The sequence below is a fragment of the Aythya marila genome, assembly GCF_965140915.1.
Source record: "Aythya marila genome assembly, chromosome: 9".
Lineage (NCBI taxonomy): Eukaryota > Metazoa > Chordata > Aves > Anseriformes > Anatidae > Aythya > Aythya marila.
Window position 1 is genome coordinate 8,029,611 of NC_139050.1, and position 56,129 is coordinate 8,085,739.

At 42.9% G+C, this 56,129-nt stretch overlaps 1 protein-coding gene and 1 long non-coding RNA gene across 2 annotated transcripts; one reads left to right on the forward strand and one right to left on the reverse strand.

The window, feature by feature from the left end:
• The first annotated feature begins 3,103 nt into the window (after nucleotides 1–3,103).
• Nucleotides 3,104–50,018, forward strand: LOC309881246 (vesicle-associated membrane protein 2-like). The gene is made up of 5 exons (XM_082766989.1): nucleotides 3,104–3,180; nucleotides 34,223–34,337; nucleotides 37,544–37,702; nucleotides 38,896–38,947; nucleotides 41,361–50,018. Coding segments are annotated over exons 1-5 (345 nt in total). The 5' UTR covers nucleotides 3,104–3,178; the 3' UTR covers nucleotides 41,378–50,018.
• Nucleotides 37,958–55,317, reverse strand: LOC309881247. Its single transcript, XR_014318105.1, has 3 exons — nucleotides 55,256–55,317; nucleotides 55,037–55,145; nucleotides 37,958–38,082 (listed from the first exon to the last, which is right to left on the reverse strand). It is a non-coding gene; the product is annotated as an uncharacterized lncRNA (long non-coding RNA).
• Between the last annotated feature and the right edge of the window lie 812 nt (nucleotides 55,318–56,129).

Genomic DNA, 56,129 nt, shown 5'->3' on the forward strand with positions numbered 1-56,129 from the left:
CCAGTTCTGTGTCAAGTTAAATTTGCTTGAATTATGATCATGTTCTTTTTGCCACCACAGGGTGTCTCTGCATCTCTTCATACACTAAAGGTGTCAGTAGCCTTCAACAGCAAGCTACATTATCTTTCAAGAGAAACGTAGGGCTAAAGGAAAAGTCCCCCAGCTCAGCTGTGGGCTTTCTTCATGATCATGAGGATGCTTGAACTGGAATGGTGATGCCTTCACTAGTCAGTGGGAATTTCTTCTCTGGCAAGTAAAGCCACAGTCCAATGATATAGTTATTTTTTTTTTTTTTTTTTTTTTTTTTTGAGGGCTCTCCCCTACCAGATCAAAGCAAGCTGCGGCTGTATGATGGTACACTAATCTAGCCTAAGCTCATTCTCCTGCAGTGTTCATGAAATTTGAGGCATTCTCCCTGTACTCACACGCTTCCTGCTAAAGCAGGCAATCTCTCAGTACTGTTTTATGTTTACTGTTTATGTTACTGTTTTATGTAGGTATTTTCTATCCTCCTTCCATTGGGATAAAGCTGGTGTGAAGTCAGCATAAACACTGACATTATCCATGTGCGCTGGATAACTTGACAGAAGTACAATTGTGCCTTCATACCAGATGTGGATCAACTTACTTCTAGTATTGAGGCCAGATCAGTAGAAAAATTGAAAAGCACTTGGAATACATGAGCTTGACTACCAACGGTTCACAAAACGGCATGATTAAATTTTGCTTACCTAATGGTGTTTTTTTTTCTATGGCCTAATTCTCTTTTCCTGGCAAGAAACATCTAAAATCTGAGAATGAAGTAGTCGTTTGCATGGTTATTGAGGTGATGATTGTGTATTAGTGTTCCTCACAAATGCATGAACGTCTTTGCTGTCCTAGCAGATGGAAGCGTTGCTCTTTGGGCTTTAGCTTACCCTTCTGACTGCCTATGGTATATTACTCAAACTGTCTTGGAAGTGATCTTGCACAGCAACCCCTGACCTGAGCGCTACTCTGCTGCTGCAACCCTTTTCACATAAAACTACTTGGGGAAGAAGGAATAAGTAGTCCAGGTGAGAATTTTCTTTGCATTAAAAATGTAAGAGAAGGAATTCCAGAGTTGGAGTGAAACAATTCACCCAGACTTCCAGCCAGCCTGCAAGCCTGAGACCGCTGAAGTTTTAGGAATAAGATATTTGTGTATTTGCAAGGTGTTTTTTTTTTTTTTGTTTTGTTTTTGGTTTTGTTTCCAAGCTTTGGTCTAACATCAATAGTTGCTTGTGCCACTCTCCATGGATTAGAGACATGAAGTGGTGTAGAAGGGGTGAGAAGGTCGAGACAGCCAGTTCTTCTCTCCTAGGAGTTCCTGGCCATGTTTGCTGTGCATGACTTTTCATTTCATCAATTTTCAAATATGTTTTGGTTTTGAGAACTAAGAAGATAATGTACCTGGTAGCCTATGGCCACAATATTGGGCTCAAGCCTACATGTGGGTGTTGGTGTTACCTGTGTGCTGTAAGGGTATCATATAATCATACCTTTGTCTAGGATATCTAAGAAGCAAATTGTCCTCAGGAGAAAAGAGCTATGGAAGAATTCAAGGTGAGAAGCTTAGTGGGGACTGTTAGTGTTAGGTCAGAGGTTGGACTTGATGATCTTGAGGTCTCTTCCAACCTAGAAATTCTGTGATTCTGTGAAGCGCTGAGCTGACTGATCTGTGGATGGATAAAGCTTAAAGCTGGTCAGGAATCTTCTGCCAAAATAGCTTTTAATCAGGTCATGTCAATTTGTTGAAACTCCAGCTTTCACAGAGAAAGTCTGGCTAGAACAGTTTTTTTTTTTCCCCAATCAGGAAAAGTTTCCCAAGGCCAGGCTGTTGTAAGGGTGAATGCAACAGTGAGCAGAGCGAACCCCCAGTCATGAGGCCAGATGTAGAAAACAAAGGCTCGCAGTGCTGCCCTCAGTGATCCTTACTCATGCCAATAACCTCCGGTACGAGAGGCAGAATCACCCCCAGTGGCGGTAGGAGTGAGGAGTCCTTAATGCCAGGGGAGGGGGGGAGGGGGGGAGGGGGGGAGGGGGGGAGGGAGGGAGGGGGGGAGGGAGGGAGGGAGGGAGGGAGGGAGGGAGAGGTTCCTGTGCCTGGCTCGCTGAGGTGTGTTCTGCCAAAGGGCCCTGAACCGGGGCCTGCATGGGAGCCGGGCTGTGTTAGCATCTCAGCGTGGACTTGGGAAACAGCCGTGTGTCCTAGCATCTGGGCTGTTCCCACTGCTGTGGGTGCTCTCCTATTCCCTGGTTACTTTCTTTCTCTCCTTGAAAACCTTCAGCTGGTTGAGAGCAAGTTCAGGAACTGGGTCTGATGCTTTGCTCTCCGCCCCAGTGGAGAGCTCTACCTTTGTCTGTTGCCTTGACAAGCAGTCTTTGATTTCCTACCTACAGAAAACACGGATTTAATTTCACGATGCTGATGTACTTCATCCCCTACAGACACCCCAAGATCTGGGGTCTAGAGTCTTACACAAGCCCCTCAGAGCACTAGGAAAGCCCTGCCTGGTCACTGAGCTGTTTTTAAAGGCCCGTGCTGGGTGCCCCAGGCAGCAGAGGGCAGTGACCGGAGGAGTCCCCTCCTGCAGGGGATGGAGCGAGCCGTCAGTGGGGGCAGCAGGGCGAGGCTCCCCCTTTTTAGCAACCCCGGTAAACTTTCATCTTTGGGCTCTCTGTCGAGCACGGCGGTGGTTCACGCGTCCTGGAGCCAGGCTGGGAGCTGGACAGGGGCTGCGTGGGTCGCGATGGCCTGGCAGCCGCTCTGCCTATTCCTGGCGGCGGTCAGTGAGGAAGCAGCCACCGAGCTGACACCCCTACACCAGCAGCCTCAGCTTGCGCCGTGTGTCAGGGGCATCGGCCACAGCCCTGCCCGGCCCTGCTGTTTGTTCTCAGGCACTGCCCCGTGACGGTGCAGGCGCCACCTCTTTGCTGGCCCTTTCCCCTTTTTCCCCCTTCCCCAGCGAGTTGCGGGGGCCCGGGGCTGCCAGGAGGCGGCGGGGCGGCTCCGTCAGGCGAGGCGCGGCGCGGCGCGGGCATGCCCAGTAGCGGCGCCTCCCCCGCCCCGCAGCAGCCGCCCCGCGCTGCGAGGAGCCGCCGGCAGCGGGAGCGGAGCCGCGAGGAGCCGGGAGGCAGCGGGGAGGCAGCGGCGGCCATGTGAGTGCGGGGCGGGACGGGACGGGGCGGGACGGGACCGGGACGGGACGGGACGAGCGCTCGGTGCCCGCCCGGCGGGTGCCCGCAGCGCCGGGCCGAGCCCCGCAACAGGTGCAGCGCCCGCGGGGCCGGAGCCGCCGAAGTCGGTCGTGAAGGCGGCGAGAAGCGAGCTCGGCTGGGGGAGGGCACGGAGGCGTCGGGCAGCGACCAGCCCGATGTTACCGTGGGCTCGGCTCAAGCCCAGGTGCTGGCTTTGTCCGCCGTGGTGCTGCCCGCGGCAGGTCTCGGGCAAGGAGCGTTTCTCCGCCCTGTCTGCAGCGTGCTGGCGGCGGGGAGCTCCTCGGGAGCCCGACGGCAGCGCTCTCTTTGTGCAAGCAGAACTTGGTGCGGCCGGAGCTGGCTGGCGGCGAGCGGCTGCTGCCGGCTGATGACACCAAACGCTGTTGTTGGTGTGTGTGAGCTGCTCCCCGGTGATTAATGCCGGAGCTCGCTGCTGCAGCGTTACACAAGTGAAGCTGCTCTAACGCCCAGCTGCAGCCCAGGTAACGTTTAGCCGAACCCGCGTGTGGCTCTGCCCTGGCGTGCTGAGGTGCTCGTGAGAGAATTTGTAAAGTGTTTGTAAGCGGGAGAGGAGATGCGGTGCCCGTAGGACTTGGCTGTCCTGCTGCGGGGGCCTCGCATCAGGCTGCTGACAGGGGTTAGATGCGAAAGAGAAAGCAGTTTTTGTTTGTTTTGGCAGTATAGGCTTTCAGTTTGATAATTGAGACGAAGCCAAGACAAATAAGCTGCTTGTCATTGGCAGTGTCAGTTGGCTTCTGTTGCATTGCCAGGCATTGTAATGAAAACTTTTTTTGGACATCTGCACAAATATTACGTCCCAATAGCTTCAGAGTTGCTGATGGACAGGAGATAAATGTGTGTTAGCTATGGACTTGGAGCAGCAGCTACAGCTGTAGTTCACTGGACTACAGATGCTAATCGCTCATGGCCACCAAATGCTCTGTAGGGTTATGTCTGCTGCTACACCTAGAGTATTGCACACATGGACACGTTTCTTGCATGTCTGCACAGGCTCACCCGTGGACAGAATGCCGTGCCTTTGGCTGCTGTGAAGTGGCATCGATACAGAACTCCTCGCTGGGTCCGTCCAGCCTGGCGTGCTGCGCCCTGAAGCAGCTTGCAGGGAGGAGCACGGGGAACAGGGGCTGTGCAGTGGATCCCAGAGTGCGTTCCCAGTTTGTACTGATGTGAGGCTCAGAGCGTCTGAACCAGAGGAAGGTTCTTTGTGTTTCGTGGCTCCCAGTAGATTTTATTGGTGTTCTTTCATGCAGGTGCTCGGTTGCTCCTTCTGCGGTGTCCTGTAGCAAGGAGCTCCACAAGGAGCTGTGCGGGGTGTGAAAACTGCTGCCTGGTGGGTTTGAGCTAGCAGACACCAGACTCGCTCTGGCCTCTTACATTGGAAATCAGTGATCAGTGTTCCTTACTCACCACCCTCTCAGTGACTCCCAGCAGTCACTATCACTCCAGCAGGCCTGTGCTGATTTACGTCAGGTGGGAATCTGCCCCTGTGGCCTCTACAGCGAGTACCGGCAGGGCAGGGACACTCAGCTGATGGACATCTCACCTTGATGCAGGCAGAGGGGAAGTTGGGGTATACGAAGGTTTAACAAAAGATGAGAGAAATTAAAGGGATCTAAAGCAAGAACAGAGAAGGGCTGGACTTTACCAGTGCAGCTGGCTGTTCCTGATGTAAGGGAGAGGACAAAAACTTACTTGGAGGAGATACGAGGAGCAGCGAAGGGAGATGAGGAAAAGAAAATGGAGCCCAGAGCGAAGGTGTGTATAGGCACTGTGTATCTCTGGGAAATAGACTAACAGCAGCAGGTGAAGTACGTGGTTTTATTTCTTTTACAATGGTCACATCTCAATAGGTAATTATATATAATAGAAGCTCATGGCATCGTGTCGTCTGCTGTTTACAGATAGGTCAGTGACCAGACAGCAGGGTGCCTTTGATTACATTAATCCAATACAAATGTGCTCTATTGCAGGGTACAACTTTTGTGAGACACGCAGCAAAGCCAAGCACCTGGCTCTCCCTTGGGGCAGAATTGCGTCACTGTATCTCCTTCCTAGGGCAGCAGTCAGGGCTTTCTAAAATAAAATAAAAAATCCTTCTGGCTGCTTTAGAGCAGCAAGGAGAATATCCTGGAGGGGACAGATGGGATTAAAATGGTTCCACCAATTGTAATGAATATGTTCAGGTTGGATTTCTATTCAGCTTCTCTGAAGGAGTGGCATGGCGAAGGTCTCCTGCTGTTAGGAGAGCAGGACTTAGCCCTCCTTTTGTGGATGTAATTTTACAGAACTCAGCAAAATCACCCTAGGCTGCCCCTCCTTGGTGCTGATCCACAAAGCCAAACTGATTTAGTACAGTTCTCGTCGCAGTCCTCATCCATTCCTTAGGGAGTTTAGTGGCTTGCAAAAGTGGGTACATCCAGAGTGTGTCCTAAGGAAGTACAAATAGCATGAAACGGAGGGATGAATTTTGTAAGTGGCGCGGCTGTTCTGTGCTGGTAAGTGTCGGTGTTCCCTTAGAAATATTTTCCAAAAGAGCTCTGGAAATCCGTGGTGGCAGGAAGGTTTGAGTCCCCTGTGGTCTCAGAGTGTTACGTCTCGTGGTCGGCTGCCTCAGCCTCAGAGAGGCTAGGTTCAGTCTTGGTATGTTGTGGTACTGATTTTTCTGCAGTAAGCCAAAGGGGCTGATGGTTTGAGGGTCTTTTAGTATTGGTTCCTGCAAGTGTAACTACGAAGGAGTGGGTTGTTTTTCTCACTGATAAGGGATGTAATGGAGCCTGTAATGAAGATAGCCGGGCCATGCTCAGTACGGTGGGGATACTGAGAAGGTCAGAGGATCCCACCTTCAGCATGATTTTATTCTGCCCCGTGTTTGCTGGCTCTAAGGCTCACATCTCTGAATGGGAGCCCAGAAATAGGAGCTGTGACTTTGAGACATCAACAGAAGTGTGTACCTGCTTTGCCCATTGCTTGCTTCCCTTGACTTCAGCGGCACCATGCAGTCAGGGATCTTCTTCACGTGATGCATTAGAAATAAATGCTTCCAGCTCCTGTTAAGCATTATTCATGGTACACACACTTGTGCTTTGAAACACGGGTGGCCCGAGTAGGTCACAAATCTTCTGGATATTTGGGTGATGAGTGTTTGAAAGGGTGGAGATCAAATCGAATGCTGTCTTGACGGCCTCAGCAAAGAAAATAATCTTAGGATGGGAACAATTGGAAACTATCTGTGGTAAGTACAGACCAAGTGAGTGTGTTTCTTGGTAAACATTCTTGAAAAGAGGCTAATGCGAAGCAGGCAAAACCCAAATATATTTAATTCAGTGGTCCCTTTCCTTGAGATTTAACTCTGTCATTCTGTTCTGCGTTGGCCATTACTTGTCCACGTTGACCTCCAGGAGGTCTGTGTGGATGGTTCCAGCTGTACAGAGACTTGTAGGATACTTGCAGTGGCTGTATAGGAAGCTGATTTGGTCTGCCAAAGGAGCATTTCTCCTTTTTAGATGCAATTTGTGCAATTAAGACCTCACTGAAAAATGCCCATCTAGGCTGTAGAGCACCAGGCAACTCCCCGTTCGTGTGCACACGTACGTACAGGATGCTCCCAGGAGGAACCGGCACAGGTCAGGAAAAGGCAGTGAGGTATTAACTGTGGGTTTTTTTCCTTCCTTTCTACTGCCCTTCTGGAAGAACGCAGGATGCATTGAGGATTCGCACTGACAGCTTTAGCCAAATGTTTCTGGTGCCCTGGAAGGGGCAGAACAGACTGTCCCAAATCAGTATAAATTGACTGACCTGCTCATCTTAGGCAATTACAACTTTCGGAGAGAATATCCTCTACGTCATTCAATGCTGTCTGCTGTCATTATTCATAGCCATTACCAGCAATTAACTAGGCTGGCATTTTTTAATGATGCAATTGCTTTTTCCCTGTCTGTACTTGAACCCTCTAAACTCTCTTCCATAATTCATTGAGCAACCACCAAGTGATTGCAAGGTGGTGGTGTTTTTTTTTTTTCTAACTGTTCAGTTATGAAAACCTCGTTTTTTTCTGTGTAAAGTAGTAACTCATCAAAATAGATGTCTGTACACTGGCAAGTGTTTTGTCAGCTGCAATTATATTGTTGCTTCTGTACTAGGTGAAATAATTAAAATGGAAGTTCCTGACCAAATGATCTGAGATAGCTAATCAAGTTTCTTGATGTCTTCAGATGCAAAATTTAATGAGAAATGTGCAGAAAAAGTGCAGGTCTTTTATTTCAGACTAAACAAGAAAGAAATTTAATTTATCAAGTGGCAACTCGCATCTGCTGGGCTCAGTATCACAGGGTCAGAAGCGAACTCTTCTAGAAAAGAGCCCGCTCAGTGCCCGAGCCCCTCTGGGTGCAGACCCTTTCCCTGACCCCCATCCTGGCCGTCCCCTGTCCCAGCCCCAGGCCGTGCAGGAGCTCTGCAGGCAGCACTCCTCGCGACCGTGCAGGCAGCAGGCACCTCTTCTGGGGCTGTCAGCAGCAGGACAGGTCCTCAGCCCAGCATCTCCCCTGTGTCCTCCTTCAGTCCAGATTCCCTGTACCTCTGTTGATAAGGAGTGGGTTTTCCCCAAGAGCCTTGTGAGCGGCAGTTCTCGCTGGAGTTTATCCCTGAACCATCAAGGAGAGCAGTGCACTGAAAGCACGGAGCTCTGCTGAAACCCCCTGGGCAGGGGGTTGTCACGGGCCAGTTTCCCTCTTAGACACCGAGGTCCTGAGTCAGGCAATGTGCCACTGTGCTGGACATAATTCCTGGTCCTAGGAAAACTTTCCTAGAAACTATGAAAATCGTTCATTGCCCCTAAGCCCGCTTGTTATCTACTCCGGGAGGCTAATGGTTAGAAATTACATTTGTTCATTCGAATTTGCATGTAAAAATAGCTCCTTCTTATCGTGCTGGGGAGTCTGCCCTGCTCAGGGCCTTCCTTGCAGCGTGCAGCAGTAAGACAAAGGGCACTGCTGCTTGAAAGCACAGACCGTGTCTGCTGTCAGGCACAGACTGTCGCCTGCAAGGGTTCCTATCCCATTGGGTAGTGTTTTGCCCATATTTTGGGGAGTTCAGAGGGGAATTCTAAGACTCAACATTTCTTACTGCTATCTATGATCCTGGAAAACACTGAAAAAATGACAAAACTTCTTTCCCTCTCTCCTCACCCCCTTTACACTGATCTGTGGGAAGGCTTCCTGAGTTTGCCAGTAGCTGCAGGATGGTTCCCCTTCTGTCTGCTCCGTGTGTCTCCAGCAGGATCCACTTCCAGTGTGTACAGAGGGGAGCTGCACCCAGCCACTGTCACCCGTGGTGACAACTCAGATTTGGAAAGGGAAAGGGAGGCAAAGAAACAACAAGCTTTGATCAACAGCAGCAGAAGCGAAGTTGTCAGCTACCCCTGGAAGGTGTGGGGCACGCTGTGCTGTCTCTGAGCAGATGAAACGTTTGGCACTTTGGGCAGCTGAACATCCTCAATGGGATCAAACCTTCCAAAACAGTGATTACAAGATATTTAACTTGCCTGTTTGTAAACATGCAGAGATGCCTAAAGTGCCCTTTTACAGGGGGGAGTGGTGGATGCTGCTGGCCTCGTTTGCCAGGCCTGGTCCTGGCCGAGTCCTCGTGCCGCAGGGGACAGAGCCAGGTACGAGCATGGCTTTGTTTGCCTTCCGCCACGAGTGCACGGCGTGACAGCAATCCTTCCAGAAGGCTTTGGGTTTCTGGTTGTCTCCCGTGCTTGTAAAGCAGGCAGAGCTTCGGCGATTGCTCCCAGCCCGTCAGAGCACCTGCAGATCTGAAGGCAGAACCCCCTGAGCTGGGGGCAGCGCTGCGGATGTCAGCCTTCTGCTGGCTGGGCTCCAGGAGAGCTCAGCTCAGAGCGGGCCCTGGCAGGGTGAGTCAGCAGATATCTTCCTGCAAGCACTGACAGGCTGGATATCCCAAGTGTTTAGCAGAGATCCCACTGGCTTAGGGAAGTCTGCTTCTGAAAGGTTTGATTTCTCTCCAGCAAGGAGCGGTACAGTCGTTCCCTGACAGCTTTGATTTTCTCTCCCACACATACATGAGGATCACACGGTGACATTTTTTCAGCAGCTCTGTTTACTAGCTGATATACATACAGAAATATTCCAAGTCACTTAACATTTTGATGCTTTTTTCTTTGTGTTGAACAAATTCTCCTAGGGAGACTTGGAGAAGGGAATGGAGAGGCAGAGTATGTCCCACGTCGTGGCATCTTGACACGGAGCTGCACGATTTTCATGTCATTTCCCAATTGCTTAGTGCACATTAAGCAATATGCCCTGCTGGATTGCATCTCCAGAACAGACACGTGGCTATAGCAGCAAAGCTAAAGCGAAGACCCTTGCAGTAGCGTGTTGATTGCCCTTGTTCTGCCAACCAGTTTTGGCCAGTTACCTCCACTGGAGAGCGAGTGGATTTCCTTTCAAGTTCTGTGCAGACCGAAACATGTTAGCAGTACGATATGCCCCCAGCAGGAACCGGGGCTGAGAGGTGCTTTTCTTGCCCAACCCCACCTGGCAGAGCCGGCTATGAACTTTGCAAGCTGATGTTGTTCTTGCTGCTGGCTCCCAGAAAGCTGCTCGCTGAGGACCTCCTTCACCGTGGGTTTAGAAGTAAAGCTTCTCCTCAGTCCTGAGCCTCCTCTCCCCACCGTTCTTGTCTCAGGAGCAGGCTGGGAGGTGGCACTGGTCGTGCAGAAAGGAGGGGCTTTGGCTCAGGGCGGAACAGAGCAATTACAGCATCAAACAGCATGGGGAGGTGAGGAGGGGCAGGGGAGGAGGAATATTTGTTTAACAGGACAGATGGTGAGTGCGGATGAATCAAGAGGTGGCCTGCATGTTGGGGAAGGGAATGCTGTTCCCAGGGAGAAGAGCAGAGCTCCTCTCTCAGAAACACCCTCAATCCTGTCCGTGTACACCAGGTACCAAGATTTTAGAGTAACTTGCTGTAGTCTTGGAGGAATCTCAGTTCTTGTAGCAAGTAAAAGAACTTCAGAAACCCTCAGTGTGATGGCACTGAACGATCGCTCCTACTGATGGCCCTTAGATGACCAAGTGCTGACCAGCAAAGGGAAAAGGAGTCCAAGAAGTCAGATCTGTGTAGGAAGTTAAATCCCAAATCCAAGACCACTGGCTCTAGATCAGGCTCAGCTAAAGCATTCTGTACAGGCTACCTTCGCTCAGAGCTGCTGTAGCAGCACAGCTCAAGGTGAGGGAAAGCATTACAGAAATGCAGAAACAAATGTAGCCCAGAAGGTAACTCCCCTTGAATTGTGTGTTACATACTCTGCTGAGTGAACCTGAACCTCAAATACTGTAAAAAACTTTAACAAGTTAACTGGTAACTAGCCAAATGTTCATTTAATTTTAAACTGTGCTTCTTCTATTTTGTGCTTTTTTTTAAAAACTTTGCTCCACCATGCTGTGATTCTGTGATTCTGAGGTGTTTGATAAATATTTTCTTGATAGCTTAAAAGAAAAAAAAAAAAGTCACCTGTGGCTTAGGGTGAAAAATAGTGCAATAAATGAAGAACCCCTCTCACGTGCCAGGCAGTAGAGCAGTATTATCTAACCAGGTGGTGACAGCAGCTCTGTGTGTGAGGAAGAGGAGACAAACCCAGGTGTTTGCAGCTCGCTGTGCCAAGCCCACGCTCTGTGTCTTGCCAGCAGCAGCCCCTGGCAGTCCGTGGCAGCCAGGTGTCTCAGGCAGTGACTCACGCTGAACCCAGTTCTCTTGCTGGCAGCGTGCTCCCTTGTTAACCTGCGGATGGGCCATCTCGAAACCTGCCTCCCTGCAGCTTCCCGGGGGTGAATGTGACTTGTCTGCCCGCGTCTGAGACTTCTCCCTTCCTGAGGCTGCTTGATTACAGCATCAAGATTCACCCAGCATCAGCTCCAGCTCCAAGAGGGCTCCTAGCCCAACCCCCCCTGGGAATGTCTCTCTTTTGAGTCTGTTTGGGGGTGGCAGTGTGTGTTTCTGGGCTCCAGCAGCAGAAAACGTATCAAACAGGCTGTCAGTGATGGCAGCAAACAGGGCTGTAATTCCCTGGTGTTGTCAAATAAGCAAAGGGAATCCCTCTGCTCTGAGCTACAATTTCCTCTAATTTGGTCAGAGCAGAATAGTCTGGGGTTATTGATCTTGGCTGTCTTCTTGAGAGACTGAACTAGGCACAGTTAGCTCCGCTCTTTTGTATGGGACGAGGCTGATTGCAGGCTGAGGTCAGCAGACAATTCGCTTTGAGCATTTGAGGAATTAAGATGAGGGCCTTGACTCTTTCTTATGCCAAACAGAACTTGTGAATTTCAGGAAAGCCTTTATGTTTTCTGCTCTGCCAAGCTCCGACTTTGCAAATCCTTCTCTCAGGAGCAGTAAGGAAAAATGAGAGCTGTCAGGATGGAGGAGGCTTCTTTTGCTTTACTCTCACACCTCAAACAGCAGCATCACAGGCGCTTTGGTATGTGCAAAAATACAAGGCACGTGACCTCTGAACAGGCCGAACAGCCCAACACCGTCTCTTAAGCAAGACTTGAAGTTTTAAGCAAAGTGTTCTCTTTCTCAAAGTTTTCATCAGCTAGGAGAACTCCAGGATTACTGTTACACACGTGCAAAGGTAGAGTCGGTCATATTGAGCCATCCTTCCTTCAGTCCCAGGTAAAGGACGTTTGGACAGAAGGCTTTGTATTGAATGTGTACTCTGGGATTATGGTGAAGAGAAATAGGATCTCTGCCCTGCTCAAAGTGAAGGAACATGATAAATCTCCCTGTGTGGTATTGATGCGGGAAGCCCTACTGAGGCAATGCTATTTCTTCTACTGCTAACCCATGTCTGTCAATGAGCCCTGTAGTAGGGCAGAATCAAGGATCACGTCTTTGGGATGGAGTAGGTGGTTTCAGCTTTCTTTTAACTATGGATACAGAGAGATGGAGTGAAGAAGATACAGGGATAGACTGGGACCTAGGACAGCACCACCCACTGCTACATTAGGCATCGCACGGTCTTCCTGTATGATACAGAGAAGGAAATCAGTGCTGTCTCAGTCCTCCTGTCTTCAAAGTGGAACAAGGGGAAGATGTCATAGTTGGCTCTCCTTTCCCTTAGAAAAGACAAAGGAAAAAGACTCAGGGACTGTGTTCAGCTATCTTTAAGCACGAGACCTCTGCCCAGTTAATGTGGGGGCATTTGGAACTGATAGTTCCTTACAACTATTGCCAAAAACAAAGCAAGGTTCTTCTGAGGAAAGCTTTACTTTTCCAGAACACAACATGTTTTGTATTTCCAACTATGACAGATATTGTGTAGAATTGCTGTTGGGTATATTCAGATGAAGTTGGAGATCAGAGGCAAATAAGTTGACCTTGCAAGGATTAAGAGAGAGGATGTTAATACTCTAATGGCAATGTGAGATTTCTAGGTGCAAAGATATTCAGAACAGGAACAAACACCTCTGCCTAGCAGCATGAAGTGTGTTTGCTTTTTCAAACTGCTGACTTTTTTAGTGACAGCTGCTTTGTGCAAAGGGGTATGGAGCGGACCTGATGTAGATGATTCCATGATGCTGTGCAAGAGCTATTCTACATACGGACGTTGTGATGCAAAGCATGTTTTACTTGACAACTCAGTGTTTTGTTCTGTCTTTAGAAATAAAATCCTGAGAGGCTGATGCTTTTTGATGTGTGTGCATTAGACAGGTGGTTTTGTTATAAGCTATTTGTTTTGTTTATTTGTTTGCCAGACTATCTAAAACAGAAGTTGCTTGACAAATTAGAAGCTTGAATTCAGCCTCCTGTTTTGGGGGCCTTGCCTCTAGTCCATGAGATGGCTCATGTCTCAGTTCAGGCCATCTGGATATGGAGAGTACCCTCATCTTTCCAGATGTGGTGTTGGTGCTTATCTTTTTAGGTGTCCTTTGTAGCAAATTTATAGGTATCCTTTATACCAACCTTATAAATATCCTTCATAGCTCGCTTGATAACAAAAAAAAAAAGTAATTAAAAAAAAAAAAAAGCAGTCATGCTATAACATGTGAAGGGAACATAAAAGCTATGGACTGGGGAAAATATCTTCTCTTTCTCTCTTTGAAGAGGAAAAGTAAATTCCCTATGGAAAGATCAAAGCACCTAATGTTAATGGATTGTGACAAGGTTAAAAAATATGAAGAAAATAATAGGTTGAAACATAAAAGAGTGAAATAGATAAGAGTGTTTTTTGTTGGAGATACGGTTAGATGGCTAGCTAAGTACTTGAGATTATGTGTCGTAGCTAAAGAGCTGTTAGTGGAAACAGCTATTTCTTTCCTCATGCCTGGCACAATCTCCACCTGTGTGGTGCCAAGGTATCCTTTGAACTGTGAGTTCCTCTTCCCCTGCACTGCTCTCTGCTAGTGGACGACAGCCTAATGTATCCTGTAACTCAACCAGACCCTCTCAGGTTGACGCAAGACTGATGTAATAACTTGTAAAGTCACTTTAATAGCCCAATAAGGTCCCGCTGGAGTAAAGAAAAATACATAGAGCTTATCAAAGGGGGGAAAAAAAGATAGAAACCTGCCTGGTGAGTTAGGAAACGTTCACGGGTGAAGAACACTAGTACAGCGTTGGTTCAGGTTCTTGTACTGTATCTAGAAATTAGAAGGTAAGTGGCCTTGACCTGATTATTTGATGTCTCGAGTTCCTGACAATAGGATAAAAAATAAATTTAGAAGCAGTAATTGAAAGACAGCTGCCATTGTGTGAGTTATGCAGTATGTCAAGAACTGTCAGGGTGCTGAGGCCTGGCCAGCTCCAGATATAAGGCCCATGCCTCTCCCACAACTTCTGGAAGCCCAGCGCTGCTTCAGTCCTTTCTGTGGCATGAGAACACTGCGTGCTTCATGTTATGCTTGGCATCTGGTTGTATGTTTTTCTTTGAGCGTCTAAAATAGATATTTGGAGTTGTGGAGCTGTTTGCCACTTACGTTCTGTGCTTACAGAGATGTGTGAATATTAAGGCCTGGCACCTCATAGTTAGAACATTCCTTAATTCCTTCAAAATCAATAACACAGGATATTGAATGAAGGCTTTTTTTTTTTTTTTTAACCACCCATTTAAGTGCAGCACCCAAGCCTAGATACTGAAACTTCAGCTGTCAGCCTTTGTTTCACCGTGTTGTACCTCCACGAGGCAGTAACCGCAGTGGGCCCTGCTCACCGCGCCATTGCTGCCAGGTCCAGCTGGCTGACCTGCTCTGTGGGGTAAGGGAGTGCTACTCCCAAAGACCATTCACAAGTACAAAAATGCGGTGTCCCCTTCTCTTCCATCTCCTTCTGCTTCACAAACTTGTGTATTGCTGTTTTTTTTTTTGTTTTTTTTTTTAATAGGTTGTCAGTTATACCACCAATCATTTCCATTTCTGCGTTGATGCATGAGAGATAACATACAAAACATTGCTACAGTAGGGTGCTGCTAGGAGATGATACTGGCAACACATGCTATTAGCCATATTAATTTATTTCCTTCTAATAGCCGAGAAGAAAACACATGGAATCGGTGAGCAACACAACTTCAGTTTTCATTTGAAAAAGGAAATAAGAGTGATTCATTCTCAAGCCATACGCTCCAAAGGAGGAAGGTTTGAATTATTAACAACATATCTAAACATGATGAGTGCTGACACCTTAATCTCTTTTATTTTTACTGCCACGGATTTTCTTCACATGCGGTGAGAGAATTTACACTATGGGAAGTGTTAATGGTTTCACGCTTCCTACCCATTTTTAGCTGCCTAATTTATGGAAAATCATAACTAGGTGAGTCACTGCTTTCACAGGATTAGTGTGGCTGACACAGAGTTTTGGGTGTTCCTTTAATTTCCATACTTGCTTGAAAGGAACAACAAGCCCACATTAAAACTGTTAGTGTTGGGTATTACAGTGGAGTTCAGAGTCCCTGCTCTGCTCAGTCATGTGCAAATATTGCAAGAGATGCTCCCTGTCCATTTAAGCTAACAACTGGAGGAAAACAAACAAACAACAACAAAAAATAAAACAAGAAAAGAAAGAATTTATCTGCATTATAGATGGTGTGAGTTGGGGTGTGTCTGTTTGTTCAGGATTTGTTTCTAATTGGATGGGAGTTAGGTATTGGCAAAGATGCTTACAAATAGAAGCAATACTAGGAACCCCACTATAAACAACCCTTCATCCTGCAATAGCCGTTGCAGAAGCACATTTACGTTCCTCTTGATCTCAGGAGGTTTTGGCTAGGCATTCACAAGTTACAAGAAAATAAGAGCCAAACCTGAAGATCAGGGTTTGTCCCTGAGAGTGAATAGTAGAGTAAATGAACCATAGGTTGAAATGCGTTTGGGCTGTCTGTACCATCAGTGTAACAGGAGAAATTCAGCATGTGAAATACTCCAGTACTGAATAAGGTGTAGCTTTCATGGTCAGTGGTCTTTGTAATAACTAGCTCACAAAGGTCTGTTCAGTTTAGAGCGCAGTCTCCAGCAGGTAGTAACAGATTAAACTTTACAAAAATCTTGAATTGATTTTTTTTTAAACTGATATAGTGTTCTATAAACCTCTTAAACTTGTTGCAAAAGTCATGTGTTAACTCTTGTAAGTCTTTCACCCAATTAGAATTTCTTAAACATCCACAGTTTTTTCTGCTACTGTTTTTTTTCTGTATAATTCTACCTCCAGAGGCTGTTTGCTTCAGTTCAGATTTCTGATTTAAGGAGCTCATATCTCACTGCACAGCACATACCAGGTAGTAGGACTATCCATCTTTATCTTCAGAGTTTGCTTTGCCGGGAAGCCTGTTGTGTTCAGCTGAACAGTGTGGACCTTGTGCTGGATTAATTTTGAATTACTGTCCTGAAGAAATTTTAATTTTTAGGTGCTCTCTGTAAATAATAACAAAATGAAGTGTCACTAATTCTCCCTTTTTGTTTTCCACTGGAGAGCTTGTGGGGAATATACCTAGAGAAAAGATGTTACAAGTCATTTTTTGCTTAGGGTTCCTTTTCTCTCCCCAGTTTCTTTCTGTTCTGTCAGCATCTTTTTTCTCATATCAATTACTCTGACTTGAGAAATAACAAAGTTCTTCACAACAGTGCTTGAGGACTGCTATGTTTGCTACATGAATTCTGAGGCAGATCTTCAGCTGCTATAAATTGAAGCCACAAACATTTTTTTTCAACTAAAGATTATCCTGTCATACATGTATATATGCTATCTGTTTGTTTTTCTAGTGTTTTTAAAATGCTTGGAAATTTTTAAAAACAAAAGGAAAGAAGTGGAACGGAGAATAATATGCTTAAGGTTGGCAAACAATAAGTTACTGGTGCTTGTTAAATGCTAAGTTGCAGATACCAAGTATAGATCATGTTAATCAACTGCTGTATGTCAGAGTCTCTGAGTACCATCATACTCTTCTGAAAGAGGTGTTAGGAAACAAATCCCAAATGACCCTTAAAATGTGTCACCAAACTGATCGCGTGAGAATGGTTAATCAGTAATGTAGGCAAGTAGAGTATTCATTATTTGATCATCCGTTTTCTTTTAGCCTGAAGTTAAGCCTTCTTCAACTGCTGTTTTACAATATGAGTTTATTGTGTAGACAGAAGCCCATTGGAACTGCTGTTTGCTGAAGAAGATTCAAAGTACTTCAAGTATTGAGCGCTGAATTGTTCCGCCACGCTCCTCTGGGAGGGTTTTTTGTAGTGGGAATGTGTTTGGACTGCATATTATTATTCACTGACTGTATATGTAGGTTTTTCAGGCAAAAATATTTGGAATTTCATTCTGAAGTTGACACAAACATTAGTGTTGGATGCTTTTATTCGTACTTCCAAAACGCGCCATGTTTTTCATATTCTTATTTCACTCAGGGCAGTTGAGTGACAGTGCAGAAGAAAAGAACAAGAACAGCAACGTCCTTTGAGAGATGAACAATTGCCTGCTCATTCGGTTAAGAGGAAGTGTCTTCCTCTACTGGAGAGCCACTGACATCACTGAGGTGTAACGTGTTTGAGTAACAGAAGCAAAAACAGAGGCTGAAAAAGAGGTGTCTAGATGCAAGGCTTTTAAACAGAGCAGACTTTGGCCTGTGCCCCCACAAAATGTGGCTTGTGTGATTGCATCTGCAATACTCTGCTAAACATGGTGGAGTGGCAAAGACCACACCGATACCAATTCCTAAATATTGCTGGGAAATCAGTGGATAGGTAGAGGTGAGACACAAATTATTGCTGCCAGATGAGGGAAAGTTTTAAGGGAAGCCCGGGAGCTATTTGGTTACTGCAGCCAGCCATGCCCAGGGATAGTCTGGACCTCATCACACCACCAAAAGTCTTCTGCTGCCTGATTCTCCATGGAAGGGGAAGAGGTGGAGGAGAGCTGGTGGATGTGGCTGGAAATGGAAGCACTGCAAGTTGGCTAGTCTTGCAAGGTGGCAAGGGAGGTAAGCTGGAGGTATTTTGGTGACAGGGAAGTGATGTAGCAAGTTTGGATGCGAAGCCAGGCTTTATTGGTTTGGGTTCTCATGGAACAGTTTGCAATATAGTTTGAAAAGGCTTTTTCTAATTAATGACATCATAAACAGAAATAAATGGAGTAATTCTGTGTATTCCTGGTGTTTTATTCAAGTAGAAGGGATAAGACTCAGTCATGGTACCAATAAAAAACTCACCACAGAAAAGGCAGAAGTATACAAGTCAAGAAGTCTGACGTTATACAGTTAGCATTTGCTCTACAAATAAGCCAGTGGATTGAGTATTTGTCCTGCTTTGATGCATTTTGTTTCCAAGCAAACTAATGTACAAAGGATAAAAATAAAGTAAGACATTAGTAATACACTTTTTTTGGCACCAGTTACTGAAATCTATGCTTCATTCTGTGGTGTGTACTGCAGAAATTTCTAAGTGAATCCAATACATATCTTCAAAGTAATAACTGACAAGTTAATAAAAGCAAGAATTAGCAGACTCAGACCTGCTTCTTCTTTACTTTGTTCAACTCAATGCATTCATACAAGGCTAGACATTCTGGAAATTGTCCATGTTTAATGGATATAGTTAGAATAATTTTAATGCCTACTTTATTTGCTGCTTTTTTTTTTTTTTTCTTTCTTTTTTTTTTTTTAACCAAATCAAGCAAATATGTTTTTTCCTCTTGGACATTGACAATTGCCTCCCATCACAGCAGAGGACACCTAAAACAGTAAGATGGAGCTGTGCCCTGATGTTAGAAGCACCTTGGACATGGCTTGATACAATGTGGGGTTGTGGCAATAATATTTTACTATAATTGCTTTCCTAAGATGACAGAGCACTGCAGTTCTTGTCATTTTTTCAGTATGAGTCGAACCCAATGTATGTGATTCAGGCATATTCATTTGACAGAATGCTCTGAATTTACATGATTAGAAAGCTCTTCTGTTTAAATGCAATTCATCAAGGCATTTTTCCCAAGTGAAATACCTGTATCAACTTTTTCTTTACAAAGGTGGGAGGAAAATAATCTTACTAAATTCACAAAAAATCTATGAACTGTCTGCACGTGCCATCAGGTAGGTAGGTAAATCATGTTTCTAATTAGTTCCAGCTGTAAAACAGCATGTGCGAGATTGAAGACTGAGTTGAAGTTCTTAGAAAAAAACAAACAAAAAAAAAAACACACTACAAAATAGTACTATAAACTTCTGAAATTATGGATTTTTCAGAATATCAGACCCTCAAACCTACTCAATCTCATAAAATGTTAGTCAGAATCTTAATAAGAAAAATGCTTAGATAAAGTGTTAGCAAGTTCTTTACCGTTGCAGTACCCTTCAGGAATATTATAACACAGAATTATGCAGCAGGTTCTCTGAAACCTCGCCATAAATAATAGTTATGTGGTCTTAAGACATCAATAACTGCTGGCAAACTGTTCTCTTATGCTAGTTTCAAGCTCCTCGCAGAAGTATTTCTGTTAATCCACATACACACAGATGGTGTATTACATATGACGACTGCCTACAGTTATGTGAGTGTAACACAGTTGTTGCAACTAGTAAGAACTTGCATTTATTTTAAAAAGCTGTGTTACTACACAGTAACTCAGATGTTTTGATATTTTTGAGATCCTGATTCTGCAATAAGCTTACGGAACAGAATTTGGTACAGCTTTACCCAGATAAGATCACAGCAGAATGGAAGACTGGTCAAGACTAGACCAGTGCTCTCTTGGTGAAAGAAATCAGATATACATGTATATATTTTTCCATCGCTTTTCCTTCCCTTTGTGAGTGCAAAGTAAAAATTAAACTTGCTTTAACCACACTTGGTTGGATGAGTGTTGTTGAGATTATGGTAATTACTGGTTCATTATCGGAAACTGTATCCTGGTCTTCTGACTCATAAAAGACTTCAGAGCCTCTGTTAATGTTTATCAACTTTATATATGAGCAAAATAGAAGAAAAAGGTCAGCAATACCATTGAAGATGAGATGATTATCAAATAACTTTTTTTCTATAAATTATTTTTTTTTCTGCAAGTTACAGATTGATTTATGTTACTTGGATGTAGCGGTGTGGTGAGTAGCATAAGCCTGAGGCTTGTACTTTATTGTAAATTTGAATTAACAGTTATTGATAAAAATCCAATTAATTCAAATAGAGTTTGTTTCGTGTTTATGTGTGTGTTTCTTTTTTAAATGAACTTCAACTTCTTGTGTACGGTAGCTTTATTTCACATGGTTTACTTTTTAAAGCAATCACAAGTTTGTTTGAATCACAGCAAGGATTGGTGTGCTGACGTTCATGGGTTTATTATTTGGAATCCAGCCTTCCCTTAAAAATTTGAATTGATAACCCACTAATCTTAAGCCATTATGTTTTTATTTGTAAGGTTGGAGAATAATATCTAAAACTTTATCCCTGTTCAAATATTTGCAAGCTTTGGTGGTCACTTCTGTTTGAAGTTTTATTTGAGATGTATACATACATACGTAAGTAGAATTACCTCAGTCTCTCTCAAATAACCTGCGTAACAAAGTCCTGCACCAGTAACTTTTATGATTTTGAAATGAATCAATACTTCACAGCTTATTATTCCTTTGACTTCTCAATTTGGAAATGCCTATAAGAAGTTTGAGCATCTTAACAAAATTTTTTTCATGACAATTTTTTTGAAAAATCATTCGCAAGTAATTTTTCTGAGAATTATTATTCACTGAATTACTGACAAGCTGTTGGTGGTTTTTACTTGAAATCTCATGGAAAAACTGAAATGTGGTCCGTTCATTTAGGCTGGACTAATTCTGTAATTTTCTCTTCAGTTTAAACACTACAGAAACAGGCTTCAAAATCTGTTTCCCCAATAATGTTGCAATTTTTTTTAATCTTTCTGGTAACATTTATCTCAGTTAACTCACAGAAATATTCTCAAACAGCAGGCAGTGCAAATTTTCATGTTTTCGTGTGTGTGTATATATTTAGGAACTTGGCCAATTCTAATTAAGACTATGAAACTGAATCAACTCAATTTCCAAGAAAACAGGCAATCAGGGAATCCAGCTTTGATTTGAACAGAATCACAGAATTGTAGGGGTTGGAAGGGACCTCAAGAGCTCATTGGGTCCAATCCCCTGCCAAAGCAGGTTCCCTAGAGCAGGCTGCCCAGGTGGGCGTCCAGACGGGCCTTGAATATCTCCAGAGAAGGAGATCCCACGTCCTCCCTGGGCAGCCTGTCCCAGTGCTCCGTCACCCTCACTGTGAAGAACAGGTCCCCTTATGGGTTAAAACGCACTCTGCAAAACTCTCTTAGATGCTTCTCACAGAATCAGTGTGGTTTTTACCAAAGTCAGCACCTGAGAGTTCTGGGTGGGCAATAATCCAGACATTAAAAGAAAAGAAGTGTTGAACTTGGGAACTATAGAAGTTGAAAGCGCTTATAGGATTACCAGAGTGCCATGGCTTGGCCACAACAAGTTGGTCTTTTTGGATAAATAAATCTCAATATTTATTGTAGGAATAGGCATGGTTTAAGAGATATACTTCTCAGAGAGAGGACAACATGAAAGAATGCACTGTCTGAATGCTGTTCTGAATGTCTTGCTCCTTTAAAACTTTAAATCAGTATCTTGGAAGTAGAAAAAGTCCTTTACTCTTGCTTGGCCACCATATGAAGCGGCCCTGCATCTGCCATGAGCCAGGTATCCTCATATGGCACACTGGCCATGCCTCAATGCTAGTGCTGTGCAAAATGACATCTTGTTTCAAAGGCACAAGTCCTGTGTCATTTTCAGATTAGCAATGACCCAATATCCCAGAGTCTAACAACTTTGAAGAAGTGGAAAGGACAGCTCTGGGCTGCAGATTTCTAAAGGCAAATAGAGGGAGGCTTTTATGCAGAAATCCCACTGGCCCACACTGAATTTTATAGCAGCTGACTGATACATGCATGCACTAAGATCTTTCATGTGCACAACTCTTTCCATTCTTCATATTTTAGTCCCTCAGTTGATTCATGCTGGAGGGGCCTATGCTACAGATATCTTTGGCCAGTCCTCGCTTAGGAGCTCTAACATTGCAAAGCATCTTTGCAAAGACTGATAGCTCTGTCTGGTGCTGTAGGCTTTGCTTGAGTTAGAAATGCTAAATGAACCATCAAAACACCTGATACGAAATCTTTCAGAAAACAAAAAACAAACAATCAAAAACAGAGAAGGCTGAGGCAGACAAACCTGTTTCATATCTGAAGCAGAAGTCAGTCCTGCCTAGAGATAAGGGAATGGCCAAGATGACCTCCTGAGGCCTTTTCTGAATGCATTTCCTATTTTCCATTATTCTGTTAGGAGAAAAAAGAGAAAAAAAAAAAAAAGTAAAACATCAGTCAAAAGGATGTCTTCTACCAGAAACACTCCCGGTACTGTGAAAATTAGTCATTTACATTGCTAACTGGCTAACCTTGTGTGGCTATGCCTTGCTTCCCTTTTTTTTAGTTCCCAAAATTTGTACGATCAGTCCAAAGCCTAATGCTTTCACATTGCATCGTAAAAATCTGATTTAAATATTGGCTTTAAGGGAATACCTTATTTGTACAGAATGCTTAGTGCCACGTGTCAGTTCTGCATATTCCGGACTTCTTTTTAGGCTTCCACTTCCATCCATGATAATTATAAGCCACGACTCACATTGTTTTAAAGCACTTATCATTTATTAATTTTTGTGGCATTCGGTGACCATGCTGGTTACCTGGCAGCATGGTGTTTTTGGGGCTGTGCGTTTCCAGGTCACTGATCTCCATCATGCACTCAGCCACACGAGTGACTCACCTTCTGCGAGCTCCCTGTTGCTTAGGAGCTGTTTGTAACATGGAAGAGAGTTGGGAAAGTAGTGAGGTAAGAGGAAGAGGGCTGGGAGGCAGAGTGTTCCTGGCTGCCTACAAAGGATTTGTGAATGAGAGGTGTTATTTCATCTAGCTGGGGGGGGAATTTGTCTCCTCCCAGATACAAGGTGCATGAAGTTGCACGCTCTGCTCCTCTCTGTTCCCTGCAGCATCCAGGAAAGTTAGTTATGCTTATGCACCCTGATCATATGCGTTTATTTACCACTGTGGTACCACTTTGTCTTTTAATAGCATCTCTTTGTTACCTAGGGAACGGGTTACAGCCCTGTGCATTCGTTCCCCTGCTGCTTCGTGTTTACGTCTGCCATGCACAAGGCTCCCAGTAGCATCTGAAGTACTGAAACCTGTTGTGCCAGGCCTATGTTACAGTGCTGACACCAGCATGAGGAAAATAGAAAAGATGCAGGATCCAAGAGAATCCCCCCCCCAAAAAAAAAAAAAAAGTACTAGCTCTATCAGTGCATTGAACCTCGCTGTAAGTAGGTGAATTTGTAGTGGACAGCTGGGATAGCTGTAGAAAGTTTTTAACTTTTTAACAGAAAGAAACTCCACAAATAGCATTTGCTTCTAAGCTAAAGCCTGGTCTGTGTCCCAGTCGTGATTGCAGAAAGGTAATAATTTGCCTTTCGAGGGATGTAACACAGATGGAAAGAGTGAGAGAGCCCAAGTGCTTCAGGGATGCGATTTTTTTTGTTTATAAAAACAGAACTTCAAGTCTAATTGGAAATGGATTGCTTTGTCCTAAATAAGATTGTTACCAATTTCTTCTCACTTGAGTAACATGGACTGTTCAAATTTTGAGTAAGTCCTTGGCTTCTAAAGTATCACATATTTATATCTGAAGCATTTCTCCTCAATCCTAATGACCCCATAGTTTTCAAAAGGAGGAGTTAAGGAAAAAGTGGTTACTTGTGAAATACTATAAAAATGATTAACTTCAAGTCTCAGATGAATGCTAAGCAGAATAGTTGTAGTCGTACAGCAGAAATGAAGACAGTTACCGTTTATTTCAGAACCCCAAAGGTTGCTTATGGTGCAAGTCATGACATTTTCAGCAAAGTGTCTATGCACTGAAACAGATAGCAAAGGCAGTCTCTTGAGTGTAACAAGATTAAAAGATAGGACCGAGATAAACTGGCCTTTACTGAATTAGCAGAAGTTCATGGATTTATTTGGAAAAAGAAAACGGCAAAATTGAACCCCAGTTTGTGGGCTGTAGCTGTTTGAGAATAAACAGCTGTGCACAAATTTGGTATCTCAGCTAACATTGAAAATCAGATGCCACGTGTCAGCCTCAGCTCTGATCCACAGAGTACTCCTGTAAGCTTCTGCAATCACACTAAAAGATCTGGAAATACGTGATTTAAACATGTGTCTTTGAGTAAAGCAAAAATTGTCAATAAAAAATATCAGAGAGTTTTTGAGAGAAAGAGGAAAAAGTAAGAAAAAGATAGAATAGTCTAAGGGGAAACTACATGGCTGTCATCCCATCAAGATGGGAGCCTGAAGAATTTAGGAGTGATGGCTGCATTCATAGAGACAAATCTTATTTTACATGCCTGAAATGCTCAAAATGTGTTTCAATATGCACAGTGTAATTTTCTGTTAGGCAGTATTTCACATTAGTGGTTTCATTGTATTCAAAAAGTTCTGCGGTGGTGTTTGGTTTTTGGTTGTTTTGTTTTTTCTTCATTTTTGATTCAATGAGAGTTTGAAATAATAAAATCGTAGAATCATTTACGTTGGAAGAGATCTCAAAGATCATCTAGTCCAACCTTTTGAGAATGAGAAGTTTCCATTTATTAATATAGCATATTTGACTGGTTAAAGGGAGGCTAGTTTCTGTAATTGATGGATGTTGAAACTGGGGAGAAAAAACATCCCATATGAGTCCTTATGCAATGGGAAGGTGGAGCACCTGTGATTAGGACATGGTCACTTGCAGATGGTAGATATGTTTCACGACAGCTCTCCAAGACCTGAATGTGATGTTCTGTGAGGAGTAAGGATGAAAGCTGAGCTTTCTATGCAGGTACTTCTGCTGTTCTCTCTTAACTCTTGCACACGGTGTGTCTGCTGTTTAGGTAACAAGTAGGTGGGATAAAATGTTCTGTGCAGTAATCTTGGCCAAGTAGTTAGAGAAGATTTAAGCTTAATAAGCCTCCTAGTAATGGAGCATTAATACAAGTAAGGCTGGTAATTACCCTATGAAGTTAAGTTGTGATGAAACTGCTGCTGTATAGAGCTGTATGTAGCAAGACTACAAAAACATTTCACTGCTGATGGAAGTGTGACTTTATCTTTCAGCTGTTTTATGGTTGGTAGGGCTTTTTAATTAAAAAACAACAAAAAAAAAGATAATAGTTAATTTCTTTGTAAAACATAATTAGAATGCAATGAAGAAATTTACAAGCAACTAGAAAGCCCCAAAGCATCCTACATTTTAATTTGGGTCTCTCAAAAGAGAGGCATAAGAAGTATTTTCCATCCAAAAAATATTACTTAAAAGCATGGAAAGTGTGTCACTTGTACCATTTCTTTCTCCTCTGCATTAGAGTTATCTTATAATTGACTGCAACTAGCACAAATTACAGCAGTTTCTTCTGCATCAGTACATGAGTCAGTGAGTAGGGGGTGACTGAGTCAAACTCAGCCCAGATTCTCCCCTCCCACTCCTGGCCCAGCTGCTGCCTGTTTACTCCTTTGGGTTTAGCCCCTGATCCTGATAGCCTACACAGAAAGGCAGAAATAGGAGATGCTCCTACTCCTGAGAACACAGGTGAAGTCTAACTGTGCTGTACTATGTCAGCATGAACTTCAAGTTTATCATCTTTCTGTTCTGAAATAGGGCTTGGGAATTTGCCTAAAGCTGACCATTTCCACTGAAATGTGTCCTTAGTGATTGTCCCAGAGGCTGTAGGTAGAGCTTTGTAAGTCTGGATTGTCCAGCAGACCATGTTGTTTAATGTCATTGGCTTGCTCAAATGTGCTCTGACTTTAGAATCCTGAATTTCTGAAGCATTTCTTTAGTGAAGTATTTGGTATTTATATATCGCCCCTATAGTTTCCAAGGGAAACAGTGTTTCTTCTTTTTCTCTTGATAGGGAGGGTAAAACCACCAGCAATTATACTTTCAGTGTATTTATCACTTTATTCTTGAGTTGTTTCAGCCATAGCCCAGTAAGACACTGAGTGAAGCATCATTCTGTTAGGTTTCATCCTTCCCGCAGCCTAGTGTGCTTTGGGGATTTTCTTCTTTAATCCAGTGTTGTTTCAGTTTGCAACTAGTTTTTCTCTTTCCTTACAGTCAGATCAGTAACCTAGCAGGAGGAAAATAAAGGCTTTGTGTTATCCAGGATTTGATTTCTCTCCTGAAGCTTTTCTTTGTGTTTTTTTTTTTGTTTTGTTTTGTTTTTTGTTTTTTTGTTTTTTGTTTTGGGTGCGTGTGTATGTGTTTTGTTTGTTTTGCCCTCTTTTTGAGGGTGGTGTCTGTTTTTGAATGCCCAGTACAAGCACTCTTCTATTTATAAACTAAAATTCCTAGGGAGAAAAATGCAACTCTTCCTTGACGGTTGGTCTTAGTTTTCTTTTTCCAGGTGTATCAAGTAACATCACCACGCAAGACAGAGTTGTCAGGGATAGAGCAGAAGGCTCCATCGGCTCAAAGGGGACAGGTTAAGAATCAAACACGAGGTGCTGACGGAGCATAAGGAACTTTAACTAGAATCTGGTACTTTTTGTAGCAGCACGTTCATTTATGTATACCTTATGAGCAAACAATGAGAGTTAACCCTTTTCGAAGGAAAAAAAATAATGGCTAAAGATGCTGTTCAGTGTAGGGAAATTACCTCAAAAGGAGGTTGTTTATTTTGGAGTTGTTCAGCTATTTCAGTACTCTCTATATAAGTATATAGATTTACAGCCCTTGTAGCTGTGAAAAAAAACCACATACCTAATGTGATCAGAGATTACCCAGATCTGTAACTAGCCTGATGCAGAGGTTTGCTGGGGCAAGGCCCCCACTGATCTGGGCAGGGCAGCAGTGAGGCCGTGCTGGCAGGAGGTGAGCAGGCTCCATCCTGCAGTGGGGTGCACTGTAATATGTGTGAGGCTGGGGGAGCCTTCAGTGCTGCCACTGCTTTTGGAGAGGCAAATGCTAAAGTATAAAAACATAACTAATAGTGGTGCTTAGAAAACCCGTATCACAGTGTGGTTAGAGCCAGGGTCAGCACAGTTCCTAACTGCAGACTGAGTGCTCTTTTAAATGGACCAGATGGGCTACAGGTTGTAACAGTGAGTGTAGCTGGCTGGATGCTTCGTTAGTTCCAAATGTTTTTGTTGAAACCTTCTTTTGTCCATCTAAGGGTGAAGAGAGTGGTCAGCTGGGATCTAAAGACATGACAGAATTAGTCTGTGTGCAGGTACTTTTGGGGTGGGTGATCACTTAACGCTAACATATGTTTGATAGTTGGCATCAGTGTTGTTCTGAATTTCAATTCGTGAACCTACAATGTGTCCAACGCCACCCTGAGTCACCTCACCCTTAATCATCCTTCAAGCAAATCCGTCAGACTACTCTGCAAAGCGTGGTCAGTGGTAAACACATGATTCAATATCCCCACACTGTGTTGACTTTATCTTAAGCCACAGCCTTTGCAGAAGATGACAGCAAGGGAAAGAAGAATCTAAACAAATCTGGAGCGCTGATATTTCAGAAGAGGAATCCTGACTTGTGTTGCTTTTCTGACTAACAGAAACCCCGCCTGAGTCACCACAACTGGCTGTTGTGAAGACTGTGATTTAGGGAAATTATGGAAATAATGCTACTCTTTCTGGCAAATTCTTTGTCACAAAAATTATTCAGCTGAACTAATTGGTGTAATTTAGGATTCAGGTGCTTTGGGCCTTGTAAGTAATACTTATTTGGCTTGAACAGAAGATACTGGAGAAGATAAATCAGTCAGTCATTACTAGCATAACAAGTGATGATCAAATTAAAGATGATGTCTTAGGTTCCTCTATTTTTCCTCTGTGTGCATATTTAGCACACCAGATGGTCAATACAGTCATAATAAACTGGTGGGAATATTTAATTAAATGTGTTCTCAGGACATTAAATGTAGGGCATTATTCTTTGGCTGATGAGCAGAGTAAATATTTTGTAATAACGGCGAGTCCTTGTAGAATATTGCTGGTAGTAGATGAAAATCACATTTGGGAACAGAAGCGTGTTCAAAGCAGAACTTTCTTCACAAAATTAAGACATCTCAAAATGCTAATTCCTTTTATATGTGATTTTTTTTTTCCTACCACCAATTCACTATTACTCATTACGACCCAATTATTACATTGCATGAGAAATCACTTTAAAATTGATAGAGAATGCAATGAGTTGAAATTAAAGTCTGTAGTCATTTAATTGGCAATAGTCACATTTTTACTGAACACTGAAGGTCTCTGACGGAGCACTGAAAAGCAGAACGAAGAACATCATCTCTGTTACAACTGTGAGTGTTCCCTGGTACTGAAGGAAGCCTGTTTGGTCTTGTTGGGAGTAAGTTGTGCTCCCTCTGTGAAACCTCACAGGACAGAAAACTCCTTTCTTTCCATCCCCAGCTATGCAGCTGTCCATCAGCCCAGCAGTGACACTCCCCTGTTAACAGTATAATTTTCACTCTAACCAGCTTTATAATATCATGACCTTCTTTCCTCCCATAGAGCAGCTTTGTTTGCCTGTGAAAGTGAGATTAGTAGAATGAAAGCAAAGATAAAATTAGCTTGAAGCAGAGAATAGTAACTTGAGAGGGGAAGATCAACTAGAAACCTGAAATACTACAGTTAGTGGGCAACAGAACTGAAAGAAGTCCCTTGTTGAGAGTGCATCTATCTCAGAACTAAGTGGGTTGTGATCTCTAACCGGGGTTTACTTTTGAAGAGTCCTTTCACCTGACAGGCAGAGAACATGATTATCAACCTGTAAGATGGCTGGAAACCTAATCCTGAAGGACGCTTATTTTTCAGTTGTTGGAAGTGTCCTTTATCTGGACATCTCCTGACATTAGTGTGTGGTTTTGAAAGAGTTACAGGACCTGCCATCTGACACCATCACATTTTGCTATGGGAAAAGCAAAAATTTTGGCAGGAGGTATTGGGATAGATAGCACTTGATTTCTAGACATACATGATCCCAAACAGGATCATGAGAACCCATCCACAACTATGCTATCCCTGTATCATTGTTAAGTTTGTACAGTTAGGCACACAGCGCTGAAAGGCCCAAAACTTCAAGGAGTTTAGATATTAAATGTGCCAATTCCTTTGAGAGATGGCATGTAAGAAGGCTAGAACAGAATTTTACTCTGTCCTCTTTGGTTAGGCTATGCTTTTTGGGACTGTGTCAAACTGCACTTAGCTAAACTGATTAGAAATCATTTGTGCTGGTGTTGGCTAAACTGACCTGCTGCAGAAATAAGGTCCCATTTGGAAGAATCCAATTATCAGTACACTGGAAACCAGCAAATCCCTCCAGAAAGCAGAAAACTGTTAAGTATTGTCAGTAAAAGTTCTCCCTTGCAAATCAACAGTAGAAAAATTGTTTACTGCAAAAAAAAAAAAAAAAATGTATTGCTGCACTGTTGCATTGTTTTGCATTGCTCAAAATTAAGAGCCACCCCCCAGTGCTGCAGAGCTCCTTTATTTCCGTATAAATCCTCCCTGTCTCAAAGCTTTCAGAGGTATCTAAATTCACAGATGAACGCTCTCTGTACCAGGGACAATTGTGAGCCTTTTTTCTTTTTTTCTCCAGTTACTGTTAAGTCCTGGATCTTGACTGGCATGCTTAGTCACTAAAATAGTGTCTGAATTTGCACTTGTAGCTGGTTTTAATTGTTGGTTTAGAGTTAAGTCTCAACAGTGCAATTCTAAGGAAGTGTTCTGATTTTTTTTATTATTATTGTTTTACTATTAAATACAGTTTGTATGTTTTTTAGTGCCTTTGGAACCACAGACTGTCAAACCTCACTTAAACAGTCATGCGCAGGTGGATAGATTGATTTTTAAAGGGTCCAAATGCAAGAACAGTCTTAAATGTACCGAAGTTTGGCTAGTTACAGTGACAAATATTGGCTAGTTACAGGGAGAGGGTTTGAGGAAAGAGAAGTCAGACTGGGATTCATAGAAAATTGCCTCCTCGCTTTCACTTTTTACAGGGCTCATGAGCCAAACCTGCTGCTGCATGGTTCCCTGCCCCCTCCCCTGAGCCCTGCCAGCTGATACAGCTGTCTGATAGCATTTGCGTTCCCCTTGCTGTAACCTTTAACTATGCGAGTCTTTCAGTCTTTAAGTATGAGAGGTTGAAGATGATTCCTGCTCTTAGAAATGCATTTGTGAGCTTTGGTTAGGAGCCAGTGGCTGAAGAAGAGGGCAGCAGGAGGATGGCAAGGGTGAGGCCTAGGCTGCCAGGCCTTCCTGGGACACAGCACGTCACCTCTCTCCCTCGGTTTCCCAGACGTGTGCAGGAATAACAGCTTTTCCTTAGCTTATCGCGATGTTGTTAGGATAAAGACTTTGACGGGACTAGGTCCCACAGCTGAGGTTTTAACCAAGCACAAGTTGCTGAAGACAGCTGTCAAGGTCCTAATGTGAACTACACCAAAGCATCTCTCATGCAGCCATGCTGATGGCTTAGCATCTTCCTGGCATTTGCTTTGTGCATCTCCCTTAGTCTGACCAACAAAATTCTCCTACACAGCTCACACAGATGATCCAAGATGTAGTATGTGTCAGGCAAATATTCCCAGACGTTAGATACGTGGTCATCCTTAATGGTCTTTCACCGAGTGCTGAAATGGAAAACAGTAATGCCAGATACCCCCAGTTCTCTCTTCGTTAGAGCTGCAGCTCCCTTTTCCTGTTAGAGCTAAGTAGTAAACCACTTCCAAAATATGCAGGTGAGATATCTGTTAGTCGTGATTTTGACCTAACAGCTTCAGACCCAGCAAGCAACCAAAAGAACTGGGAAGTCTGAGTCAGCTGAGACCATTTTACTGAATCACTAGGACAGCTCCCAAATGTTTCCTCCTAGGTGGCTGTGTACATGCACGGATGCAGCACCTGCTTTCAATCAGTGAGACTGCTCATGTGCTAACTGGCATGCTGGGGAGCAAGGACACAGCTGATGTTGCATAAAGAACGACCTAACTGCTCCAAGCACGCAGGGCTGTCCTCAGGCGTGCTGAACCTGCTGGAGGTCTTTAAAAGATGTTTGGATGTAGAGCTTACTGATGTGGTTTAGTGGAGGACACGTTAGTGTTAGCTCAGAGGTTGGACTCAGTGATCTTGGAGGTCTTCTCCAACCTAGATGATTCTGTGGTATTGCTTCTTTGTCACTTGTCGCTCTCCTAGAGTGTAATACAGAGCTCTGCAACACTGCTTGCAATTTAAGAAGATTTGCTAGGGATTTATACCCCTTTTTCACTGACAATAATAGAGCATTATTTCTTGCAAAATAAATTTGACCTGTTCCTGACAGTGAGATTCTCAGCATCAGTGATAACTATATTTACTCCCTTGTAAAAAAATTAGTACACAGGTCTGAAGGCTAAGGGCCCAGTGACAGGGTTTTTATATGGATTTTGCATTCTTTTATAGCTCCTAAAATTCAGGCCAAGCCACAAGAAGTAAGACTTTGAAGTACAAGAAGCATCTCTACTTTAAAAGAAATCCTAACATAGCATTAATGTTTTGCATAAATTCGTTTGAGTAATGCTTCCAAGAAATTATAAGTTGATGTGACACAGCACAGAGGCAATAATAGCACAATGTAAATGTAGGTTGGACTTTCATTCTACCATTTTTGCACCAGAATATCACAAAGAACATTGTTGCTTTCCAATGCCTTAAGTCTTCGCTTCCGTCTGTATTAGAAAATGTAGGTTCAAAGACAAACTCTTAACAAATACCCTGTGGGACTGGAGCCATGGTAGCTCATAGAAGTACCGTCTTCTGCTGCTGCCGCCCTGCTGGGATCCTTTCTGCAGAGCTCAAACACTGACAGGGCTGAGCCAGAAGCATGGAGACCCTCAGTCCTGCTCTGAAGTGCCCTGGGAGGCTGGGAGAAGGACGTGATGCAGGTACTTTTGTCCCTGTTTCACCTCTTTTGGATGTTATGTGCTGCCTAATCATGTGAGAGGGCTTATGCCTTGTTAACCCGCAAGACCCGCTGGTGGCGTTAGCTGCCTTCCTACAGCATGGCTGGGAACCTGCACTGGATGCTGTGCCTCTTCTGCTTGCTCACTGCTCTGACCCCAAAGCCCTGGGTCAGGCAGGCGCTGGTGTTCTGTAAAGAGAGCACGACTCCAGGGACGAAAGGTTGGGGAAGGGTGCATCTGCTCTGTAGGCAGCATCCAGCCCTGGCTGCTCCTGTATTAGATTTTGCGTAATTGACTAAGATGTGGTTGTTAATTACAAGCTTGCTGTACCTTAGCATAAAGATTGTCATCTCTCTCTGGTAGTTAGAGTAGCTACATGTAGCTGGATCATAAAGGCAGCTGTAAAAGCAACCATTGCCGATACCATTCCTTGCTTGTGCAGGGAGCAGAGCAACCCCAGGAAAAATAGGTTAAACTAAATTAGATGGCAGCAAGGAGCTGCGAGAGAACAAACTGGGAAGTGTCTACTTTATGCCAAATCATTTTAAGGACAGCCAGGGAAACACACACACACAAAAAGATGAAAATTGGTCTCCAGGATGCTGGTAGTATGTAACAGAGGTCCTCTCTTGTGCTAACATTTGTAGTAGTGAGAAATATGACAGTGCTTCCCCAGAAAAATACCTGCTTATGTTGACTGGGGAAAAGCCTGTCTATTTCTTTGACAGCAAAGAAATTTCACAATTTCAATTTTAGATCAGTTGTTCTGATCTGAACAGTTCTAGGAATTGCTTTTGAAGTTACTAATGCTCCAGGTGTGATCTTGTTTGGCGTTATTTGGGCTTGTGTATGTGATGGTCAGATTTTGATCCTTTGTGACGACCGTGTAAACTCAGAATAAATTCTGCTGAGATCCTGGCCCACGGTCCTTCAGTGGTGTAATTCTGTTGCAGGTGGCAACAGCATCTGGTCTTTTATGTTTTTAATAGGAGCAGTGAAGTCCTCAAGGTGTAAGCAATTTCTGTACAGCTCAAATTCTTTTCTTTCATCTACAGCTTGACAATGCCATTCTCACCCGCAGCTTAAAAAAGAAATGTGAGATGCAGCAGTGCTCCAGGTCTGCCAACAGCAGCTTCATCGCTGGGAGTCGGTGTGAGGGTCCCAGTTATCTGTAGGGATCTCAGCCCACAGGCAGTGCTGTCAAACTGAATTTTGCAGCTTTAGGTACATTTGGGGAACAAACTTTAGGTGCCTCTAGGCACTTTGACTGTGTCTTAATGGGGCCATAATTCCAGCAGCATTAATCAGACCCCAGGGTGTAAAAGAGAATGATTCATAGAGAAACACTGTGTTCTCTCGGTCTGTCGATGTGGGAAGGCATTGGTAATGCAGGAGTGGGATTTCTGATATTTTTCAGTCCACATGCTTAAGGGATTTCCTCTGCAGCTCCAGGAAGGGTTTTATTTCCCTGCAGGAAGAGGTGGCAGGGGTCCCTTGAAAGGAAAGGGAAGGTTTCACACACTGCAAGTGAGGGTGTGAAGAAGGACAGGCTGAGGCTGACGGACCCTGTTCAGGCCAGCAAGGTGACGTGCCTGCACAAGCTCATGCACTGGCATAGACCTGAACCCCTGTTGCATTTCGAGGGGCTTTCACTCTGTCTTCTGTTATTTTAAAGCAAGCCTGGGGGAAACTGATGTTGATGCTTAAGAGTGGAGCTGATGCTTAGATCAGGGCTCTGTTCAAAGCATTGCTACAAATATTCATCTGGGGTCCATTGCAGGTGTTGAAGCCTGGCCAGCTGCTCAGAGGGGGCATTTGAGGACCATCAGTGGGGTGTTTAAACATTGCTGAGTGCCGGAGATGACTAACCCCATGCAGTGTGATTCTTGCCCCCACTTCCTCCTCCATTTCTCTCTCTTCTCCTTTGTTTATCTTTACTTGGTTAGGTTCCAGCACGACATCAAGGAGCAGGGGAGCCCGTCTTTCAGCATGCTGAAGAGGAAGACAGGCTTGCAGCCCTCGCTCCCATAATATCAACACAAAATACCTGGACAAAAGTCTGTTTTCTTAGTGGGATATAAGCTCTGCCCTGCTAGCCAGGGCCGTGATCAGATTGGTCCTTGGACTAACTTAGGGTAGATGATCAGAACTGCTTGCTTTTTAAAGAGGCAGCAAGGGAGGGGAGGAGTTTGATACGGACCCAACAAGAAATAGCGTGCAAACTAATTGCAGAGTAGGATGGAGTGGGACATCAGGGCTGTGATGCAGGAATGGAAGGCTGTCAGACAATGGACAACTCCTTTTAAAGGAGACACAAACCTTTGACTTGCTCCAGAAGAGAGTAGTGAACAGGTGAAGATGGATTCGGTCACTTTTTATGTTCTCTCTTTTGGATCTAGGTCTGCTCCAGCTCCTCCTACCCAAGGTGCCACCAGTGCTGGGGCTGTAGGGCCACCTCCTGCCAATGTGGCAAGCAGCAAACGGCTGCAGCAGACACAAGCCCGGGTGGATGAGGTAAGTCGCTCTGTGTGATTTGTTGCTCACCAGAGGGGTGGTGTTGTGATTTCTTTTTCTTTAAGATGCTTGCCTCACTAGCTATCCTGCTTATCTGAAGATGGTGGGTCTAGGAAATGAGGGTTTCCAAAGGATGGCATTTCTGAGGAGGCAGACAGTGCAGGAGGTATTCTGAGTGTGAACGTTCTTGTACTGGTAACACTTCCGCAGCATGAGTATGGACATCGGTGCTGATTCAGGAATTCATCACAGATAGTCACATTAGGAGGAGATGTCATAGTGAATCAGCTCTTTTAACGTGTTCCTGCATTCCTAAATTTTGGATACTAATCTCACAGGCTGTTTTATAGAGACAAACCACTGGCCTCTTGTAGATACATGCAAGCTATGAGTGCTCTACAGGTGAGGGCTTTTTTTATTAGTCAGAGGTGTAATGATTAATCATCAAAATTTATCCCGAAAGAAAGGCACCCACACATGACATCACAACAACATCTTCAACAAGTGCTCACTCCTTCTGAATGGTCCTGGAGGAACATGTGCCTGTTCCAGCATGGATTCTTAAATTCTTGTAGTATACAGAAAATCCCTGACACCTTGGCTGTAATGCCAACATCCACCTAACTGCCGTGGTAATGGGAGTGACCGAGCACACTGCTGCTCATGGGTGTATCCTGAGTGTAACAGGGGTACAGCAGCAGCTGTAGCGTCCTTGCACACTTACTGTGCACATTTGTGTGCTGGTTACTTAGTACAGAGTTTTGCTAAACCCCTACAAAGACTTAAGTACTTAATTACTGCCCATGTGGAAATGGCCAGGGCCTGTGTGATTCTTTTATACAAAGTCAGTAAAATAAAAACTAGAAAATAGCTGTTTACCAGCAAAAAGGTCGCTTTTCAAAAGCTCTAGGTATACTGTAAAAGACCTCACAACATCCAACTCAAATGCCTTTCTTAAGATGAATTAAATACACCTGTCAGATTGAGGTTTGTCTCTTTGAGAACTTTTCTTTGCTGAAACCTGAACCAGGGTCTTTCTGGCCTCTCTTTTGCTGATGCTTTGAGCTGATCACAAGAACATCCTCTGTCTGCAGAAATATCTAGGCCTGGTTCTTTCATTATCACTGATTTTCACATCACTGTAACTTCATTGATGTTAATGGAGTGTCTCTTGCAGCAGGGAAAGGAGCATTACACTTCAGCTTCTGTCTTGGGTCAGAATAATGAAATAAACTTCTTGTACTGAATGTATTACTTCATAATGGTGCTGTAATTGTTTATGTGAGCTACAGTAAAAGTATTTGTCCCTAGAAGATGAAAAATAATTGCTCATTATTACTTAAAAGGAGTAATGCAGGTCAGACATGTAGGGCTCTTCAAGCACATCAAAGGAGATGGCTCCAGTGAGCCCCCACTTTCTGTCTGAGATATTCCATAGTCTGATAATTCTCACTGAAGCCCATGCAAGTTCTTGTGAAGCATGATGGAGTCATTTTGTCAGGAACTCTCACCCAGTAGGAGAGGAGAATGTGTAGCTCTTGGACTTGAGGATTATGCAGGTGGTAATTAGCATCCACATTTTCTTCAGCTCCAGTTTGAGAGGGAGGTGGAGGTTGGTATGGGGTAGTTTTGAGTGGCTATCGCACGTCCAGCAGATATTGCTTAATAGGGAACGGACAATTAATGGACAATTAAATCACAGCATGAGACTAGCCAAGGGAGACAAACACTATTGGTCTTTCAGTCCTGTGAAGGCCCTGGGGCTTACAGCACAGAAGGCTCTGTCTGATCTGCTAAGCGTTCCTCTGAGCGTCCCTACTAGATCTTTCCTGGTCGTTTTTCTTTCATGTCTTGTGGGAAAGCAATCTGTAGGTGGCAGCAAACACCAGGGCAGAGCACCACATTGCTCCGGCTACCCTTTTGCTCCATCTGCTGTGGTGCACAGCACTTCAGATCCCAAAGCAAACCTCAAAGCTCATGATTTTGCTTAAAAGCAAATTTTTGGCATTATTAAAATGATTTGCAGTCCTCTGAATTCTGCATTTCAGCTGTATTTTGCTGGGTTTTCCCCTGTAATTTCTCCAGGCATCCTAGAGCTTATTTTCTAAGGCTTGCTTTTAGGCTAGACAAACATTTACTTATTTGACAAAAACGCAGTCTTGGATGAACAAATGTTCACAGCATTCATGTTAAATTCAATAAATAGTTCTGGCCAAAAAAGGAGAGAAGTGGTAGGAAATTTTTACAGTATTTTGTTTCAGCATTTTCAAATAGTTCAAAATTTTTACTATGATACATTGTATGAAGACAAAACTTAACTAAATACCAGCTGAGATTTATTTATTTATTTTTAATTTGATATGAAATTAAATGCCTAGAAGGTTTTGGTTTGGAAAAGTAATTAAGAAAATTTCAGTTGACCAAAACATTTTATTTTCTTTTAAGTTTGGTGGATAAAGGAAACAAATCTGAGACTGGTGTACCGTCTAACATTTCTGTTACAATTTATGAGTTTGTACAGGATTTCTCATTAGGATTATTGGCTTTCTGGAAGAGGATCTTTCTCCAGCACAATGTATAAAATATATGCATGCATAGGCCATACTTTCTGTGTACTGGATGTGCACATTTTTTTCCATCGATGGGACGTGAGTTCCCTGTTACCCTTCAGGCTGAATTTTGTCTCTTGTGTGAGGAAAAACATGCCTCTCTCAGAATGAGCAGATTTCTTGGTCAGGAAATACATATTGTTCCTCTTAGAATGGCCTTTACCTAGTCAACTTCTCTAGTTCAGATAAGGAAATTATATTAAATGCATAACGAAAATAATGGCTTGTGTTTAGTGATGACTGGACAATTTTCAACCAAACTGTAGTAGAGGTACTGGTCTCTATCAGTTTTTTTGTACTTATAGTGAAACACTTATTTGCATGCTAAAGGAAATCAAAAGCTTTAATTAAACTAATTACTGTATTTCATAATTTTTTACTTTTATTTTTTTAACCCTTAAGGCCATCTGGGCACAGTTTAGCTGTGTTTATCTTGTTCTCAGTGTGTCTGTTTTCATAGCATGGTGTCAGAGCTCTGTCCAAGCACTTACCATCACATGGCAAAATGGCAAAAGACGGGTTTCACTATGATATAATTCGGAGTGTGAATGTATGGGTGACCTTTGGCTTTTCTAACGTGGGGCTATACCTTTGCAGGTGGTCGATATCATGAGAATGAACGTGGACAAGGTGCTAGAAAGAGACCAGAAGTTGTCAGAGCTTGACAACCGGGCAGATGCATTGCAAGCAGGTGCCTCACAGTTTGAAACCAGTGCAGCAAAACTGAAGAGAAAATATTGGTGGAAAAATTGCAAGGTAAGGAGTACAAAGATCTCCTGTTAAGAATAGCTTCATGGCAGGCATCATGTATTGGGACTTTGATTCTAGAATGGGATCTCTAAATGGTCTCTTCTTGTCAAGGGGAGAGGATGCCTTGACCTCCAGAATCCAAATAATGTGCCAAACAACTTTGACCTTTACCAGATCTATTCTTTAGATCATTTCTGCAGTATTTACAATCTGGATCCAAATTCTAATGCCTCTGTTAGTGTCTGCAGATAGAGATGGGAGAGATTTCATGGTGATTCACATGAGTTCCCTGTGTGAACCACAAAAACCAATCAGGCGTAGTGAATACCAGAAGCTGGAGAAAATAAGTGGGAGATGATCGGCTTCTTGTTCTTTAGGATGGTCAACTACAAAAAAAGAAAAAGAAAAAAAAAAAAAAAAAAGCAGGGGGTGGTCCAGAACCTGCTGTGAGAAGTGAGGAAATGCCAGTCTCTTTTAAAGAGGTGCAGATTGTAGAGCAGATCTTTAATCAACCAGCTGACCAGCTGTCTCCTCTGCTGTCCTCAAAGCCTTATCCTTTCCCATAAGTAGAGGGAATTTCACTCTCCTCTGCTTTTTCAGACCTCCTCCAGGAGCTCTCTTTTTTGGACCCAGAATCTTAAGCTCCATTTATTCATATAAGACCCCACAACCTTGCTTCCTTCTACTCATGCACCACCAACCCATGAACGCTATGCCAAAAGTTCAGCTTAATTCCCATTTCCCTTCTAAACCATCTTTGCTACTGACAATTCATGTCCAGCCACATAAAACCACCTGTTTCCAAAGGAGAATCCAATATGCACTTTTTACCAGCCTGTTGTTACCTGCTTCATCTTTTCAATCCACACTGCTATGAAATGTAAAGCAAGACAGAATATTCTGGGGAAAGGACGCGTACAAACACTCCAGAAAGAAGTAGATCTAGGTTAGAAACTCAACTAAGCAGTTTGCCTGGACTTCTAGCAGTTGTTGTGCCAAGGGGTGCAGGAAGCAAGGCTTTTTGGAGCTACAGACCCAGATTTTGAGCTAGGTTTGGTCACACTGAATACAGTGAGACTTTGCAAGAAGTAAAAGTGCGCAGAAAGGGCCACAAAATAAAAGCAAAAAAACCTCAGGAATTAATGTTTTTCATGTGAAAACCTGACTTTCTCTTTTTTCTCATAACTTTCTTTTTATAGATGATGATCATCCTTGGTGTAGTATGCGCAGTCATTCTCATTATAATTATAAGTGAGTAATTCATTTTTTCTTTCATTTATGATCTGAGATCTCTGTGACTTACAAAGTGCTAATAAATTAGAAAACAGAACAACAACAACAGAAAAGGATATAAAATGTTTACACGAATTAATTTGTGAAATTCCCCTTCTAGTGTCATGCTGTTATAGTGAGAATTACTGCAAGCTCCTTGGACACATAGGTGGAATTTGCTGACATTTAATGCATTTTACATTAGCAAGTTACATAACTTTCCCTAGGATTAAAGACTTTCCCTTTTCATGTTTGTATGCTTTTTTATGCAGCATCAGATATCTTCATTAGAACCAGGGCCACAGTCCTTGCTGCTTCTAGTGAGAACAGTAATCACTGAATTAGCTCATGCCTATGAAGATGAGGGTAAAGGCCCACATGCAAATGGACATTATATTTTTAAAAAAGCATGTAGATGCCTAGTCTCCACCAAATCATCTGGAATTTGAGATGCTGGTGCTTCTGAGAAACCCTTTGCATGCTGAATACCTAAATATTGGTAAAAGGTGGCCCAAAGTCTTACTGGTTTCTTGTCTCTAAGATCATCTCATTCTACCCTCCTGTTACAGGAAGGAGAGCGCGTGAATGAATTATGGCCTTTGTGCTAGTTGGGAGCCAGGGATCTCGTAATGACAGGAACTGAACATTTGGTTATGTAACCGCTGGGCTAGCAGCAGCTGTTATGTGACATAACTGCATGGAGTCATAGTGTGAGTTGGGTTGGAAAGGGCCTTACAGACCAGCTAGCTCCAGCTTGATGCCAGTAAGATCATAGCCCGACAGGCGTGTGCACGTCCCTAACTCCTCCTGTTTATTCCCCGTGCTACATGCGCTCACACAGAGGCATTTAAGTTGGGTGCCCAGTGAAGCTGGAGCGGCTGGAATTCCTCTGTGCTGCTCTTCAGGTGCTCTCCTGTGATCCTTCTCCCGTAACATGGCATTAACTCCTAAAAGGGGGATTTCTGGAGTTATACAATACAGCTAGTAACCCAGAAGCGATTCACCAGGAGGCTACAGCGTGGATGTGAATTAATTCCCAGCTCTCAAATTACACGCCTCATCTTTGGCATGTTTCCATTTTCCTCTGGTACTTCTGTAAAGCAGGCTTACAGGAGCACCTGTAAACACGACTAAATGGATTGAGATGCATGTGGAAGTTTATTAGTCTTACAAACGCTGGCACCAGAGTGACCCAGAATGATTGCAGGGTTTCGTAACTCTGATACGGCAAGAATGGCAAATGGCTAGATATTAATTAACTATATTAACTGGGTACTCCAGGCAAGTGGCTTCAAAGGAAAGACAGGCCTTTGTTCTGCAGCTTAGGGCAGCAGCCTGGGAAGACAGATGTGCAGCCACTGAACTGGCTGCTGTGTACATAGGCATCATCAAGTATTCTGTGATATCTTAACAAGAAACTAAAAAAGCAGACTTGATGGCTCATAATTTCTCCTTAAATGTTAACTCTGAAATTATATCTAAGTAATTCTGTTATAAGTAATAACTTTTTTTCCTCATGGTTTTAAATGTTGGATGCCTGCCTTGCTAAGTTTGGAAACAGAAATAGAAGGTTTGACGTGCTTAGGTTGTGTTTTAAGGCATTGAATCACAAACTTGAATGTCACATCATCAAACCCAGGTCATGGCTCACCTTAGTGAGATCTAGTGCAGGTTTGGTGAAATTTAAATGCATATAAGCTCTGGATTTAAAATTATTTTTCAGTCTATTTGATCCTTCTGTAATATTGTCTGAAGCTGGCAGCTTCGGGAAGGACCCTGTGCGTTGAACTCAGTGGTGTACTCATTCACAGATGCTCCCAAGTATACAATTCAGGTTGACATCGAGTGTCCAAATGCTGCCACAGACGAGGTCTGCATGGCTTCCCCAGTGCTACCACTGAATGTGAACAAGGTCATACCCTCAGTGCAGGGCTGGCTACAGATATGGATAGATAGGGTAGTTCCTCACAGCAACAAGCTGCCACGGGTGGTGGCATGGCCCAAACCAGGCTGCCTACTGTCCTGGTGCTGGGGCCCTGGAAAGGCAGGCTGGCTGCTCACTGAAGGAGTTATGCCGTGGAGGGCTGCAAGTGTTGCTGGAACTGGGGGTGGCTGCTCACGTCAACATCAGTCCTTGCCCTTTGTTTCTGGAGCTGCAGTCTCCCCTGCTTTCCACTCCAGCTCTCCCTCTAAGAGCCTTTTGACGGGGGGCAGCAGCCCTGTTGCAGCATGGAGGCATGCTGTGTGCTAGACGTGTCGCGCTCTTTCAGCAGGATGTGCTGAAGGTGTCTGCCTTCCCCTGGGAGCACATGCTTCTGTGAGCTAAAGCACAATGGTAACTGTCATAACTGCTGTTGTACATCATATTTTCCCCTTCTGCTTCCTTTCCCAGTTTATTTCTCCACTTGAAAAAGCAAAGGACGACGACTTGGCACAACTTTGTTCATATCAACCAACAGTATCAGTGTTCCTTTGTTGAACTCCGCTTTTTAATTCCCAGTGTCTTGGGATTTTCGCTTGTAATAACCCATAAGCATTCAATGTGGTGTGTTTTGGAATTCTGTTGTTTCCACAAGAAACTGTACCAGCCAAATACTGCCAAGTAGTTCCATACACTGTTTTATCACTGTGTCTTAAAATGTGTACGCACTGACCTTCAGAAACTGTAATATATGAAAAGCATTCCAAACATCTCAGAATCAGAGAAAGCGGCTACGGGGAAGCTCCTGCTTAAAGGGATGCTGTAAGGTGGATTGGACCCAAAACTAAGGTTTCAGCAAACACGAGGGCCAAAACTCTCAATCTGAGCACCTGAAGTTGGACAGCAAAATCCACTATCAGATGCAGCTTTTTGAGGCAGTGAGTCTCTACTACACTTTGAAAAGGGTGGTATCTGCAAGTATTCCTAGGATGTGTGACATCTGTACTTAGCCAACCGAACACACAGGTTTTTAGATTAGTTGTGGTATCCATGTCTACACGCATTGCCTGCAGAAAGTAAATCGGACTGCCTTTTATGGATTGAAATTTTCCCTTGTGGGGTGTTGGGTACAACCATGAAGCCCTCAGTGTGAAAGACAGAAAGAAACCTGTATGACAACCAAAAAATATTAGCTAGCAGAATCCTGGGAAAGCTACATGAAATGCAAAAATAGTAACACAAACACCATAAATGACCAAGATGCAGACTCTTGCTAAAAACTCAAGGTGGTATTTGTCAGACTTCATGGGACTCTCCTGAATGCCAAATCCCAATACTTACTGCCCTAACTTGAAGCACATGGATGACTTTGGTGATGTCTGTGGCTTTCCAGCACAATTGTAGGAAGCTGCCTCTGTGCTGTTTTGCAGAAATGGTCCCCACTGTGAGGACAAATTAAAAATCAGGAAGAGAAGGATGTGGTAAACAGAAGGAATAGCAGAGAGAGGGGCCAAGGAAAGGAATGGTGCCTAGCAAAGTTTTCCTGGAGCCCAGGAAGACAGAGAAACACTATTCCAAACAGATGGTGTTAATAGGCTTTTTAAAAAATTAATTTGGGTGTATAATTCATAAATTATATCTTCTTTATAAAGTGCTCAGCTGAGATACTTTTCATACTTAAAACCAACATTTGATATAATTAAAAGATATACTGCAGTTTGGGGAAAATTCTTGCTATGCTATAGCAACTATGCTATAGTTGTAGGGTTGCTCCTAAATATTCAATTTCCATTTTTGATTTCCTTTTTAAGCACTGAATAGTTTGTTTTGAGAGGGATGTGGTTAGAATCCAGAGACAGTTATACTAGGTTTTAAACATATTTAGCCAAGTTAAAAATGAATTATCAAATTTTGAGCCAGGCAATCCTGACAGGGTTGTTTTAGGATAACTTCTTTGGTACTTCTAAGAATTGCTAGATTTTTTATTTTTTTTTTTAAAGAAGGGTTTTTGGTGATGTTTTTGTGTTTTTGTTTTTGCCTGCAACTTAGGGCATTGAAAATAGTGATATTAGCAAATATTCCTAGTATCTCTCTTGATGTGGTCTTAGATTACAAAAACAAACAAAACAAACAACAACAACACACAGAGAATCAGACCAGTTCATTGCATTGGATCTATTTTCAAACTGTGCTTAAGCAGAATTTTGTGGAGAGAATAAGTAATGCTTAGCTGAATGGTTTCAGCTGCATTACTTTTCCGTATATTTATTACTTCATTTTCGCATGTACTGTTTCATATTGTTAACTAGCAGGTGGCCACAGTTGTAATGAAATAGAAGTAACCTTCAAACATTAATAACTTTCAGAGTTACTAATGTGCTACTGGCATGCCCTGTTCGCTTCAGTTCCTCACCTAAGTAGGTGAACGGTTCTGAACTCCTCATGGATCAGACAGAAAACTTTGCTGTCATTAAGGGCTTGACTCCATGAAGTGCTACAACTGATTAACTATGTATAATTGAGCCTTTGCTGGAAAAAGAATTAAGCCATCCAACTTCAGGACCCTTTTTAAACTACTGAGATATTTGGCTAGCTCTTCAGAAGTTACTTCCTGAGGGTGGGACCTGACCACCCATACCCATGCTGAACATGACTTGATCCTCATGGGACTTTTCTATAGGAATGCTGAAAGGACTCCTGAGCTAAAGATAGCTTTCTCTGGAGATGAGGTCATTAAGGTCATATGCCGATACAGATCCTTAATGTAGAGAGTGGGATTTCCTGCCAGAGTCTGCAGTGGCTACTTAGCTGATGGAAGCAGCAGATACACAGCAAGGAGTTTGAATCCTCTAGCTACAAAGATGCAAAGTTTCCAAATGAAACTATAATGAGAGTGCTGAAAGCATACAGAGCGTAGGTGCTCCTAGCTCAAGCAAGTTAGTAATCAAAATGGGAGGTTTAGAAGAGACTGGAGAAGCAAAACTCCTGTTTGTAGCACGTGTACTTGTTCTCCCTCAAAACAGTAACCAACAGGGATGACTCCTAGATGTTGGTAAGAATTTGCAAGGAAGAGTGAAGTCACAAAACCTAGCTTCTAGTGGGTTGTGAAATGTTCATGAAAAGACGATTTTCTCCTGTGTGCTAATAAAATGTGTTAAATTCATGTGTTTAACTCTTTAACTTGGGTGCACTACAGCATGCTTGTATATGTTCAACTCTGCTAGCTGTGCTGCACCGACTGGTGGCAATTGGTAAGATGAGCCATGTAGCATATCTAATTCAGCCCAGGAAGCATGAACAAGTGCGTCCTTCCCTGCTGTACAGCCCCAGAGTCTGCTCCTGCAGAGGGTTAATTATCCTGCGCTGAGAACACAGTAATATAGGACTGCTCAGGGTCACGGATTGTGCAACACCATCACATACACACAGAGTGGTACAGAGGACAATCTATATAAACGCAGTTGGAGATCTTATTTGTGTTTAAGGCAGGATTGATTTGCTTTCGCTCATTGCCTCTGCACTTAAAATGTGTATGCGTAGCTACAACTGCCTACTTGTAATAGCAAATTTCCGTATAAAGGTTAACTCCTTCTTGTTTATTCAGCACCAGTTAGAATTTCAATTACTGTGCAGAATCTCAGCTACGCCTCTTCATCACCAATTACTGCCCAGGCTTAGGCACAGAGGGGCTCCCTTTTACCTGCTTCGTGGAAAAACCTCAGGAGACTTCAAGGCTGATTAATTTATGACTACCATCTTGGGGACTGAACTGAAGACTTCTCTGGCTGGGAGCGAGGGGTTTGATAGCTTTAGTCAGGGTTAGACATCATCTGAGACTTACATATTCTATCTGTATAAGAAGCACCCCTCCCCTGCTTTCTGGGCTACAGCTGTACAGCTAGGATGCCAGCATGACATGGCATTCAGGAACAGCACAGCTGAAATGGGATGGTTAGGAGCTGGTCTGGGTTTGTCCCACAGCTGCTGTTCGACTTGACTGCACATTAACTCCCAAGGTTTAAGCAGTGTTATTTGCAACCACTCTCCACAGGCTATTAAGGTCCTGCTTGAGCATTACACCTTCTTCCTTCTAATTTAGCTCATCTTGCAATAACATAAATAGGGCTCTAAACTTAAGTATCTGGTACATGGAGCTTGCATGAGCACGTAGTGAGGAAGCCTAAACAGGGACACTTAACCTGCTTTTCACTTGACCACATTATGTAACAGCACAGTCAATCCAACCTAGTCTAACATAATCCAAGATTATTAGAAGGAGGAGGGGGGAATCTGATAAAGATCCTGAATGTAACCAAGCATCTATAGGATAAGAAGTGATTTAGAAATGCAGTCAGTTTGATTTTTAAAGCTGGCACTTCAGTTCCATTGGAACCTGCATGAGGTGAGCCCTGGAGTAGATGAGGCAAGTAAAATACTTGGCTTTTTTCTTTTTAAAGGGTGATCTGCGGTAAGTGACTAAAACATCTGCAATGCCAGTTATAACTATATGAGGAGTTACGTAGAACAGCCACAGTCTCCTGTGTTTTTGTCTTGGAAGCAAGGGCTTTTGAAATCCCTCCGTTACTGTCATATTTCTTTCCCTGTTCCTCTGACAGGCCTTCTCATAACTTTCTGAACAGTCAAGCTACTTCTTGTCTGAATACCAGGGGTTTTAGCTCTTAAACGCAAGCTCATGACTTGACATCCCTGTTCGAGCATACCTGTAAAATGGTTGTCTGGTTCTCAGAAGTGCATCCTTAACGGCAGACTGAAATTTCAGGAACTTTTGGAAGTTCGGATGGTTACTGAACTCTTCTTTATACTTTTATGGAGTTTTTTTTTTTTTCCTCTGTCCCATGGGAGGTTATTGACCCAGTGGAAGTATGCGTAGTCTTAGTATTTTTGGATGCTAGTATCTCTACTGCTTGTGTTGATGCTAGATCTTTGCAACAAACAAGAGGGCACTTGGGTGTGACCCAGGTTTTAGATCTTGACCCTGCCCTTTAAACAGGGAAAAGGGCTAAATCAGTAGGCGTCTCAGGCACTGGGCTCGCTCCCAATGTACACAGTGAGTATTGGAGAAAGGCCCAAAAGAGGCCAAAGTCTCTTTGGTCTGACTTCACATTCTGACCTGAACCTTAGGACTGTAACAGATCTTAACCTTTGGTTCCCATGTGCAGTCAGAAGAGCGAGATGCTCTCCCAGCCAGTTCAGCTCTCCCACCTGATTTAGGTCCCGCTTGCTAGAAGTGATCCATTTGAGCATGTGTTCCTTCGTACTAGACAAAGCATAAGAACCCTCAAATTCCTTTCTTTAGATGGAAAAAGCAAGAAGGCTGAAGAACGCAGTTGGAAAAAATAGACTTCTATCTAGAGAAATGATTGGCTGAAGGTTTCTCAGACGGTGACATTATTATTTTCAGTAGGGGTACTGGACTGAAATGTATAAAACCATCAGAGCAGAACCTCACATCTTTTTTTTCCTCCTTTACTCCATCAGAAATTCTGCTCTATTCCACTTCAAGAAATGAATTTGTTTTCTTCTTCAACTAATTTTCCTTCCATATGTCATTAATTTATGTTTCCATTGATGTTCTCAGTGGCTGTTTTTCTCCATTGAGACTCAGAAGACTGTCTTTGAACACATGCATGAAAAGAGATCTGAGCCACCCAAGGAGCATACCTTTCTTCCTGATGCACTGACATTTAAAAGCTACATCTTGCAATAAAGCAAAAAACTGTGGCAGTCCGATTACATGCAGTTTGGTGAAGTAAACACTTGATTATCCAACAATGAGTCATTTCTGCAGTAACCCCATTCTGTCATGGCTGGATCGCATCTGCTAATTCTCCAAAGCAAAAATCATAACCTGTACTGGTTTAAAACATGAATACATCCTCGTGGTTCATATGTAACACTCTATTCAAGCAAAGAAACCATGTGCTATAAGTTTAAAAGGACAAAGTACTTGTTTTCAAAGAGAAAATGCTATAGAGAACAACAAAGATAATTATGAAAAAGCTGCCCATTATTTAGCTCTTCTCACAGTGGCTGGCTTCTCCATTATTCTTCAAGTCTTTCTTCATTCTCTTTGAAAGCCTTTGTGTTTTTGGAGTGTAATGTATTTGGAGCATAGCATATTGGGGCTGGGGTTGTTCTGCTGCCCTCTGAATTGACTCCCTGCCTTCTGTCCTGTTGTTATTGTTGGCCTCGATCATAGCCGAGGTAGGCCCGAGTGGGGCACATCCTCCTCCCCAAAATGCCCTGCTGTCCTCAGACAGACCTCTGCTGACGGGACGAGAACCCTGCAGGCAGAACGCAGTTCCTAGATCATAATTCAGTTCAAAACGATGTGATGCTGCAGGGTGCTCCTGGTTGCTAGACAACAGCATTTGTGCTAAACTACTTTAATTGCAACACTGCAGTTTTAATGAAATTTATTTAACATTTCTAGTAACAGTAATTTTATCAAATTTGCTGTTTCCTCTCTCTTCCATCAAAAAAGGATAGCGTGATAATGACATGGTAGTAAATTGGGAAATGGTTTAAGTGAAATATAGCCAACATTCAGTAACTTCCTTTTTTATGAGTGGCTATACTTAGGAGCACCTTTCGTACATTAAAACTAAGTGGTGCTAGTCTGTTGAGGTGTATGTGGACTACTACTTCAAATGAGCTATAACTTGTTGACTGTAGTTGAATTTACTTTCTCTTTTTTTCCTGAAAGCAGAGGAGACATATGCAGTAAGGGTGATCTATTATTTTTTGCAAAGAGAGCTCTTTGGGATTATACCATCCAAAGATTCTGTGCAACTCTTGTCTGTTGCAGAAGTGCTCAAGGACTTCAGTCAAGTAAGGGCTCTAGAGTGCTTGGTGCAGTAAAGCTACATGCTGCATGTCCACTGGGCTTTTTGTTGTACAGGAAGGACTTCAGTATGCCAGAAATGACATCTTTCTGACACTTTCATGAAACTCAAAGGGAAAAAAAAGGACTCAAAATAAAAGTAGAACTGCATTGTAAAGGCCATGGGTATACAGTTTTAGAATTATTTAAGTATTCTTTGCCTATTAAGTTATTAGTAGCTATATGGATACCCAAATAATTAGCTTCCAAAGCCCACTCATTAATGACAGATTTTTTTTTCATTAGAATGCGAAGTTCAACCCATTTGCCATTTGCTTTTTTCCTAGATTAGATATAAAATAAAATGCTAATGTAGCTAAGACGTGTTCACAGGTCCGCGCAATAAAATGTTACCGATAGCCCACTACTTGCCATGAAAAACATCATTACTTTGTCTTGCAAATGAAAAGTCCTCCCTCCCCCGACCACATACGTGGCAAAATATTAGTCACATTGTGTTTATCAGCACCTGTTTTAGAAATTAGTACCTCCTACTCAAAAGCAGGGCTTAAAAACATCCTTTGTCTGTTGCAAAAATACATTTTGAGGAGGAAACACCAACTGTTGTAGAGGTTACATTTTTGACAACTGTTTTTTTTTTCCTCCCCCATCCCAAAAGAAGCACATATATACATAGACATTTGCCATTTGGGTGATGTGTTCTCCTTCCAAATATGAACAAGGTAAAGCACAGCCAGTATTTACCATGAGAAACTTTTACTTAGTTTTGCTACATAAAATGCTCTCTTAGTGGCAATATATGAACTCTTATTATAAACTTGTTTTAGCCATTGCAGGAAACGAGAGTTTGCAGCCAGCTAATCAGTATTTTTCTTAATGACTTCTGCTTGAGTTTTAACACCTTAAAGCAGCCTCTGGTGGTGCTAGCTAAGCAACTCAGCAGTGTAGCCTTAAAATGGGCAGATGGTTGGGTATTTCACACTCTGGCCTTCTAGGAGCAAAAAGCAAAGTGTGCCCAGTTCTGGAAGCTCCTTCAGCACACACATACGGAGAGCATATGGAGAATTTCTGTACTCTGGTAGCTCTGAGAAAGGAGTGAAGGAGAGGGAAGAATTGCATCGCTGTGTGTCTGTTACCACCACATGAGATGAGAGGGCATACTGCATCAGCCAATACTAATGGGGAGAGACAATGAAAAACCTCATCTGTTCTTGCTAAATCCAGGCGTGATAAGGAATCTGTGCCATGTTCTACTTTGGGAGAGGAAAAGCCTTTCCTTTATATCATAGAAAAATTAGGTTGGAAAGGACTCCTGGGGTTTATCTAGTCCAATCAAAGCAGGGCCAGCTTTGAGGTTTGATCAAGTTGCCCAACATTTGTCTTGCTGAGTTTTGAAAGTCTCCAAGGATGGCGATTCCACAATGAATTCTGCCACTTGGTATATTCCTTGCCCCACCGAGTGCATTCCCTTCCTTCTGCATACATGAAACCCACTCCTCTGACACTAACACTGAGGTTATCGATAGCATTCAAACGGATTCAAGGCATCTGGTAGTCTGACTCTGCACTGTTTGAGGTGAGGGGCAAAACATTGCTGCTAAGTTGCTACAGTGGCACCAGAGAAGAGGGATTTACTGAGATACTAGTTCTCCTCACAAGTCACCTTAGTGGTGCCAACTCCCATCCAATGCTGCTGGAATGGCAATGCAAAACAAAAACCTTTTTTCTACCTCCTTCCTTTTAGCTCCTCAAGCTTTACGTCCTCTACCAGGAATAACCAGAAATTTGTTTTCAGTTGCCCTTTTGAAAACTGAACTCCAGCCCAAACCTTTAACTGCATCCTTTTAAAGGCCACAGGGTGGTGTTAAGCTATGTAGGAACGCATTCAGAGAGGAGCTGAAAGTCTTTGCTGAGAACAGCACCTCTCACCTTGTAGACCCAACTGTACTGGGCAAGAGATTGTGCTTTGTGCCTCTACAGAAAACACTCCATTTGTGTCTTACTAGAGCTACCTGGGGAGGGAAAAAAAATGTTGTGGAGACCAGGAAATTTCTTAAAGTGCTCTACCTGGAGGTCAGTGGAATTCTGTTTATAAATGATGAAATTCCGCATGCATTTTGATGCTAAAATTGTGACAACTTACCAAGTTTGATATTACTGTACTTTCCTGTTGATGGTGATTTTTTTGAAAGTGGTGAATGTATTTTCCAAGAATACTGTATACATTTGTAACATGTATGTTTGTGCCAATAAATCTTGTTTTAAGAGGATGCTTTTTGTATCATTTCTGTTCCGAATACATATGGTTTAAGCACAGTTGAACATTTTCAGCTTTCATTCCCTCTCTGCGTTAAGTGCTAAAGCCTTCTGGAAATTAAGATTTTTTAATTCACTCTGAGTTTTTATATATTCAGTCTAACAGAAAAGAAAACAAAACCTGTTGTATAAATGATAATGAAGCCCATGTTCAAAAAGGGCGAGGGGAAACTGGTATAACCATTAAAGAATCATGAAGAACAGATGCGTGAATGTGTTCAGTGCATGTGATCTTACTCTTAACTTTCTCAGTGGCGAAATAGGTTTTCCTTTCAATAGAGCACCATTAACTGAGGGAACTCACAGCCAGAAGGTACTGCTCGTTCAGACACTTGGTGTACTTTGGATGCTTTTTTTAAAGGGAGAAAGGATTCTCTGAGAGGGATACAGACTGCTGCAGGATCATCGTCTGCCTTGACTTGAAACAGCTGATGCTTGCCACTAGGGTAATGGCTTAATGGGCATGGGACCTGTTGCCATCCTTATTGCTGATAAGTAATTAAGCTCTTTGAAGGGACAAGAGTTGGAAGCTGCTTTTTCCCCCCTTCTAGTGACGACACCTACATTTTAAAATATATAAGCATAATGGTAAGCCCTAGACAGCTTTGTACCTTCACCCATACGGGGTATCGTTCTCATTCAACAGGCCTCACTCTCCTGCAAATCACCTCAGTGCATATAGAGGGCATAATATCATCTCCCCATCCAAACCCACCGAAACAGGTAATACCAAGATGTTTCCTCATATGACAGCTCTCTATTAGTAAAGCTATAGATTTCTTCCTTGGTAGCTCTTAAGCAAGCTTTGCAATTAATCGGGGACACTATGAGCCTCCAAGGAGAAGCTAGGAAAAAGCAAATGTTGATTTCTTTCACACAGTCAATATTCTTGTTTACATGAAATAGCAAATAAGGACTGAGGTGAATTAGGTTGAGTGGTGCATATGAATGTGAGACTGAAGAACAAAGGAAACTGATCAAAGCCCAAACAAGGCTTGTGCTAATAATTAAGGAAGCACAATGAGGTAATACTCTATTAGCACTCTTACAGTCTGGTTGGGTAGTTAGCTTAGTTTTGTTGAAAGAAAATGTCTAGATTTCCCATTTTCTAACTTACAAGAACTTTAGTATTAAAAAAAAAAAAAGGTAAAACTGTAAAAATGTAATTCTATATAATGTAGAGATTAAGGTGAGGATAGCAGGGCTGGTACGATAATGAGAAAAATCAAATGCATTTTGCATGCTGCTCAGAGAGCAATTCCATCTAATTAATGGAAGCTCGGGGAGAAAAAAGGACTGTTTCCTGTGGTTTACGAAGTTATGGTTTACGAAGTGCATATGCATTGGAAAGCCAACAGAAGATAGTTCAAGGACAAAACGAACCTTGAAGTGACTGTCCACGCACCTTGCTTTGTGAGCTGGAATACATGAAGGTAAGTGAATGAACAAGATGCTTTCAAGTCTTCCTGACAGACCTGAAATTTCAAAAAATATCTCACACAACTGAAAAAATGGTAAAATTGCAATCCGAGAATAAAAGCTTATACTCTTGAGACTGTTAGAACACTATATGAAAGCAAACTAGGCAGCGATGATGACTACAAACAAAAACAAACCACCTCTTTTTGCTTTCTGAGGTCTTTCAAACCTAGGAGAATATAACCTCGTAAGGCCACCTGTGGCTTGGGCAGCTATTATCAGAAGTTCATACTACCTGTAAATATTAAAAATGTGGTAGACACTAAATACATTTTACTGTGGGAATTTCCAGATATCAAAGGCACTCTGTTATTACTGTTTTAAGGCAGCGTTTAGAATGACACTGCAGAAATAACAGCCTTTCCTTCTCCCGTAGCATCTGAACAGTCTAATTATAATTTAACAGCTGTTAGCTGAACCGCTTTACCAAGGCGGGTAAGCCTGGCTTTTCTGCCTTCTGTTGGCCATATTGCAGCTTTACTCCACTGAATGTAGTCAGTGGATTTGAGAATCAAATTTCTAGTGCTTATCTAATAATTGGCAGGTTGTTCTTTTAACTAAAGGATGTACAATACAACACTGTTATTTACGTATTCTCTGGGTTAGCCTTGAAAACATCTGCTCCATAGTCCAGCTTCACCAGGAGCCTGGCAAGACCTCTCAGTGCCAGGCAGTGCGGGGCTATGTGATATAATCTGTAGTAAAAAACCACGAGCCTTAACTACAGTGCACTGCGAGAGCTGGGCGTATCAAAGGTGTCACCAGCATCACAAGCCTTGTTCTAACCTATAGTTTGTTAAACTTCCTTCCTAATAACCCAAGAAGGCTACAGAGGAGAGAAAACCCCAAATCTTTCCTAGTCCCTGTCAAATGATGGGGAAGGGAGAGAGTTCCTTTTTTTTTTTTTTTTTTTTTTTATCTCAGAATCCAGTGATTTTGTTTAATTGCAAGCAAAACACAAGTGCCAGAATCTAATGTAATGAGGGACACTGGGATTAAAACTGCTTGAGGAGGTGGGAAAGTAAAATGGCTTTATATAGTTTTATAGAAAAAGTAAACCTTGAAATACGGATTTATTACGGTATACATATTGCACCAGTGAAGAGCAATTCCACCTCCTTTCAAGCCGCTATGTAGACACCTACAAATTGTGATGACAAATTTCAATTTCTACTACCAGGAACTGTCTTGACAGTTTTGCCATCTTTCTGTGGGCTTATCAGGCACCGTTTGATAACCATGTGCACTCTTGGCCCCCTTTAGAACTTCAGATTTGTTCTGAATTTCCTTTCTTAAAAGCTCTATTGTTCTGGTTACAACTATCTGGGAACAATGTATATTCCTTACTCTTTTCTTCGCTCTTTTCCTTCTATGTGACTATTTCATGTATCATCCCTGCAGTCCATCTCTGCCAGTTCCACCGCTTATGACCAGAGCAGCCGCAGGTGTTCTCGCCCAAGTGAGAGCTCACCAAATGCTTTAGTGCTAGCACAAACATCTCTTCTAAAGAAGCCTGAAACATCCTACAAGCATACTAGAATTTTTCACAACCACATTTTACACTGACACCACTGTTGCCACCACCACTGCCTCCACAGCAGTCATGCTAATCTTCCCCTGTTACAACCTTTGTTTTACTCTATCTCTTACTTCTATAGTTTAGGAACAAAAAATTATCATTAGTGAAACCATGGTAAGCAATATCCTCAAAGATGAATTTAGTCTAAATCTTCCTGTCTACCACCAAAGGTTTCAGGGTCTTCTGTTTCACTCAGAAGTCTCACAAAAGTCTCAAAGTCTGAGTGGTTTTTGTGTTTTGTTTTGTTTTGTTTTTCAGGGGTATCTACATACAAAAAGCAAAACTCTTGATTACTGCACTCACCATCGTAAGCATTTTTTGACCACTCAGATGTCTGTTCCCTTTGAACACAAATGCCAGTTGAAAATACAAATATTTTTGAGATGCCTAGGTTTGTCAGATAGATGGAAAAAATACAGTAGCAGCCTTTGCTGAGGATGAGAGAGGGCGTCTCTGGGGAGCTGTAGGCAGCAGCAGTGTCCTTAAGGTTTGTCTATAACCTAGATGAGGAGCCAACCCACACTTTGCTCTGCAGCCAAGCCTAGAACCTGAATCTCTTTGGAGTAAGAAAGCCAAGCTGGCTCTGTGGAAGCAACGTTGCAGCATCTTTGAGGTGCTCTCCCCATTATGAACTGCCCTTAACTGTATGCAGATTTATCAGCTCTTGTGTAGGATACTGAAGTGCCGCCTTCTGACGCGAGTAAGACACCAGTGTCTTACAGGCATCCCTGTGTCTGGATTTTACCACAGAATGAACTTTGGGCAGTTAGATCATTACTACATGATTAAGTGCAGTGTGAACTCTTCTTCAGTTGTGTATGGCTGTACAACACACCGCAATCACACCATCTGTACCTAAAACTAGGAGAAGCAAAAAGGTACGTTATCCTTATAAAGGGAGCCCTTCAGTAAATAACCTAACATGCCTGCTCCTGTTTGACCCAGACGTGAGGAAGGAATCAACCCATCCAAACTAGCTGCTTCTATTCCTGATTTTTTTTTTTTCTTCGTAGACCATAGCAGAATTTGTGGAGCTTGCAGAACTGATCTCTCCTTTCTGAATGTGCTGGCAAAAGTGGACGCATCACTATGTATCTATAATGCCAGAATGAAGGGTGTCTTTTAAACTTTGTTTTTCTTTGAAAAGGAAATAATTAAAATCTTCTCTAGCTTTTAAAATGTCCTTAATGAAGAAAAAAACAACCAACCTCCCTTTTCACTTGTCTAAGCTGGGTGGAGGTTCAGCTGCCTGCTTGCTGCATTGCCCAGAAGTGCAAGGGAGGCAAGGCTCCCAGGGGCAGCTGGGGAGCCCCAGCTGTGACCCCCCCTGGTGCGCAGCCTGGGGAATTTCAAAAACCAGCAGCAGACAATGTGAACAGCAGTGCTCTGCCACAGCATGGGCACTGCCCAGCATCTGCTGGTATTCTAGGGAATGTATTTCATAAATTAAACCAATGCAGATTAACAGTGTTAGACTCACAAATTCAAATTCAAAACAAATTCAGTCACAATTTGTCTCTACAGGGTTAAACAGCACTGTCTGTCCCTTAGGTTTGCCATTCTGCTGTCACAGATACTGATTTTAACAGTTTTCAGATCTCTTTCATCACCTGAGTTACTTCAGCTCGGGCTTCACATTTTCTGAAGTGGTCTCAAATTTACAGCATTTTGGGGATGTGACTTTTGGCATTGTCTCATTCATCCTCCCTGTGCCACCCCACAGTAACCTGTTCTCTTTTCATGATGCTGCATGAAATACCATTCTCCCTTTATCTCAGCTATTACTTAACCAGTCAATTAATTTACCTCTTGTGTTTCCCCACCTTCTCTATAGAAAAGGCATTGAGAAGATTTGGGTATAGCCGTAATGTGGCACGTTGACTAAATCATCAAAGTCTTTGTACTCACCTGATACTTCCAGGGTTGTCTTCTACATGCTGGCATTTTCAGGTTTAGCATTGCTTATGGTGACTCTGATTACATTGCCTCACTTGATTTCAATACATTCTCTCAATTCCTGTTTAAAAAACAGGTATATAATTTAAATGCACTTTTGTCTTGGAAGGGAACACTCAAAATTTCTCATGTATATTACCCTTTTGCAAGCACACTGATGTGGAGATATACCTGTTGGTTCCTCCATGGAAGATGGAGCCAATATGAAGCATGTTGCCTGCAGCTGTCTGTACAAAGGCTCCCTGTGCCATGTGCTGTATGGGAATGAGCTCACTAGTTGAATAGAGCTACTGAACCAGTTACGGATGCAGTCTGACAGTCACAGAACAAACATGACTCATTTAAGAACATTCCTTACCTTCCCTTTTAATGAGTGGTTTCACCATAGTCAGTAAAGTAGAACTGAAGGGAGAACAAAGCGTTCTTCAGCCAGCTCCACACCGTGTTCTCGCACGCCACCTGCTCTGCTGCACGAGTGTGTTTGACACGTAAACAGAAGCAACCGTCCCTCCACAATGACAATATCCCTCTGATGTCCCAGACCTGGCAACAAAATCGCCTCTAGCAACAGAAACTAACGTGCTACTGCTAGCAATACTAACACGGTACTAACAGATGAGAAGATTGATGGCAGGGTTTTACAAACTACAAGAAAAGCTTTAAAACTACAAAACATTGGCATGTTGAGGAGAGACCATCATTTTTTCATGACAGTAATAATGGTGTTGGTAAGAGAGCAGGGTTCCACAAGTAAGGAAACTTGGGTCTAGTTTCACCAAGTCATCGAGGCTTGGTTATGTGGCTTCATGCCAAAGAGTGCTTGACTTCCATGTTCAGTTCTCCTAAGAAGGGCTAAGGAATGAACCTGTGCTACATCTTCGCTTTCCCACCTTGTGGTATGTCAATAATCACTTGGGTAAAGCTCTTCCGGAGAAAGTAGATAATAGAAATTATAACATCAGTGTAAACTTTGAAAACTTGATCACTATTTGCAACATATTTTTGGTATAATAAAATCTCAACTCCACCAATGATGACGACAAAG

Coding starts and splice junctions, on each gene's coding strand:
- LOC309881246 (XM_082766989.1), top strand. Junction 34,338..37,543: donor CACAAGCCCGGGTGGATGAG/GTAAGTCGCTCT, acceptor ATACCTTTGCAG/GTGGTCGATATCATGAGAAT. Junction 37,703..38,895: donor ATTGGTGGAAAAATTGCAAG/GTAAGGAGTACA, acceptor TTCTTTTTATAG/ATGATGATCATCCTTGGTGT.